The sequence below is a fragment of the Calypte anna genome, chromosome 1 (genome assembly GCF_003957555.1).
Source record: "Calypte anna isolate BGI_N300 chromosome 1, bCalAnn1_v1.p, whole genome shotgun sequence".
NCBI lineage: Eukaryota > Metazoa > Chordata > Aves > Apodiformes > Trochilidae > Calypte > Calypte anna.
In genome coordinates, this window is record NC_044244.1 from 189,112,453 (window position 1) to 189,184,541 (window position 72,089).

At 37.5% G+C, this 72,089-nt stretch overlaps 1 protein-coding gene across 1 annotated transcript; it reads right to left on the reverse strand.

Moving 5' to 3' along the window:
* Positions 1-5,513: 5,513 nt before the first annotated feature.
* LOC103534564 (putative N-acetylated-alpha-linked acidic dipeptidase) lies at positions 5,514-31,999 on the reverse strand. The gene is made up of 19 exons (XM_030448207.1): positions 31,840-31,999; positions 30,374-30,482; positions 27,765-27,951; positions 26,936-27,037; positions 23,828-23,953; positions 21,724-21,910; positions 20,288-20,381; positions 18,108-18,206; positions 16,964-17,049; positions 15,889-16,008; positions 14,464-14,546; positions 14,146-14,209; positions 13,562-13,629; positions 11,366-11,457; positions 10,686-10,776; positions 9,648-9,912; positions 8,515-8,596; positions 6,792-6,884; positions 5,514-5,731 (listed from the first exon to the last, which is right to left on the reverse strand). The coding sequence occupies exons 1-19, from the start codon at positions 31,955-31,957 to the stop codon at positions 5,542-5,544; spliced, it is 2,256 nt and encodes a 751-aa protein (XP_030304067.1). The 5' UTR covers positions 31,958-31,999; the 3' UTR covers positions 5,514-5,541.
* Positions 32,000-72,089: the final 40,090 nt, after the last annotated feature.

A 72,089-nucleotide genomic window follows, 5' to 3' on the forward strand; every position in this document is an offset into this window, starting at 1 on the left:
ATTAAGGGAGAACTGAATTGCTCCCCTTTGTAATTTGTGGTTACATTAATCCTTGGAAAGTGATGAATACTTAGAGCAGCTCAGAATACAATTTAAATTAGTCAATGAGAACACTTCCAGACATCATCCAATTTGCAAATGGGAAGAGCAGAAAAATTACTTACTATATTCTCTATCTTTACATTTGGATTACAAAATTCTTAGGATTAAATTTTCCTAGTTTAATTCAGCAAAATTTATCAGTATCTCACAAGAAAGCACACAACCTCAGCCCAGGCAATAGTCAAGCTATTTTCATAGAATCACCATATTTTGTAGAACCTTCTGCTAACACTGCTCCTCACTCCCTGCTCGTGAGTTCCTGCAGGGCTGGGTGAAAGCCAAGCTGTATCTTTCTGGAACTGAGGAGCTGCACATCTGAGACCAGTTGTGTGGCTGACAGGGACGAAAGCTTTGCTGGGGGGCAGAACATGCTCTTAGTTCTTACCCCTAACCCCAAAAGCTGCCAAAGTAGATAAACCTTGTGACAGAAACAGCAGTGCTCCAAGTATTAAAGCTTTCTTAAATAGGCTAGGTTGAGCTGAAAATATTCAGGAACAGTTGAAAAGACTTTTTAATGTCCTAATTACTTCACGAAAACTTTTCAGAGATTAGAGAAGAATTACAGCAGTGGGGTATTCTGCACCAGCCCCAGCCCCTGTCTCAATAATATACCTTGATGTCTGTGTTCAAACAATAAGCACGTCCACTTTTGTGATCTTTTTTTCTATCATTTCCCAACTGCTCATAAGTGATCACAAATTCTGAATACCAAGGACTTTTCACGCCAACATCTCGCTTGATATCTACTAACCAGATGGAATTCCACCTACAGAACTTATAAAGAATGAGCATATTGATGTATTATTAGCATTTATATAGCACCACAGGTGTAGGATGGGCAGATAATAGACAGTAAAGTGACAAGGGCTTTTGGAGATTACTAACTAAATTAGAGCTCACATGACGATAACATCAGGGAAGAAGAAGGTAAGAATAGCAACAGTGAGAAAATATGAAATGTATTTCTATGACTACATCTTTTTAAAGTAATAGGGGCATCACATTGAACAATAGCAGCAAACAAGCAGCCTCTACCACCTATAATACAGCCCTAATATTATTAGTTATTAGAGGTATGCTCTTACATGCCACATGTTCCATTTAAAAACAAGTATAAAATACAGTATAAATCTATACCTTGAATCACATGCCCTGCACACTAAGACAAGGGCCAGAAATAAGACGAAAAAACTTACAGGCTGAGGTAAAGAGAGAGATATCACTTGCCAACTACCACCACAGGCAAAACAGACTGAACTAGGAAAAAATAATATACTTTATTGCAAATTAAAATGTATTTGGGTAGTGAGAAACAAAAAAAATAAAACAACATCTCCTATATCACACCCAATTTTTCCAACTTAACTTCACTTTTCCATTCCTGAATTCTCTATGCCATAGAGCAGCTATACATGACACAAGATCTATGGGAGTCCTTCTGAGATCAGTCCAGATACCCTACAATAACTGAAGTGCACCTAACTTGAAGCTCTGCAATTATTTTGTAGAGAAAGTGCTCAGTTCCTAACAGGAAAATACCCAGTGCATTTTTGGAGCTTGTGGATTATCCAAGACCTCTAGATACAACAGATCAGTACAGGACAGCTTTTATACCAGTCCTGCTCTGTTCTGGTGTAATGGCAGAGGTCAGATGAGACTTTTCACAACACCTTTTCACAACACAACAGCCAGGGGAGTTCCAGGCACTGTAAGTGGAATTCAAGTAAGTGTTTAGTGCAAATTCAGATGCCTTTGTATACCCCACCTGGGTATGCCTTTCTCCCATGTCCAATATTTTTCCAATTTAATGTGTATGCACAAGGTATGAGGCTTTCAGAGAGCCAAAATGGCACCGAGTCAGTATGTTAAACACATGAATTTGCTCCTCAGTGTTTAGACACCACATTTATGTGTTTGCACCTTTGTGCTGGGCTCTGCCTCCTGCTGTCACAGCCCTGGCAGAAACGAGGAGGTGAAGGGGAGGTGGGATGGGCTTGGGGTGATGAGAGGCTGTAATGTGACCACACAAGACAAGCAATGTGAAAAGGTTACTAGGAAAAGAGATTTCTTTCCTCAGGCCAGGTGACCAAATTGAAAAGAGGTCCAAAACATAAACTCTAACACACAATCCTTCTTCAAATTAACATCACCTTTAAAATGAGCAAGAAAACTGTCAGTTAATGCACAGGCCTCATATAGAGCTCAGGAGTGGTGAGAACTGCACATATTTAAAGTGAAAAGAAGAGCTGAAGCTACAGAACCTGCAGACAGTTAATGAAATACAAAAAAACAAACAAACAAACAAAAAAGAAAAAACATCCCCTGTAAACTACAAATGCTCCAAAATTAGAAAAAATCCCATGTCAAATGCAAAAACCTTGCATGCATTTGTTCACTGAATGCATAATAATGCTATGCAGCCAGTTGGCCAAACCAGCAGCAGTAGACAAAAAGTACATAGTGCGCAGAAAAAATCCCAGGGCTTGTAAATTCTAGCTTGTAGCTGCTCAGTGACTGGGCCCCAGAGGTTACTATCTGCAGCAGGAAAGATATGGTACTGTTGTGCTGCTTGACCTTTTGTTTGACTAAAGGTTGAACTTCCAGCTGTAAGGGCCATGGTTTGTGGGAAAAGCAGCTCTTGCAGGAAAAATGGCAATAGGAGAATGCTTAACTACTGTTTTAAATCAGGATTTTCCTGTGCCATTTGCACAGTCACCCACAACTTTCTCACGGCCTCTGAAGTCTACTGACCACTGGATTTAATAGAGTATATTTGGTGCTTTGAATCAGAGTCTCTGTTATCTTGACCTTTGGGTGCCCATTATCAGATTCCAGCTAAAATAAAGTTTGCATTCCAGACAAGTTCAGCTTGCAAACTTTGACCCTTTCTTCTACAACAGGAATTTACCCAATGAGGCAGAGAAAGTAAAGGATTGCATTGAATGTAACCAAATGGTATCTCCCAGCATGTACAAGAAATTTCTCAAGAAGAGAGAGCCTCCTCAGTGGTGCATGCCAGAAGAATGAGAAATAGTCATAAACTGGAACAAGAGGTTCTGTCTGGATATAAAGAAAAGCTTTTCCATCATAAGGGCAGTGAAGCAGAGGAATATGTTACAGAGAGGTTAAGAGGTCTTCATCCTTGTAGATTTTCAAGACTGGACTCAGTAAAACTCTGTGCAAGCTGCTTGACCTTGAAGCTCATCCTGCTTTCAAAGTTTGGACTACAGACCTCCTGTTTCATCATAGCAAGAATTAATTTTAATACAAGTGTAGCTTCTTCTATATGGGTATGCTCTCATTTAATTTGTTTTGGACTCTTAGTGCCAGTGTCTTTTGAAAATTTTGACAGTATCCAACATGTTACCATATGATAGGAAGTACTTATTTCAAAAAATACCATGGCAGAAAGGGACCTGGGAGTCTGGATTGCCAGGAAGCTGAACAGGAGCCAGCAGTGTGCCCAGGTGGCCAAGAAGGCCAATGGCATCCTGGCCTGGATCAGGAACAGCGTGGCCAGAAGGTCCAGGGAAGGGATTCTGCCCCTGTGCTCAGCCCTGGTGAGGCCACAGCTTGAGTCTTGTGTCCAGTTCTGGGCCCCTCAGCTCAGGAAGGAGATTGAGGTGCTGGAGCAGGTGCAAGGGGGGCAACTGGGCTGGTGAAGGGACTGGAGCACGGATCCTATGAGGAGAGGCTGAGGGAGCCGGGGGTGTTCAGGCTGGAGAAGAGGAGGCTCAGGGGAGACCTCATCACTCTCTACAGCTCCCTGAAAGGAGGTTGGAGCCAGGGGGGTGTTGGGCTCTTTTCCCAGGCAACTCTCAGCGAGACAAGAGGGCAGGGTCTCAAGTTGTGCCAGGGGAGGTTTAGGTTGGAGATTAGAAAGAATTTCTTTCTGGAGAGGGTGATCAGGCATTGGAATGGGCTGCCCAGAGAAGTGGTGGATTCTCCGTCCCTGGAGATATTTCAAAAGAGACTGGATGTGGCACTGAGTGCCGTGGGCTGGGAACTGCAGTGGGAGTGGATCAAGGGTTGGACTTGATGATCTCTGAGGTCCCTTCCAGCCCAGCCAGTTCTATGATTCTTGCATTTCACCTCCTGATTCTTTAGTGTAATTGCTTGAACTGGAAAGGATGCTCTCAACAATGCGATTGTGCCAGCTAGGCTTCTCCCTCTGCTCACTAAATATGTCTAAAGCTCTTGTCTTGTAATTAAGTCATATGCTGCTGTATCCAAATCAATGACTTGGTGAGTCTGTCTGCACTAACTAAGCTAAATGAGTGTTTGCACAAAGCTGTTTGGAATTAGGATGTTAGTTCTTCAAAGTGTAATTAATAAATTTTAATTAATATTTAGAAAATAAAAGAAATGAAGGAGAGGGAACTCATCAGACCACAGGACAGTCTCCTAAGATGTGATGGATGTCTCAGTTAAAATCACACAAAATATCGGCTGTGCAAGAGGTCAATAATACTCTAGTGGAAGTGTCAGGTGAAGTGACCTGATTCTCTAGATCTTCTCTGTCTGATCTTAGTTGTCCCACTGTAGTCTTTTGAGTAGACTGTCATGAGAGTAATCTACACACCAAAATCAGAAATAGCTCAACTAAGATGGTAATAATTTAGTATCCTTTCAGGATAAGGACATGGTGAATTCTCTTTGCTTCTAATTGCATTCAAATTAAAAATACCTTGACATGGACAAGGGGATAGCAAGGGTGCATTTTGTCTGAAAGAATAAAAGTAGGTCTTCATCTCCAAAGATATGTTTTGTGAAACCCTGATATTTGTGACAAGATGTACTGCCTTGTTTTTACTCCAGTGACTAGAAGGCTTCTTGTTCAATTCTATTTGCAAACAGCTGGAAGACTCAGCACATGAAGAAAAGAGTATCATGAGTGAGTATTATGGGCTGGATGCCCAAAACTTGTTATGATCATCATACATCTCTCACAGGGTATGTGACAGTTTTCTCATCTTCATACGTGATTCTTTTTGTGAAAGAATTGTTGAAAGGACTATCTTGGAGTGTAGCTATGAATCTCCAAAGTAAATTAAAAAAAGTCAAAAACAAAAGTAGAAACTGATATAAACATGAAATGACTTCTGCTTTCCTAATGCACTATGAGTAGTGCTATACTAATCATGTTAGCAAAATTCAAGGCTCTGAAAATAAATCAAGCACTTAGTAATAATTAAAATACGAAGTTGAGGGAAAACATGAAATGCTTTCATTACCACTTCAGAAGTCATCTAAAAACTGACTGACTCCAAATGGAGTGCATTATCCTGTTAACACTGTTAAATTGCATTCCACTTGGGTACATTATTTGTGAAGAAAAAGATGCCATTGATTGTGTGTTCTTTGCAATAACCCTCTTATTGTTTTTAAATCCATTTTTAAGGCTTCTGCTAACTGTCATACATAGTCTTTTGTTGATATTTATGCAACTTCTTTTAGTGTTTCTGCTGCTGCCTGTACAGTGAAGGCTGCAATGGAAATCTGCCTCTTAACTTCTTTCCAGGCTTCATGTTGATCAGCTTTGCTTTTGATGTCAAACATGGCATCATAGATCCCTGGGAATGATTCACCTGCATACTTGTTATGGCTGCTCGGTGCGAAGATAATGTGTCTGTAGGGAAATGGAGTGAAAATAATAACAATATTCTGCATTAGAAAAGTAAAACATTATTTTAAAAATAAAAATAATTTGCTTATATATAATCTGTTAAATTCTTGACACTGAAGATGTAAATAAATATGATTATTGCAGCAATAGGACCTATAACCCATGCAGCCAGAAAATAAGCTAAACTGTTCCATTTGAACTCCAAAATTTAATAGCTAAAAAGATTTGAGATAAAGTTGACTAAATTATCTTCCTTTCTCTCATTTTAGATGAAATGGAAAGATTAAAAAAAAGCCATCTTATTTTCTTACAGATATACATAATTTCCAACAGATACAGGCATGCTTTGTGATAGGAAAGCTTATGCTTTAGAGAGAGACTGTTTTCAACAGATTTTTAATCAGAAGATATGAGGGGTACAAGGACTGTAGATCTGAAATTCTCTTTCTACAGTTACTTTGTAGTGGAACTTTTTAGTAGAGAAGTTACTGTTCTGATTTATACAGAGTGGTAAAAGGAACAAAAAGCTAGACTTGATTTAACCCTTCTGCCTCTCAAACAAGATTTACTTCTTGAATTGGATGAGAGAACTACTGCATTCACTTTACTACATTTACTGGCAGGACTGTTCTGCTACAATCAATAGAATTGTATATACTTCAATCATATCTTATTTCACAAAATAGTAAATTCCTAAGGATCCTTTACTACTGAATTTACTTAAACTGACTCCAGGACCAGACTTTTAGGTCTGTTGAGAAGCCCACTGAAATCAATAGATGTGAGTTTACCAACCTGATTAGGCTTCCAGCAAGACTTTTCCTCATTCTAGATACTGTATCTTGCCAAAGGTTTCCTTCATTTTGTTTTACCTTTTCAGATTTATTTGTCCAGTGTAATCTACCTTTACTATGTTGACGAAGCTGTACTAAAATAACTACAATTCCATTTAGAGACCCAGAATACTAATTAATTAATATTCTGAAAATTAATAGTCTAGAAATATTAAAGGAATTCTTGTAGGATACTCCTTGCAGAAAGTGAAAAATAAGCCTTTTTTTACCTATAGAATGGCCTGCCAGGTAATCCAAGAGGATCGATGAAAGCCCTCTCGAGAAACATAAGCTGATCATTTACTGATCTGACAGCAAGTAGGCTAAAAAGAAATGAGAGGAATATGTTACCTGCTAGTCTTGGCCCTCTCTCATCCCATGCCCGAATATACACAGTTCTGTATTTATGAAGGACATTAAATCCAAGATGTTGAACTTAAAGTATAGCCCACAGAAAACATCCTCTGCCATCTTACTTGCACAACAGAACTATTCTAATCTGTACTGTGTTGAGTCATAAATTGAAAGTCTCCTTAAGCTACTTTTAAAGGAAAAGGAATAATGTCAAAGACAGAGACTTTCAGGTATTTTCTTTTACATTGCATCTTACTCCTGTGTGTCTTTCATTAGGATGCTTAGGCAGCCCAATAAAGACCGTATTTTTCATAAAGCCATCCAGTTGCAAATTGTTTAAATAAAATCACATTTATTTTTGTATATATATATATAAAATATCTGAGAAACATGAACCTTGTCATGTTAGAATCATCTTTTGACCCACACAAGAACGGTGTCTTTTTCTGACAGCAGACTGTAAATTCCCTAGAGCAGAGACCATCCGTGTTCTTAGAAAACCTCTAAGAATTCTGCTGATGCTTAACAAGTAAAAGATCTGTGAAGAAGATTATACTGAATATATGTGGACTTGGTAGTTTATATCCAAAGTAACTTATTGCAGAGCTTCAAAGGCATTCACCATAAAAAATTTAAAAATTTATATCACAGTAAGCCAGGAGTAACTCTTACTACAACAAATTTGTTTCAAGTTTACGTCGGTGTAAATGGAAACCAAAACTGGTCAGTTGAATTAATGCTTAGATTTAGGCCACCCATCAAAGAAACCATTTTGAAAATGTCACATAGATGTCATATTTTACATAAGAAATCATTGCTAACTTTTTTATCATTAAAGTCGCTGCCATTAAAAATATGAGTCGTATTCTCACCTTGTCTTCCATAAGGGAAAGCATATGGCTAAATAAGATTCTGCACAAGAAATGTAATATGCACATATGTATATATAAAAAGTTTGGTTTCTTATTCTGAGCATGGCCTACAAAGAATAAATGAAGAAAAAAGTGAAATCTTAATTAAGTCTTTTGGCATAGGTAATGCCCACAATTTTTTGAAAGCTGGTCAAAAAGCTTGCCAAAGCTTGCCAGAACTACAATCATGGTACAGTTATATTTAGTTTTTTTCAATTAAGTGATACCAGTACCTTGAAAAATATAAAACAAAAGCCACAAATCAGCTTTTGTTCTTTAATGATAACTCAGTGATGGAATCTTAGGATGTGTCTCTACTTAGAGGGACACACTGTTGAACTGGCTCTGCTCCTGCTAAACAGTCTCCTAGTCACATCCATGTATCCCTGCTCCTCAAAACCCACCAAGTATGGATACAAATTAACTTGGAAAAATTTTCTAAGCTAACATAGCTAGTTTATCAGGCTCTGCACTGTCTCTGAGTCCACTAATTCAACATTTCCACATTTTCTAGAGTAACTAGATCCATAAATACAAGAGTCCATAAGGACCTATAATGAAACAAACCACTGACAGGCATTTTTCACCAAGGGTATTCAGGGGACTAAATGCAACTGAAAACTAGACCCTCTGAGCCCACAGGACTACATGAAATATGTTACAGAAAGAAAAATAAAGTTAAACTTACTTATTGATATCTACTTGTTGCAGTCTTTCATGAAAGCTAGCAGCAACTTCTGTAAAATTCTTCACAGCTGAGAAGAGAGCATCTGGAGGGAGCAGGAAGGAAGCATTTAACTTCAGATTCCACAGGAACCATTTAATACAGCATATTCTCCAAATCAAAGCTTTATCTTTCACTGTGATCATGATCTGTCAATCCTTACCAAATGCAAATCAGATGCCCCTGTATTTCTACATTAAAAACTATGTTATTCTGTGTGAAAACTTGCCTTGGAGACACTAGAAATCAGTATTTTTTTGAATATCGCTTATTGTTTGCTTCTTGAAGAATGTATAGAATTAGCAAAAACTAAAGCATGGATTGCCAGATCCAGACTGTTCAGGTAAGTCTGGGATTTTATAAATCCCAACAACCTATGTTTTATTGGTATGTCCCTCCACACACACAAAGCTTTGAGAAAGACTGAGAGTGTGTGTGTGTGCACATGCATGAACGCATGTACCCAACATTGGTTGTTCAACCATTTGTCTGACCAAGCCCCAGGAAAACTTCTCACAGTGTTTACACCTGCCATCATGTGCCCATAAACTGAAATAAGATAAGTTCTGACTGGATATAAAGTGTATTTTTTTACCCTGAGGACAATCAAGCACTGTGGTCCAGAGCAGTTTTGTAGCCTCTGTCCTTGGAGATGTTCAAGACCAAATGGAATAAAGCTTTGAGCAACTCAGTGTGACCCAAGAGATGATGCTGCCTTAGGCACCTTGACCTAGAGACCTCCTGTGGTTCCTTCTAACCAGAATTATCCTGTGAACCTATGATCAACATTGGACAGAGAACTATCCAAGATTATAAGCTGCAAAGAAACTGCAAACTACTGTGATTTTTTTTTTTAGGAACCAAGAAGAAGATTTCTTGCCAACATCACTAAACCATGCACAGGTCAAAGAACATGCAACTGTAATTGTTTGGTCTACCAGGCAGTGGCATAGTCTCTGCATAGGCAAACTAGTGACAATAATTTCAAATTATTGGAAGGTGTGGCTCTTGTTTTATTTACTGTTCATACAGGACAAGATATATAACAGATCACGACTAAAACATATAGTAAGAGTGCAATGAAAGACTCTACATACCAAAGGATACATTGTGTGTTGCCACTTCCTCTTCATGATTCCTTGACAGATTATAGATGATGTGAGCATAGTTGCTCACAGCTGATGCATAATCTCTAGGGTCGAAAGGAAGCACAACGGAGTTGGCCAGTTCAAACACCAGCCCTCCCCGAACCTGAGCTACTGTCAGATGGTTCTTGAAAGTGGGATCATAAAACTTCTCCACAATTTCATAGGTCTCATAGACACTGTGATACACTGGATAGCTGCTATATTTTTCTACATTCTGAAACAAACAAACCCAAACAAATCCATTATTCACCTATGGATGCTTCAGCTTTGCTTGAAAACCTTGCTGTAGAAGTCAAGGCACTGTATATTAAGAGCTCAGGTCACACTAATCCAATATATAGTCAAATGGGAAGAACTACTCAGTGGTGGCCCTCTTAGACACCAATCCGTGAGACAAATAGTCATTTGCAGATGTTTCTCTCCGCTAACCATGGACAGAGACACCAAAGATGGTAGCTAAGAGCAGACACGTGATTTTTAGTTGGCTATATTAAGGTGAGATTGCCCTTTCTCTCTTTGCTTGGATCTCAACAGTCATTTCTGCTTTTCTCTTTGGATATGTCTTTCCAGAGGAAAAAACCACATTGACTAGATTGCTCCTTGAACATTTCTCAACTAGTTTAATTTCACAATACGCTTCAGTCACACTCATACTGTCCACAAAACATGAACCATTTTGAATTCAAAGCTTCAAACATTATTAAAAATCATTTAAAAGTCATCATAAGCCTTCATCAAGCATAGGTGATTTTAAACACATGCATTTGCCCTGAGCAAAAGTACTTTCATCTGACTGATACCTATCGGACCACTAATATGTATCAAATATTTGTGTTGTAGTAGCACACAGAGTTCTAGTAGACACTCCATTCTGACACACTAAACTGAACTCCAAAAAGCTGGCTAAATGAGTCTAAATGGCTCAATTAGAGGTGACAGTATTCAGGCTGTTAAAGAGGGGAGAAAATTACAAAGACACAGACTTACCCAATTTTTACTGTAGCGTGCTCTGCCTGAAGCAATGCCAAGACGTTGAAAAAAGACTTCAAAGTCATTTCCAGAACCCAGTTTATTTATTCTTTTAATACAAAAGAGAAAGATGCCTTGAGTGACAATACTTTAAGTATAATTATACTTTGCTTTCAAGTACTGTGTTCATTTATTCTGAAGTGACAGTCACTACAGTCTTCCCTAGTACTTCCTCTCTGTCAATATAAAATGAATTGCCTGTGACCCCTACATTACATTTACCTCATCAATTGCATTCTCCGAGGAGCAAAGTCATCATTCTGAGGGTCAGAGAAATAAAACTCTGAAGAGGAGAATTTAACTCACTGTCTAAATTTAACTAACTGCTGTGTATTTAACTAACTGCTGTGTTAGCATCTTGTGCTACTGGTTTATGCATGCTGCCTTATTTGTCCAAATCTCTCTAAATTATACAAACACTTTCATATATAAACTCTCCTGTTCATTCTACAAATTCAGGTTCACAAAACACAGGTTCACAGTAGTGTATCAGCTGCAATCAATAAAACTCTGAAATTTAAACCAGATGAAAATCACACCATTTTTTTAAGGCACTCAGGTTTTTCAAGTGTATGTTTCCTTAAAATCCTCTACAAGTTATAACTTTTGGTATAACTTCATTCTCTTTTGTCACTGACCTGGGGACTTCTTTATATTCTTCTGATGGATTTTTTTCATACCAGCTCTCATAAAGAGATTTTCCTTCAAACCCTTCATCAGGACTTGGTATCTGGAAGAAGTGTATTGTAATAAAAAGACAAAGGGTACAATTATAAATGTTACCAAGCAACAAATATATAACCTTTCACAGTGTAAAGTCTATGGCTCAGGACAATCAGTAAGACATAACCCTCAAGTCTATCAGCCTTTCTGAATTTCCATTTTAACACTTCAAATGTACAGCATTTTCCAAAGAGACAGTTTATTTGATAAAACTGGCAATTTTAGATAGGAGAAAACACAGGAAAAATTAAAATATTTCAAGACAATATTTGCATTCTAGTATTTCTTTATGAGATTTTAATCCATTAAAATATTTATTAAAAAAATCCCTCACAAAATCAAAATTGTTTGTTTACTTCAATTTCAATTTTGACTTGATTTAAATCAAAAGTGTTTGTAACTTGGTTTAGGTCACAAAAATTATTTTCATGGATGCAAGATTAAACTTAGAAGGGCAAAATTTACAGTATTTTGTGTTTATATCCTTATAGCTTCTACAGACGTATACAAATCTTGAACAACCTAAAATTCATTTGCATCACTCTGACTACTTTCCGGATTATTGAGCATGCTTAACACTGTGGGCAATTTTCATCCCACCTTTTCACTGGGCTGCTGAGATTTTATTATTTTTAATCTATCAAAGATTATTAATATCTATTCTATTATTAATATTTATATATAATTTCCAACAATTAAGTCACAATAGGAATCAAAATGAAAGCAATATTTTGGTGTTTTGGTCAGGAACCTAATTCCTCATAAAACAGTGTTAACACTTTTTGCCACAGATAAATTTTGGATGGAATCATGAAGGACCTGGTGCCTGATCAGCATTCTCTCCAGACATCAGCTACCAACAAGCTGTAGTTACATGCATTCATCAGCCTTTGTTGTCACTTCCCAGCTTCAGCAAGGGTTACACAACCATGTTTGCTGGTATTTAGGTCAACATTTCAATGATGGCTCTTTGTGTCCAAACCAAGACTCCCCTGACCTGATTTTCCTGGATGTTCAGAACACCTGTGCTTAGTACAGGTTACCATGGGAACTGAAGGTGTTTAGCTCTTCTGCAGTTCAGGAAATAAATATCTTTGTCTGGGCAACTAATTTTTACCGAGTTAAATTTTAATTGTTGTCTCTCAATGGCTAGAAAATGGCTGTACTGAATTACTACATTTCTTTTTCTTTTGTACCAGTCTCATTCCAGCTCCCAAGAGATAAAAAATTATCAACCCTGGAAGAGACAGGTGGATGAATATATACAGCACTTAGGACAGATACAGTAGATTCATACAATATATATGGTAGTTGAATGCACATTATATATGTGGATATAAAACACGCACAAAGGAAACTCATTAAATATTCATGATTTAATTCAGGTAAACAGAAAAAAAGCAGAATTAAAAAAATCCTTAGCACCATTTTCTATGATTTGCTCTTAAAGCAAGGAACATCTTAGATCCAAGATGATGAGACTATTTCCAGAGAAAGGGCCCTATCTTTTACTTTCTGTGCCACACAAGTATCTGTGAGAGCATCATGATCAGAGTCCATTAATATCGCAGAAACACAGGATTATAAAAGTTGGAAGGGACCTCTAGAGATCATCTAGTCCAACTCTCCCACTAAAACAGGGTCATCTAGAGCAGCAGCAGATCACCTATCTAACAGGACACACTGAATTTGAGCACACTGACCAAATCTGTCACATCATGATAAAAAAGACACTGCAGCAAAACTGATTTCTTCTCTTGCCTAGAGGAAGTCAGTCTTCCACTGCAATGGACATCCTAGAAGCTAGAAGCAGCCAGCTTTCTTCTTCTTTCTGTCTTCTGGCCTATGGAATCTTTGTATTCTTTTGGTTTTGGATGAAACACTTTTACAGGGGGAATGGAAAATTTCCCTAATCGTTAATAGCTAATAAATTACAGATATAAACTCAAAATCCCTTTTCCACTCCTGGGAAAAAGCTCCAGTCACTTAGTTATTGACTTAAAGGGGTACTGCAGTCAGAAAAGAAACACCTGGCAACATATTTTAGACACAGATCTCCATCCAGTAAGTGAGCACTGAACATGCTGGCTAAAAATTTCAAGAGATATTACCTCTTTAGTCAGACTGTACACTAGGCTGTACATCAGTGGTGTGCAATCCACTCGCAGTGTGTAGTTTCCTAAAACACAGGAAAAACTATTTATTTGAAGTAGCAAATTCTACTTAGCTGAAACCTTGTGCTGTTATTTGTTACCAAGGAAGGAACTAGAGACAAGAAACAACCTGACTCCCCCTGTAGAAGGGTTCACCAATGCATTTGTATTGGTCAGGATGAATTACAGCTCAGATTTTGAAGCAACCCTTAAGAGCTTTTTTGGTGTCTCTATGTTTATTAAATACTTTATAAGACTGACTCTAAAGAGTTGCCATAGGAGTTCTGACAGGGGTACAACACTTCTGGCCCCTTCCCATGTCTTTCCAAATGGTGTAGCTGCTGTAATGGACTTCCCTGAAGCAACAGCAATATCTGAAGGATACTTTATCATTCTGGGTCACAGTTTCCCCCCATATGTACTGAACTAACGAAACAAAACAATCACATTGAAGTTTTCATGGATCCCCAAGCTAAAAGGCCTCACAATCATCTGTGTATACCATCACCATTCATATAAAAACACAAATCAAAGCTCTGTACCTTCAACAGAGGAATCTGCATTGATGTAAGCCACTCCCCGTGCTTGCAATACTTTGGCATTTTCCTATGAGAAAGAAAAGGGGAAGAAAATGTTGTTGAACAGTTTTTCCTCAAAACTTATTTCACAACCAGAGAAATAACAACTGCTTCATATACTACAAGGATCCATATATTCCTGGTAGTTCAAAAGGAAACTTAAGAATGTGCGTGTGTGTGTGTTTAATGAAATGAAAGGGAGGGTAGAAGTGTTGTTTTCTAGTACAGATTTCTCAAACATCTGTCACTATTCATACTTCTCTCTGAGCACTCTTAGTTTACCTCAGCCCACTCTGTCGATCCTAACAAGCCAAATTCCTCTGCATCCCAGCTTGCAAATATCACTGTTCTCCTTGGCCTCCATCCTGCAATAAAAGACCATGACAACTGTATTACAGTAATAAAGACTGTTTGTTAAATGCTAACTAATGTGAAAACTAATGTTAATTTCTGTGGCTCATCTTTTATCTCGATCTGCAGGGAAAGAGGTGTATTTAAGGAACTTTAACACAAACTTCTTCACTAACCTAACCTAGTAACAGTTTGCTAATTTTGTAGCAATCTCACTTCTACTTCAAAACTGTGCTAAATAATGTTTATTTTTCTATCAGCTTTAATTGCAAGAAAATTTTCTAAATTTAAAAACTGTTAACAAGGAAAAACAGCATGCTTTGCACAAATGAAAGAATGCTTCTCTATTCTTTTTCCTTTGTTCCATTCATTATGCATTGTATACCAGTGCCTATTTTGACCTGTCTACTAAATGCTAGATTTCAAAACATAAGAAATTCTCTCTCGCTTCGATAGATCACTTTCAAAACAAAGATATTTCAGTTGGAAGTTTGGCATTCAATTTAAACCCAGACCAACTGGAACAGGCTCTGTTACCCTGCCTCTGTATTTCTGCCCCAAGTTTTCTTTTAGACTAGTGGAATCTCCTTTGCTCCCTTCCTCTTTTTTTTTTTTTTTTTTTTTTTTTTTTTTTTTTTTTTTTTAATCAGCTTCCATTCCAAAGAGTTTCCCCTGATATCCAGTTACTGAGAGGGAATGGAAAGAAAACTAATTGGCAATAGGCTTTAAGTGTAATGAGTAGCCAAAGAAAGCTCCTCTAGCTCAGTATTTGAGTTATGTAAGAGCTTCTTTACATGGAATGTCAGACAGTGAGATAGCATTTGCTCTGACAGCAGCAGAAAATTGGTACCATTGGCATTTGCTCCTATTGTGATGTAACTAGGCATGAGGTATTTTGAATGGATACCTCCTACTGTGTTTGCACAGCTCACTCCCAGCATTACACAGCCACAGTTTATTTATTCTTGGGTCTATCTCTAAACTAGCCAAGTGCTGAGAAGGCTCACAGTGTTGCCCCAATGAAGTTTTGATCAGTCCACCACTCTCAGTTTTATAGGACCATTGAAACACCCAGTTTGACCAGCCTTAAATACACAGTAATTGTACCTAAATGTTGTATCTGTTTCAGCATCCCTCATTTTGTGTTTTCATTTCCTTTAGGTGTGCTTTCTCTTAAGTACCTTGCATATACCAAGGCTGTAACTGGGACTAGTTAATAGTTGCAGAGCAGAGTGCTTATTCAAGAGATCAGTGAGATTCACATTTAATTTTAAGAATATGTTTAAATCTCAGATAAACCAACGGCCACTGCTGAAAGCACTCACTTTGATGCATTCTATTCCCTCATTACATTACCTTTCCTGTTCAGTTTTCCAAAGCTCCTCACAATCTCATGAACCACAGCAGCCCCACTCTGAGGATCAATGCCACCAAATACCCAGGAATCACGGTGGCCTCCCAGGATGACATATCTGTCTTGAGAAATTAATTATGGTGGTTTATTCCAAAAATCTTTTTTTCCTACCATAGAGATGCTGGAAATAATTTATATTTTTTCATGAAGGTATCAGGCAACATAGCGTAATAGCTTTTAATATACATGGTAGGAGGGTAAATGACATTGTAAATCTCTACAGACATTTTTCTGCATTTTCAGCCAGTCCTAAAAAATCTGTCAAACATAATATCTTGATCCCATAAGACTTAAAACCTCTTATATTCCATAGCATTACTTCTATTATTAGAAATACTGCAGATTTCCTCTAAAAGTTTTTTACAATAGTGTGTTTCATGGTAAAGCTGATGCACTAATGATTTTTGTAGATCACACCAACTCACAACATTAAGGTGTGAATAATGCAGTATTTCTCTGAATATGTATATAGTCAACCATGCAAATCATAACAGAGATGTGAATAATAAGATCAAAGTCAGACTAGCTCTCTCTGTAGCACTATAATATGGTTAACAGTTGTGTTTCAGGCAACAGAGAACGGCAGGCAGTTAAATGATGTTATCATCATCCTAGGGATGTCTCCATGTTCTGGTTTTTAGAATGTAAAATCTCACTGGTTACAAGAGACTGTAAAAGACAAAGAGTGGATGTGTCTTTAGATGGAGTGGAAAATCCATTCTCATGTTAGTACAGAATAATATGAACTTCAGATTTTTCTTTCAATTGCTAAGTTACTTGCCTGAAAACAAATGTTTCTGTCTTGGTTATGACTCCCCCTTGAAAATCAGCATTTACAGTGAAAATGCTGACATACCCTGAACTATTTAAAAGATGGTGCAATAAATATTTCAGCACCAATGATCATGTATTGCAATATTTCAGAGAAAACGATATTCCTCATTTCTCTCTTTTAGCTATGAAATGCATGTAGAGGTCACTGCATGCCCACATTACAGTGAAGACAAATGATTTTACCTGGTTCCACTGTGCCTCTGATGGTACCAATCACATTGTAAATCCTTGTAACCTTGTTGTGGCTATGAATGTGCATTTTCACCTTGCTAGTGTTGGGGGAAGAAAATCCAAACAGAAAATTCACCAAATTAGAAACCAAAACATCTTGACACATTTCAAACTATACAGTATAAAATCTAAGGCGAACATTTTCACCAAATTTATCCTCCATTAAGCCAAAGTAAATATGAAAAGATTTCAGTCAAGTTTTTTTCTGAATTTATACTTGTGCAATTGAGAACAGCATTTAGTCTTTGAAAGCTATGTACTGTTAATGTAAATAAGGTTTATATGGATAGCAGGATCAAAAGTCCAAATCTGGAGAATTTTTGCTAGCAGTTTGGTTTTTAATTTGGAAGAGTGAAAGGAAAATGAAAACTAACTAATGTTAAAAAGGTAAATATTTCAAATCATGGTTGGTGCAAAACAGAAATTACACCATCACAGCCACTGCAGCTATGGAACCTCAGGCAGCAGAAAATCAGACAACCTGACTGTTTATCTACAACACAGCTGCAGTGTTGCCTGTATATTTTTCTTAAGGAATTTTTCTTGTGGTATGACTAAGACATAGTGAAAATGTCAAATGTTCATATGATGTCAGTGCAATAGCTCAGCCAATATTGAAACACCTGAACTTTAATCCTAAAAGGTAACCAACCACTCAATCATTTTTAAAACAACCTGAAGGTATAAAAATTATATTTTAGTTAAAACTTTTCTCCTGGAAAAGCTGACTTGTAGGTTGATATTGTTTTTTATGAGGTAATAGGCAAGACCAGAAGCTGCACCCACATAAAATTCAATGAAGACAACACAAAAATTCAGTTTCCAAAAATAATGTCTCAGCAAATAAACTAGGAAAGGCTAGGTGCTTTTCAAATGAAACTATTTCAAGACTGGCTGGAAAATAAATCAATTCAGTTCTACCCATCCAATCAGATGAAAATCTAATGAATCTTTGCACAGAAGGCATTTCAGCCCAGGAAACAGCCACAACCAAAGAAATGGGAAGTAACCCCAGCTACTCAACTTTGGTTACAGTCTATTGCTCTAAATGTTTTTCTCTGATCCTAAGAACATTTTCTTATGAAACAAAACTGACCTTGTATTGTACTCTGTTGTGAAACCAGGACCAACATTGTAAGACACATTCAAATCTCCTTTCCAGCTACTATGTGGTGGTGGATATCCTCCCATGTTACTATTATGAAAAAAAGAAAAATTATTATTAGTTACAGACATCTTACAATAGCACTAGACAGAAATGAGGAACTGCACTTTTTGGGTCACAAGCACACACAGACCACAGGGATGGCCTTGCCTTAGAGAATTTATATTGCAGGCTTCCACAGAAGAAAAATACATCCGTTTAAATACATTGATACTAATAAATTAACACAGTGGAATAGTCCTGGGCATTAAGATCAACTTGAAAAGGCCATCAGCTATACTGGAAACCCATTCTGGCTTCCAAAGTTTTTGCATACAAACTACCCCTTGTAAATGGTCCTATGAACTTTCTACTGCCTTGAACTGCATTTGCATTTGAATCAACAGAGAACAACTTGGACCATTCTAACAATTTAACAAAACAGGCAGTTGTCTTCCTGTGCCTGTCCCTGGACACCGTTTAATCTGGTTGCACAGACAGAGTTGATGTGTTTCAGAGGTATCTAAAACTGAAGAAACATGATCAGTTCAAGTCACCTTTTCATGTTCCAAAGGTGAGATGCTTTATCACAGTTAACAAAACAGAAAATGCACTGATCCAGTGGATCACAATCACCCATAGTTATCCATCTATTCTGAAGAATTCATATTTTTGAAAAGAACGTATGAGAAACAAAAAAAAACCAACATCACAAGTATGCTGAATGTTCTGGTTCTTATTGGGCAAAATGTATTTCTTTTAAATGAAACCATTTGCTGTAAATGCATACTGCAGTCAAGCATTATTCCACAGAACACTTTAGCATGCCTTCAAGTCCTTTAATACAAAAATATGATATCAGGAATAACTATGTTATGTCTTCTCAACACAAAATTAAAACCAAGGAACAAGTATTTTTAGAGGATTTCAAATTAACACATATCCATTGATATAAATTTCTATAATTATTTCCAACTTATTGAAGAGAAATACGTAGCTACATCTTATTTATACATATTAATCTCTTTAACTACTACTAGTTTGCAATGGAAAAAAAGGGTTTTTAACCTTTACCTTTATCATTATAAGCAGTTTTAAAGAAAAGATACTTTGGAGATATATCAGTCCATAAAAGTTTAGGAGGAAATAGGAAAAACATTCACATACTGTTAATGAACATCAGGTATGCAAAAACACCAAAACCAGTATAATTCTGATTCACATAAAACTAGATAGCTTCAATACTTCAGAAGAAACTAAGATAGAATTATTTTTTTTAACTCAGTATTCAAACAGAGGCATCAGACAGAGCAGAACAATTGCTCATGTAATACAAATGTGAAATTCCTAGACAGGTGCACACCCAGGATTATTTTCAGTTACTGCTCTAAACAGTTATCCCTGGTACTGTTGCCAACCTTGGTATTTCTGGTTCTGCTTCTCTACAGCTGATACAGATGATTATTGCTACATTTTTTGAGGAATGAGACACTTGCCACCTCAGTCACATCTTACTTTTTTTCAGGTATCTCACTTGGTTTGTTAATTCTGAAAATTCTGAATTTTAATACTACCCTCTGGCAAGCAGGCAGCCTATCCTCATGTCACTTGAGTGTTTAGACAGTACACTCACTTACATGTAAATGTCTATTATGTCACCTAAAACACTTCAGTTTCCCCATTGTCCTTATATTAGTTTGCTTGCATCTTTTCATATGCAGCATTTTTCATATGCTTCCAATGAAAGGAAGCACATGCCTTCATCTAACATCAAAAAGTCATGGCAAGTATTTCGCCAGGCAAATGAATGATTTAATTTGTAGTCTTTTTCACAAGACATCTATCATGCCATCCTCAATTTTTTTTTATCTTTATTCAATATGAGAAACAGTTTATAAGTTCATTATACTATGACTGATCATAATATATCACAAACCATCCTTTCCAGATCACTCTGCACATATCTGACATGTAGTATCATTTACCTCCTACAGAGGACCCAATGATATATACAGTGGTTCAACAGCCACCCTAAGAAACACAGTGCAAATGTCTTCCCTTTCTTTTCAAATACTCTCATAACTTTCAAAAAACAGCCTGCTTAAAATCCCTCATGTCTCCCATACACTTACCGCAGCAATGACTCAGCATCATGATAGCCAATGGGATGAACTGGAATTTTTGGGAGACCTACACCACTGGCTTTGTCTAATCGGTAGGTGTATTCTGAAAGCAAAAGAAAGATATTTTCATATTTACAACTCTCAGGAGGAAGCTGTACAGTTCATATCACAATTCCAACATTAGAGTCAAAGATAAAAAATTTCACTTTATTCAAATGAGGCTGGCATTTCTTTAGTGATTTCATCCTTTATGTTTATCAACGTGTTTTCAAACAGACATGCAGAGAGGGAGCCCATACTCTGTTGGAACAGAACAGTCTGCTTGGAACACTTAGCTGGAAACTAAAAATATTTTGCTACTTGATAAGAAATGCAGATATAATCTTACATTATAGATAAGATACTGAATATTCTGGTTTGCTATTTTCATGAGCAAAACGAAGTCAGTGTTTTGTTCTGACAAAGCTCAAATACAAATAATAGGGCTTTTTGACAAATGAGAATCTTAATTTTCACAATGTGGACAAAATTTGATTTTTGCAAGCCAGAAGGTATGGAACAGAGCAGTTTTGTCCCCAATACAACATTCACTTTGTGAGGGACACAGACAGGAATTCATCTATGAGATCACTGACTCATGCTAATGAGGAAGCAGAAATTTTCTCTGTGGTCTGCTCCTGCCATGCTGCCGTTGTGATCCCATATCCTCTTCCAGCTCAAGTGTGCTGGCTAGAGGCAATTTCCCCCATCACCTAGTGACTGCTCTTCTTCAGGTGACTGCCTCCTTCAGATACCCTGGCTTGAGTGCCGAAAAGAATGGTTCTCATATATTTATATTTATATATATTTCAGTCAATATTATCTGGGTTAGGTGCTGAATGAAACAGCTTCAGCAGAGGTCAAATAAGCAGCTGAGGAAGGATGAGGTGAATGTAGGTGATGAACCAGCTGGTGAATCATCATCTCCTCAGTAGCCTCAGCTGCAGCCAAGTGACATGAGTTCCAGCAGGAAAGTTCTCATCATTGCCAGGAAGGGCTCCTTTTGGAAGGAAAGTAGCCCAGCTCCTGCAGAAAGGGGAACTGCAGAAGCAAAGAAACCCATGAGGTATGCAGACTGGCTCCTTGCTGACTTACTGATGAGAAGCAGGAAGATTGGGCTGGTGCCATTGAATACTTGTATCATGACCTCTGGGCTCACTTGGATGTGTGTGAAGTTAAGCAGCCCAGCACTGCACTGTGTGGCTCCCTTAACATCCCCTCACTTTCTCTCACATACTCTTCACACAAGTGGCATAATGATATGAAGCCCAAAGCTGCCTCTTTTGAGCAACAGGAAGACCAAGAAAAAAATGTGTTTTGTTCCAAGGGAAAGAACATCCCCATTACCTTCCCTCTCACTTCCTGAAATCAGATTCTTAGAGAATGACCTCTCTAGTGTCACCCACCTTTCGCAGGATAACCTGGGGTCAGAGGATCTCCTGCCCCATTCAGGTTTAAAACATTTCCACGCTGGGCTCCTCCACCTGGAAGGTTCCAGCCCTTTGGATAGGGATCTGTTCCTGGGGCACAGTAGTCAGCAGGGTCAGAGTACAGAATAAGTCCCCTGGCACCTGCCAGTTCAGCATTCTTCACCTGCAAAGCACATCCCTAGTCCTTATCCAGTGCTTTTTAGCTTCACATCAGAGTTTAAGGGGCAAAAGAAAGTATTAGACAGTACAGGGAATATTCCTCAGGCTTTTTACAGAGCTCAGGCTAAGTAAAGGATCCATAATTGGCTCCTCTCATAAATGTCATTAAAATATATACGCAGATATCTGGTCCCATACAACTATAAGAGGTACTGTTGGTTTGAATTTTACTTAGGAGATAACTGCAATGTCATGGGAAACATCCTCTGCAGTATTTACTTCATAACCTGAGTTTGTATTCTGTCATACAGATCACTACAAGCAACTGACTACTGAAATGTATATGTCATGAATTAAAAAAAACCTGTATCACATTGATGCAACCTTATCTTTCATTTAGTCATGTATTTGCCTTATTTACCTAAATAGTCTTCTGAACATATCTCAGAGTTCAGACTACACAGGAAGATTATTATTGGAGAGCTTGAAGTAATTGTTGGATGTGAACAAGGCTAACTTCAAAGAGTATGTATCTTAGCCTAATTATGGCAGAAAGACTGACCTGCATCATGTTTGGATTTTAAAAAGTCTTCTCATGGGACTGTATCATTATAATATTATAATTATATATAATAATATATTATCATAATATATTATAATAATGTGTGGTAGACAGTGACAGGGAGAAAGTCTGTCATTCTGACATCCCAGTCTGTTTTGCTACTAAATACAATGGTGATGTATAGTAATTGAGTGACAACTAATCCTCAGCATCTTTAAATTTGAATATTTGAATTCAGAAATACCATAGTCTTTTTAGGGAACACAGTATTTTCTTCATATTCTATCCTATGCTTGCACATAATTATGAAGTCAGAAAATGTCAGTACAGTTCTGTGGAATTTGTACAGGCTACCATATTCTTCATTATAAAAACAGCCATTAGATCTGCTACCACAGGAATGAGCATACCCCTCTGTGCCAACAAGGGCATTTAATTTCCAAACCACTGGACAACTGGCCCTCTATATATAAGTACCTCTGGGTATGTTTGATTTTAAGAAAATATTCTTAGATGGAAACATCTTCAGTTTTTAAGCCTTGTTCATTTCGATAGAATCTTTAAGAATGGTAAAACAATTTACAATTTAGTGAAAATATTATCTGACCAAGAATATGAGTTACATGCCATCTTTCACTGGTAAAAAACATATTAATGCAAACCACTGTGATACAAGGATAAAAGCACAAAGATGTTTACTCCACAGAATAAAATAAAAGTTGGAATTCCATCAAGGAGATTCAGTGATTGATACCCTTAATTAACTGAGAAATACAAAAAATATTCCTGCCCAAATTAGGGTCAAACTAATTTTTGTATGAGAGCCAAACACACTTGAAACAGACTGTATTATAACATCTCTATTGAAGAAATAACTTGAGTGTATGCCTGAAGTATGTGTGTAATTATATCCTTTCCATTCAGACCATGGAAATCTGCTGAAACCGTAGTTTAAGAATATTTATGATAGGGACATCAAATAAATACAAACAGTTTTAAAATAATGTCCATATAGATACAGTCTGCACTTAGTGTATAGAAACCATAATAAATAAACACAGTATATGCATTTTAAGAAACAGCTGAACTAATAGGGGAGAACAATCTAGTTCTGACTCAGGAGTGTTACTCAAGAATATTAGTATTTATAGTATGCAAATTAATATTAAAATACTTAAAATTTATGGAGCTATTAGATACATATCAAAAATGTATTTTATATTTTGTAGTAAAAGAATTAGTTTTGAGCCATGAAAACTCAGCTACACTAAATTCTCCAGAAAGCTTAAGGTAACTCCTTCAGACTCTTGAAATCAACTGAAGGACAGCACAAGTAACATTTTTATATAGAGGCATTACCTTATTTCCTCTGAAGATCTTCCCATACCTGGCAATAACAATTTTGTCTGTACAGTTAATTCCCATTTCACGTTGTAGCTTAAGGAAGTCCTCAGTGCGGCCATAATTCACATACACTAACTCACCCTGATAGAAAAAGGCAAAATTTGAAAAAAATAATGTTAATGAGTGTAGCAAAAAGAGGATGTGATCTACAAAGAGAATAAGCTGAGAACAGTGAGCTCTGGGACTCGCTGTGATATGAATTCTTCTTTGATCATGAGACTTTTAGGTAGGAAACTGACTTGTAATAAAGTCACTCACTGTTTTAGAGTAAATGCCTATAAAAAGCCTCAAAGACTGCCTTAAGGAAGATGCCTGCAATTTCAGAAAACTAAAATTAGGTGACAGGAAACTCTTCTGTAGTGCATTTTTCCATATTACCAGACACTTCCAAAGAGATCTTCAATTTAAGAGAAATTAGGCAAATCATTTCACATCTAGTAAGCCTCTGGTCCTCTCTGTTCGAGGAAAATTCATAAACACAAGAATTATTCCTGCAGAGGCTTCTCTGAATTTTTCCCTCTCAGTAAAATCAAGTGTCACTCTCCTGAAGTCAAGACAGTTCTTTCAGTCCATTTCTATTAAGCAAAAGGAGAATTTGATACTCTAACATATTTTCTTTAGAATATCTTGTATGGAACACCAACATCTGTAGGCTACTGCATTTTTAGTGACAAATACAAAAATGTTGATTTCAATAGCTTGGCTTACATAATTGCAAAGCTTTAAGGATAAAACTCAGAGCAACCTGCAGGTTCTCATATCCAAGGCCCTTGTTCTACAATGAAGCATAAAACAAGTTAATAGGACTGTAATATTTTATGGTGAAAGCCTATACACACTTTACAGGTTTAAATACTGTTTAAATACTGTCACTGATTAAGTAGATACCATCACATAAAGAAAACAACAGCTCTTATCTTTGGAAACACTCACAGCTATACCTGATATAAAGTACAGAATCTGTATTCATAGCATTTTTCCTGGTGTTGCAGAATAATTCATAGTTATTCAATCTATAGATCTATGAAACTACACTAAAATGTACTTATTTGAAGACTCTGCAAGTATTCGATATATTGCACAGTAAAACAAGCTTCTTTAATTAAATTCTTTCAGTACCTCTCAAAAAAGTCTTCAGCTTTATCTTCCATTAACTAAAAAACTACAATGATGTAAAAAAATCCTCATCAGAACACTGACAGTTTTGTATCAAAATTATCTAGTGATATGGTGAAATCCCTCATGTTTATAGAACTATTGCAAAGTACATGCTTTGATAATGTAGTGTCGGCTCAAAATGCCTTGTCTGGGATCTTTTACTGTAGTTAGAGACCTCCAGCACACCTCTTGTGATTGCCAACCAGATGGGACTACATTTGCAGTCCCTTAAAATATAATTTTGCCATTATTTTGCAAAATTTTTGCAGAATTTTGCCATTATTTATGATGCCTATGTTCCAAACTTCTGCTACTGTCTAATAAAACATGACTTTGCTAATTGGTTTGCTTTCTGCTAAATATTTACATTAAAATAAGTCTCCGCTCAAAGCTTAACTTTTTTCATCCCAAAATAAAATACACAAACAGGACTGGGAGAATTTAGAAGAGCCCTGGACCCAGCAAATGTTCCCACTCCTGAGCTATATACATGCTCTCTCCCATGCTGTTTGCAGAACTTCTCACTGGATAATGTTACTGCCAACACTGCTAGATGGGTACCTGGAGCTTTTGTCCAAGTATTAAGTAGGGAGGTGAACATAAGCATCACCTTTTGAAAAGACAATCTGCCTTTTAAGCATTTTTTTTAAAATAAAATTTTTATATTCAATGAAAATAAAATAATTTCTAAACAATGAAGCTGCAGCTTCTTAAACTTGCTTTCATTATTTCCTATACCCTATCACTTAATGTAGCTTTCCATAAAACAAATAAAGTGGGGAGTTTATTCTGGCTTTCTTTGGAGATGTTATGCCACAATACAAAGTCAGAATTCATGAATTTTACCTTACATTATGTTCATAAGTTCCTACAACACTTTTTGAAACACTCAAAGCTTTTATATTCTATAGTGCAGACGATCAGCCTGCTTTTCTAGATTCCTTTGGGTGCCTTAGGAAAATGAATACAGGGTAACTACTCCTTTCAAGACTTGCACAGTTTTGTAACAAAATTTCAGAAAGTACCTGCCTAGTACCAGGCTGTGTGAGTGAAAGCATTGTTAGCTGGTTTCAAAGTCAGACCCAAATTTAAAGCAGAAATTGGAGCAGATGACCTCCAGGGGGCCCTGCCAACCTAAATTATTCTTTGTATAGATGGGAAAGATGCTGAGAACCACAAAAAAATCTGATCTTACACAGTATTATCTGAAATCCCTAAAGATTAAAGAATAGAAAACTCCTATTATGCAGGTCAGCTTTACAAAAGAAAACCTGTCATCTGGTTCCACTTCTACAAGAAGACAGAAGGATTAGTGTTAAGATCAGACCACAGCAACAATTTTAATTCCAGATAGAAATTCTAGCAAAAGCCATTTTCAAGCACACTGTACACTGTGCAGTGATATCTGTAAGTGTGAGCAAGCAGCATTTTGAAAATTAGATTGTTCATTTGGCTATGTAAATATAACAGTCTTTGATCACCAAGAAGGGAAACAATTGTGCTTAGTCACAGAAATATCTGGAGAAACTTAGAGTAGCTGACAACATTAACGACTTTTTACCATATTTTTTAAGTAAAAGGCAAAAATAAAATCCAGTTGACTCAAACCAGAGAAAAAACCTAAACATATATGCATGTCTTGACAGTTTAAAAACTCCATTGCAAAACTCCCTAGAACCTCAGAGCTAGGACATCTTTCCTACTGATACTATGTCAAGTTTTGAACTATTGCCCATGACCCAAGAATTTCACATTATTCTGTATCACTCTATGCTATGCTACACTATACTATGATTTCCACCTATTTCTATTATTTATATTTCTGTCTCTATTTCTACTTCTATTCCTACTTCTATTTCTCTTTTAGTTTCTACTTTTAGTTATTTAACTATTCTTCTATGTTACCTCAGGCATTCCTTGGGCTGAAAATGCACTATAAGGTGGTACCACATCTCTTACAGCTTCATATCCTGGAGGAGGAGGCTCAGATAATGATGTGTTGAAAATCTAGTTGAAAGGAAGAAATAAAAAAAGTAAAACAGGCAATATGGAAAAGAATAATGTCTATTCAGGCATGTTTCACATGCCTTTACATTTTAAAGGACTACAGTTTGAACTCTAAGTGAGGACTGGCCAAAACATCAGCAAGCCCAGGGCACACTTTTCAGTGTAAAAGTTCTGTCTGTGATCTTGCAAATCCCATCTCCACTCTTCACACACAAAATCCTGCTTAAAAGAACATGGGGTCCCTCAAGGTGGTCTCAGTACAGCAGGTAAAAGCAAGCTAGATCATAATGGTAAAAACAGCATTCTGCTCATCTCTGGAGCTTCCAAGGGCACTAGAGTTACTCTAATAACTATTGTTATTTGTGATAGTGTATCTTGAAGACTAATCTTCAAGAAACTAAATATAGCACAATCACCAACAATGTATAATAAAGCAATGCCAATAATGATGCTGATCATGGTTGCTTTCCTCTTTCTGAATAACGTAACTTAAAAAAACAGAGTCACATAATACACATTTAATCCCTATATGTCAGTATGCTGTATGAACCAGGGTAATTACTAGTATTCCTAGCACATACATTAAGAAACAAAGATAAAACCTGAAAAAGCTAAATGGAACCCCTCCCAAGCCATTACCAGAGCAGAGGATAGCTTTTATTCCCAAGTTTCCCAGGTGTTTCAAAGTGTTTTTTTCCCTGGTTACAAAAACTGGTGTTTTCCATACCTCTTCTCCATACTCATCAATTATTGAGATGTAGTTTGGCTTAGTGTCATCAGGGTAAGAGAGCAAGACATCATAATGAACCAACTGAACAGAATCCAAACCAAACTCCTTCCATTCAGCTTGGACTTGCTGTGCCAGATGCAGATTTTCCTTTGTTCCAGCTAGGTGAGGAAGCCGTGTAAAATTGCTAGGGAAAAAAAAAGAAAGAAACAACTCAGGATCAGAAACTGCAGCTTACAAATAGATCTCCTCTTAGCTTATTTAGAAACAAACCCCCTTGAGCTGAGTAGATGTACTGAGGTTGAACAAGGACCCAGACTCTGCTGTTTAATGCTTTTGCCTGTCTCATACATAATTTGAGGTACGGCTTCAGGCTGTCCTGGTCTTTGCATCTTCCTCACAGTCTGGACAAGCAAGAATGGCATGATGGCATCAGATGTGGGGTCTTGTCCTTGCTCTACTCCTTGTTTCCTGGATGACCTTAAGCAAATCACTCCTATGCATAATGAGACTCCCCTCCCTTGCAAAGTGATAAAAGAAAGTAGTATAATTACCTCTGTGTATTCAGTTTAGAAATGTGCATAATTACTTTGATCCTTAAATTCCATTAACAGGATATTCTTCTTGGACCCCATTATTTTAGTTAATTTTGGCACAAATATTGATTTATCTAAAAGTTCACTCTGTCTTCTCAGAAAATACGGAAGAGTGTGTTCATAGTGGCTTGCTGACAAACAAGGAACAGGAAAATTCCAACAGCTTGTGACTTTGTTATTCATCCAGTATGAATAACAGTGAAAGATACCATAGTGAGTGAGAAACCCCCTGTCTGAAAAAAAAATTGTCTGGACCATTCAGAAAGCCCAGTCATGAAGTGAGTGAAGAAAATCACAGCTGAATGAGGTTGTCACCATGATGTCCTCATCCTGTCCCTAACTACCCCATCACCATATCACAGCAGCATTAACACACAGCACCTGATGGTGTTAATGAAGGAAATCAGATCCAACAAGGAAGGGGTTTAAACTTCTTGGTTTGGGAAGGTTGGGAAAACTTCTTAAGTTTCAGTGAGAACAATGTTGTCAAACAAAGCACTATGAAACTTACACAGTTCTGCTTTTGCACTGTGCTGCTAGATAAAATCATGTTCCCATGATAATGACAACGTCCAGTAGCAACACTGCAGTACAAGTCCCTGCTACAGTGACAGTACCAGTTTCTGGATGACATACTGAACCAAGAGCCCAGTTATATGCTATTGTTAGAACCAAAGGCTGTTTTCTCTAAGAGTTAGGAATGTTTTAGACTGAAGTTTTCATTAAAATTTGACTAATGCAGTGACAGTCTCCTTTAGTATATTCTCATTTAACTGAACATTGCAGTTTTCTTCATTTCCTCTTCTAATCTGTTATCTGCTTGTACTGGTAGTTCTGAGCATCAACTAAATATCTGCATATTTCACCACAGAACAGGCTACATGACAGTAAATGAGGTATATTTCCTGGCACAAAGACAGGGAGTTTAGAGGGTAGAAAACAGTCCTTCTACAGAGCTGTTTAAGAACAACTGACTGCAGGAGCCAAAACACAGGTTAACACTAAAAAATCCTAAATCTTCAGTTTTTGATGTTTATATATACAGGACCTGGCTGTTACACCCTATAAAACACATACTTTCCAGGTAATATATTTGCAATAGTCTGTGGCTAGTGCACCTAAAGTGAAATGAAGATATGCCACATCTTCTAAAATTAAAATATTTTTAAGTAATTTAGTTTTGTAGCAAGACACATCTTCATGCTATTTAATCAGGATGGGAATTTAAGGAAAACCCAAATTTGTTTATTGGTCCTGAAATAACTGATACTCATTCTTCATACAGAGAGTAAATTTCTATCAATAAACTATGATTTCTGATCTATTACTAACTGAAATAATTCACTGAAATAATTTTTTATATCATTCCTAAAATAAAGTAATAATAATACATCACCTTCCTCAAAGTTAAAGCTTCTAAATTACAGATATAATGAAAATTATTACAGTACTTAAACTCTAATACATTTTAACAAATCTATATTGTCACCTTCAATTGTTACAATTTTCAGGAACAAATGTCAGTATCTTTGCTTCTAGGATATAATAGAATATACTTTTTCTTGAAAGAGAATATTTACATACCCTAAAAGAGCATATGTAAAATCACCTAATTTAAGCACTAAAGGTTAAGTGAAATGAAAAAATTATTAGGGAAAAAATATCATCATAAAAAGTAATCTAAAGCTTTATTACTATTGGATTTATTACAAAGTATATAATGTGCCATCAGATAACTAGTATTCACCAAAGGCTGAGCAAGAGTTTGGCCAATCTTTAATCTCTTTAAGCATAGATATTACCTACCACTCAACTATTTTTAACACAAGCAAGAATAAGAGTAGCTGAGAAGGACTGTTTTGTCTGTCACAGCCCACTGGAACACATTAGATAAAACCTAGGGCTAAAAACCTGTACACTCTGTCTAGTGACATCCTTGGACTGATTCCTGCTTCAATTATTTATTTATTTTAAATTTTCTTTTTCTGACTGATTAATCTAAACGTTGCTTACTAAAGAAACTGTTTGATGTTTTCAGCTTTCATTTCAGCCATAAATGCCGCCTTCATGTCCTCATGAGGGCTCTCAGATGTCTTCTTTTCTGTAGGTTTTGCAAACCAGCCTGTACAACACACCAAAATACAAAAGTAAAAACACCAGAGTAATATTCTCATGAAACACATTTTCTCTTTGGTACCACCACAAGATCTGCACTGTGTATTTTACAATTGCTTTTATGTTGTCACAGAAAAGCAACCACAGCCTAATGCTGCCTGCATAGTGATAGCAGTGGAATTTCACCACACAGTGAGAGAACTTATTTACCTAGGCAGATACTGAGGGTAATAAAACACTGTATTTATTCATCAGAGTTATTTTACTGTAAATGTCAAAGAGATTTATCTTCCTTTAGCACCAGAACATGATGTTGTCAATCATGTCAGTCATACCATTCTCCTCAGTAATAAGGCAGCAGCTTTACAAAAACGCACAGAAAAATAGACACCCTTTGAAAGGAACAGATATCTGAAAACTCCTTTCTCACTTGCTGGTCTGTCTGTCTATTATTGTGGAATCCTTCCCTTACTGTGCAGCATTTTCACAGTAAGTCATGAGAGGAACACACTTGCCTAGAAATCAAGTGGTTTTGACATCTGTTTTTTATTTTTAAGACAAAGCCTTGTTCGGTGAAAACGCAGCAGCAGTTACATTAGTAGTGCAAATCAGAGAACTGGTGGGGAGCAGAGACCAAGACACCAGCAAGACACTGTCACAGCAAAAGGCTCTTTCCACATCGAGTAATTCAGTCAGGGCTTCCCAACTGCACCAACAGCAAGGACATACCGAAAGGCACTAGAGTGGCTTTTTTTTTCCTCTCCTTCTTTCCCAAACTGATCCAGATCCATCAGTGAGACACAAGGGAGGTATGAAATTAAAGACTATTTCAACCCTCCACCATTGCTCCTCCAGCCCCCTATTTATCTTCCCACTTTCCTTGTTTGTGCTGGTGCCATTTCGATGCTGCAGGGTGGAGAAGCCCTTTTCCTTCCCCCTCCTCACAAACCTTGCCCATAGCAAGAGAATAATAGTATACAATAAATAACTACTTTATTCACAGAGAAATCTAAAAATAAGTAAAAAGGACACTCCCAAAAAAGACCCCTTTTCCTGAGAAGGAGCCAGAAATCCCAGGAGGGTCGGCGACAGCACCTGCCTGACCCGAGGGGTTCCAAGGGAGGGAGATGTCAGCCGGGCCGAGCATGGGTTCACCCCGGGTAGCCCCAGCACACAGCCTCGGGTACCCCCAGCACGCAGCCTCGGGTAGCACCAGCACACAGCCTCGGGCACAGGAAGCAAGCCCGTTCCTTCCCCCCCCACCCAGACCTCCACCGGCCCGGCTCCCAGCCAACATCCCCGGCTGGAAGGGCCGGGGGTGGCCGAAGAGTGCTCCCCGATGCGAAGGGGAATCTGCACTGTACCGATGAGGAACCCAAGGAGGAAGAGCCCCGCCGCTGCTCCCAGGACGACAGCCCAGAAGCGGCCTCTGGCTGCCTTGGGGCCTGCCGGCTCCGTGACTCCGCCGAGCCAAGTCCCCATTGCTGCCAGTCCGCTCCGCGCCACTCCTGGCAGCACCCTCCCCGCCGGCCGAAGTCCCGCCGTGGCCCTGCCCGCCCCGGAGGCGGCGGAGGGCGGGCGGGCTGTGGCGCTTGGTCTCGGCCCCCTCAACTTCTCCCGCCTCAGTCCGGCCGTGCGGGCTCCGTTCTCCATTGCCCCAAGTCCCTCCCTGAATTTACTGGAGCCCGCCCGGGTGCTCAAACTGCTGCCTGAGCGCTTGCTGCTCTCTCGGTGAGATCTGTCCGTGTGTTCACACCTGCCCATCTTCTCTCCGCCTTCCCCCCGGTTTGTTTGAGATACCCCGCCAACCCGTGCTTGCTTTTTCCTCGCTATTAAGTGCGGTGAGGAGGTGAAGCAGTGATTTTGACTCCTGGGGCAGTTTCCCACAGGGCTGTGCTGAGCCGTCCTCCACAGGGCATATTCCTGAGTGGGCAACAAAGCAGGGAGAATGTGAGAGGAAAGACAAAAGGTAAAAGCCATGATTTTAGAAGCTTTAATGTAACAAATACTGTACCTCAATATCCAACACCCTCTGAAAGGCTATCAAGGCTCTTCAGACATGTCCATGTGAAGGTGAGTTGACTTGCACATACCTCTGTTTCATTCCAGTTTACAGACTTAAAACTCCAAAGAATGTGTATGCACCCCACCTACTCATTTACAATCATGGAATCATTTAGGTTTGTAAAGGCCCCTTAAAATCATCACGTCCAACCATAAACCTAGCACTGCCAAGTCTACTAAAGCATGTTCCTAGGCACCACATCTACACATCTTTTAAATATCTCCAGGGATGGTGACTCAACCACTGCCCTGGGCACTTTGTTCCAGTGGTTGACAACCCTTTTGGTGAAGAAATTTTTCCAAATATTTAAGCCTTCCTTGGTGCAACTTGACACCAGTTCCTCTTGCCCTCCCTCTCTCTTGTTACTTGGAAGAACAGCACAAGCTTCAAACCTTGTACACACTTGACTTTGCTGGAGCCTTTTTTAATACCTCTTAAAATCTCCACTGTAGGGCTTTGGGAAAAAACTCTCCATTCGCTTCAGTCATCACATCTGGGGTAAGGCTGTACACTTTAGGTCCACGAACATAAAGGAACATTGCACTTAGAGGTGAACTCCTGGGCTTTGCGAGGATATTCATACTCAGAATGCTCACCTTGCTGAGATGCCAGCTAGGAAGACATGTTTAAGATGTAAAGTTTATAGTTGTGTTATGTCCATGTCCACATATAGCATTGACAGCCTGTTCTCAACAGCAAATGCAAGCACTCTACAGAACTGTTTGGGCCTGTGGAAAGCAGAAGTGTTGTGAAGAGCACCAACAATACAGTAGTTGCATGGTATCTGCTATTTAGGAATTTATAAATCTGGTATTCCTAAAAAGAGCATCATGGCTGGGTCTTTTAGTTAAAGCATAAGTTGAAGAAAGTAAAATCTGTTGTCTACAAGTTATTCTGCAGTGTCTTTACTTCTGTAGTGTCTGTCGCTGTCTAGAGGACAACTTTATAGCTTGTGAAATAAATCAGTGTTTGGATACAGCTGCCAGGTTTTGTTACAGTTTTAACTGTCAGAGTGGATGCAAAGATTCATGGAATTTTGCTGTGGAATTGGTAGCAGGATGGCTGAGAGATTATGTGCAACCAGGGGAGATCATATCTTGGGTTGATCAGGGTTGATCTTCTACTGATTCCTCCCTGAAGACAAAAAAATGGATGAAACCTTTAAAAAACTAGAAGTGTCATGCTCATAGGTCATTCAGCATGAGAGTGGATAAGCACTAGAACAGGCTGCCAAAAGGTGTGGCATGTATATTCTTGGAACTTTTCAGAACACCTGAACAAAGGCCTGTGCAACCTGATCCAACTAGGATGTTAAAGGAAATTAAAATGAATGTTAAATGAAATGAAAAGGCTGATCTAATTCCCAAGTGTTACGTAGGATTAAATATATTTTTTTTTTTAAAGTACAGAAATTCATGAATGCCAAGTCTATTATGCTATGTAACCACTCACTGAATCTGGTGGTTTTGATAGAAATTATTATTACATGCTTCACGAATTAATGAAATTAGATGTATTGCTTTAAAGTGACAATAGAAAACCAGGAAATGAAACCTAGATGACTTTTCACCTGGAAAATTTTCTTGCACTTTATTCTAGCTCCATATTTTCAAACTATCCAAAAGCCCAGCTTCACACTTTTCACTCATATAAAGCATATAAATAATAAGGAGGTTTATAATTTCTGTTTTCCTTTCCCATTCTGTATCCTGTTCTTGTTGTATTTGCAGTAGAAATTTCATAGATGAAAGTTTCTCAGGTGCCTATAAACTAAACTGCTTTTGATTTTCACAAGTCATTGCAGAGCTTCTGAAATATCCCATTCTGCAAGGTGTCACATATGCCTATGTACTAGAAATGAAACTGGAGCTTCCTTAACATCTTTCGCCCTATAGGTCTCTGTATAAAGAAGGCAGAATGCTATCTTTGTGTCTACATGAAGCAGTGAGCAATGATAAAAGTCAATGTAAACAGCAACTCCCTGATTTAACTTTTGGTATTCATTTTTTTATTAGATTTTCATGTAGGTTTTTTTCTTAAAAGTACAGTGTGCTTTTAGAGGACTGTGGAGTAATAACAGGGCTGTGGTAACATTCCTTATCCTGAAGCTCTAGTGACTGGCAGAAAAAGCAGCAATGGCAGGACTGCTTTCCCACTGTAATGGTTCACTCATTGTGTCTCTCTCCTCTTCTGAGTTCCTTTTGTATCTTTTTTTCCTCCTCTTCCAGCTCTTAAGACCCTGCAAGGAAATCCATTCTTATGCCCTTGTAGAAACAGTAATGAATTGGCCAGAGTAACTGCCTGCTCAGGTGTGCTGTTAACTCCATTCTGTCTGGAATGTTGACAGTTACTCTTATCAGAAATATGGTCCCATTATCTGGTGTCTACTGATGAATTGCTGGACACTTTAGTTGCTACAGAAGTAATAGAAATATATATCCCGCTATTTGCAGGAGAGGGTCTAGTTATTCAAAGCATTTTGGGGTAAAGCATTGTAAAAGAAGGAACAGGAAGGTACAGTGAACTAGTGTAAAGGCATTTAAGGGTCTCTGCTACCCATGGAAAGATCTGAGGTAATTCTGGATTGGAACAATTTTTACACTCAGCCCCAATGCTGCAAGATGCAGAAAAATGCCTTCACTGGTGTAACACCTTATACTGAATGAGAGATTTTGCTATGCTTGGCTTCACAAATCAGTTTTCTGATTTTGTTCTGCTCACTGGACTGCTAATGAACTGATTCATTAGGCCTCAGTATAGTAACAAAAAGTATTCACATCTCTCAACTTCACTTTGCTGCTGAGTTATGGCATTGATTTGGCCAGTGGAGGAGTCAGACAAGCTGCGCTGCCAACATGACAAAAGGTGATCCAAGGAGTATTTGTCCGTTTTGGGGCAGCAGAACGTTAAATCAGCTCAAACTGCTCTGTGCTAATATCACCATGACAACATAAATGGCATGTTATTACTGCAGAATTAACTCCATTAAGACTGAACTGCCTTGGAGTTTTCTATGGGTAGAGAACAAGTTTTTACAGAAAGACAAAATTTCTGTGACGGTTTTCAGTTTTGTCTTCTCAGGAAATCGATCCTTCACATATAGCAGGCATAGATTCTTTGTGTAGTTCTTCTAGCAAAGACTGGAGCATGGAAAACAAGGAGAATGGAGAAGAATTAATGAACTAGTACATGGTGGTCCTTCCACATTTTAGGGCATAGCTGATACCAAAACATTTGCATTTCTGCTCTGAGAAATCAAAAAATGTTGCAACTGCCTTAAGATGAGCTTCCTAGTAATTTTTGCTTCCCTCATAGCTGTCCTAGGGTGTTCTGAAGCCTACTAATATCTCAGTTTTGGCATGATTCAGGAGAAAAGTATAAGGTTTGGGTTTTTTTCCTGTGCTTACAACTTAAATTGCATTGTGTGTTAAATACTCATCTTTACTTCTGGTGAGTCACCATTAGCTGATAAGCTGTATTCTTTGAATTTTATAGAATAGTGGGGTTGCTGTGATTATCACTGCTGTATGTGTTTTGACAATTTTGTCTGCTCCTAACTGTTTATTCTTTAAGATCTTCTATTGCAGCTGGAAGAAATTTAGCACGTAGTCAGTAGCATGGATCCTTTTCAATTCTGTTCACGAGCAAGGCATAGTGGTTTTAAATTTTAAAAACAAGTTAAAAAAAGGCACTCCTGTTATGGACATTTGTGTTTGTTGTGTGATTGCATTGTAATGTGAAGTATGAAGCTTATTTTTTGTAATAGTTTCCTGTTGTGAGTTTTATTTTCTCAGAAATGAGAGGCTAATAATTCTCAGTGGGATTTTTTTTTTTTCTGGTCAGATGTAAGAAGTAAATATTTGCTCTAGAATTTACAGCGTCTGTTTCAATTTTTGTCCTATTCAGAATATTTCTGTTTGAAGATGTCATTCTCTTTTATTTCTTTATTTTCTATATATTTCTTTTTATTTCTTTTATTATATGGAGAAATGAAGGCCTTTGGTAGCACCATTTCACTTGGGTAGTTTGAAGCACTTTAAGCAGAGTGCTTCTTTTGATCCCCACTGAGTCTGAAGTAAGAGTCTTTCCAACCTGTCTGACTAAAGTCATGAGTAGACAGGAAGGTCTCCCATTTCTCAGCCTCATGTCCTGACTAGAAGACTACAGTAACTTCCCTGAATCTAAAGCCTGTTTTATTCTTTAAGTCTATATTTGATTACCACATGATGAATTAACTAGTTCTTGGTCTTTGCTACTACTGTTACTGCAAAAACAAGATTTGACAAAGGCAGTGATGAACTGTCTACATGTAGAGAAAAAAGTTACCAAGGAAAATTCAACTTACTGTATCAGAATTTCTGTCAGTAAAAAGTGGGAAGGTTTTATTCCCCCCATTCATCTCCATATTTCAAGCACTATCATTCCTTGACAAATATCCCAAAAGACCTTCTCCCCAAACAGACACCTAAATACCTCACTGGTTTTTGGTACTGCTCTCAAATTTGTAGCGTTGGCCTAAATCACAGCTGTCTCACTCTGGTCTCTTCAGAAATAAACTTCACTATTGTTACATTGGAATGTACACAAATAAATCAGACTCCTGAACTTTGTGTGATCAACATTTGAAGCACAAACTGAAGTGAACTCAACCTCCTGGTAAAAAAAAAAAAAAAAAAAAAAAAAAAAGCAATTGAGAGAGCAATAAAAGGATATGCAACTGTCGAAAAAAATATGAGCAAAGGACAGAGTTCAGATCAAAGACAGAAACTGAAGAAAGGCAAGGCAAGAAAAAACCATTTTCCTGTGAAAGCCCTGCAGTATAAGGGCAAAAATGCTTTCTCCTGCCCTGACCTCTAAAGAGTAGTCATCAATTCTTTGAATCTCTGTGTGAAAAGGAAGCCCTAACATCTGTTTCTCATGTTCGGTCAGTGAATTCAATATTGTTTGTAGAAAGAAATCCATTTCAAGTACACAGTCACGTTGGCTATTCTACCTAACAGTACAAGAAAACCCCTCTTCTGCTGAGACTTCTTATGTTGAAAACGCATCATTACAGTGGAGCTTGAACCAAGCACAAAACTAAATTGATTCAAATGGCAGTCCTGATAGATTGCAGGGTGAATGAAATTAGATCTGTGAGGTCCACTTCTCCAATCAGTCACTACAAGATTAATTACTTCAGTTGTAAACACCCTTTCTTCTTCTCTTGTTGAGACACCTTAATAATTTCAACAGTGCTGTTGTTCAGTTAAGATTACCATCTGTCTCTCTGCCTTGAAATACAAGCTTAATGAAGTTAGTGACTCTGAAGATACCTTCCATATCTACTTTTAATTTTCTTTGTCTTTGAATGGCAGGCACAATTCCTGTTTTGGTCTATCTTCATTGCTGAATATCATCTCAAAAAAGATCTCACGTGTCCTTAGAGTGCTATGTGAGAAGTGAAAATGTGTCCTCCACCTCTATGGTTGAAGACTACACTGGAAGTAATTATGGCAGCAGATAACCTGTGGTGATCAGTTGAGTATGTCCTGCCTGAATGCTACTGGTGACACAGTATTCAACTCTGACAAGGTATTTAGTATTAGAGCATTTAACTTGCAGGTTCTTGTCCTCCAGTGGTTGCTGCTGATCAGTAAAATTAATATGGACTTGAGGGATTTTTTTATGAAGACCATTTAAACAAACCCATTAATGAGATCTTTCCTGAATGCTAAGGATCTTTCCTGAATGCTAAGAAGCTGAAAAGGTTGGCTGTATTCTGCATTCAAATCTGTAAATGTGATAATATGAATAAAATTACTTTTCTGTAGAGCTAATGTGACATTTCCTGTGCTATATTATTAATTTAGGAGTTATAGGAGCCTACATAGGAGCTTACACCCTCAGATGGGACTAGTGCTATGCAAATGTACGAATGCCTGTGAAATGTGGCACTGTAACCATACATAACTTTTGTATGAGTATTTTACCAAGAGGTGTAATTATATCTTCCTTACCTGAATAGCTTAAAGGCAGTCTGACTTACTGTAGCATTTCATTTACTCCTTGGAGAAATTGTGTTCTATATTTGAAACCCAGAGGGTGAATCCTTTAGGCAGCCCTGCAGAGGGGAGTTAAGAAAGAAACGTTGCTGATAGCAACTTGTTCTTCTCCTGGAACAAACCAAAGTTATTTGGAAAAACAGCAAAGAAATACGAAATGTGAGGAGAATGAGTGGAAAGCTTGTATATCAGTATTTTGAAAATACAAATGAAACATGCCTTAATGCCTTAAATTGCATCAGTCCTTCTGATGCTCTTTGCCACTAAAATATCAGCTTCTGGACACCATGGTCAATCAGCACCATCTGTTACTGTCTAACAATTTTGTCTACACTCTACAGGATCTAGTGATGTGCTGATACAGGGATGGTGAGGGTGGTATGGATGTTCTTCTAGACAAAGGATGAGGACCATATGCGAATCTCTTGGTCTTCTACATGCAACTATTTTAAGTCTTTTTACAAGTAGTCTGTGAGTATATTACATGAGGGAGAGTAACTGAAGATTAACTGAGTATATAACTGAAGTAACTGAAGTTACTGAAGTAACTGAAGATTTCTGGAATTAAAAGGTGAAGGAGAAGAAATTTTCCAAGAGTTTGCATATATAAATGAATAAATCTTGGAATATATTATACATGTAAACAACACTGTAAAAAAAGAGCAATACACGCATATTCTTTTTTAAAAAAAGATATTCAGAAAGTATGATCGTAGTTTCCTGTACTATTTACCTTTAGCCACCAGATGGCAACCACACACTTCCCACCAGCCTGAGCACAATCACCTCCTGCTTGTTTAACTTCCATGACCTGAGACCATAATCTGCCCTAGCCTCTCTCTTTGCTTTCATCTGCCCGAGCCTCTTTGCTTTCAAGGAAGTCAGCAAAAAGAAATACATCTGTGAAAGGAACATCACGGGTTATGGCTCTTCTGATTTCCATGTATACTTGCCATATATAAGTGCAGATACAGAATTTACAGCTTTGGAAAGAGAAGAATTAAGCCTACTGTTATTGGGATGTGCTCAAAGCTGTGCCCATGTGTGTGCCATGTACCCTCAGCTGATAGAAAGAGACAATGAGGCCCATTCAGTCGAGCTATAATTGGCCTCAACTACTGAAAAAAAATAGCCTTAGTTTTACAGCACCTGGTGTCATGTACCTACCAACTACACTGACACTGGCTAAATCATACATTCAATGTAAGAGACTCTGTTCAGCTTTCTTCACCCCCATTCATTTTGTCCTTACTTCCTTCTTATACCTTCTTTTCATCCTCTTATCATACATGTTGAGTGGGAGATACAGCAGTAAAGTAGCTTACTTGGAATATGCATCCCATGGTAACCCTACTAGGATGCCATCTCCTTGCTTTATCTCAACTTTCTCCTCTTGAATACTAAGGTTAAGAAAATACTTCTTTTCTTCCACTCTCATAAGAGATGAAATAAATATGACTTATGTACTTGAAAGCAGATGTTTAAATTCTTCAATCAGAGAGATGATTGTCAGCATTTTGCAGAGATGGAATTCTGCTGGACTGGACCCTGTGCAAATGTGTCATGGGATGGGACCTTAGAGGAGGACTTTCAGACTAAATACTGTGGAGATTTATCACCAGGATGAGTAGGGACGTGTCCAACATCACAGAGTTTATCAAGACAGAGCCATGAGAGATACATGCCAGGTATTCTGAGTTACCAGCACTATAACATTCACTTAAAAAACAATATCATGTAAGCCTCTTGTTTTCCTGAGATTTTAGCGCCGATTTTAATCTGGATGTAGAGGCTACTTAATTTAGAAATTACTGTCCAAAGAGCACACAAGGACAGCAACAAGAATCCAAATTTTCCTGTGCACTGCCAGATGTGTATTTTATGTTTGGCTTTAGTTTTGCCTGTGTGCCATGAGTTTTTCTGTGCTGGCAGGATTTGGGAAATATATGAAACCCCAGGATTTTAGTACCCTTGCTGCTCCAGTGGATAATTTGGGTAAGTAGCCTGGGAGCAGCTATATATAAGAGAGACATGCATAAAACAAAATGAGGCCTAGTGACTAAATGGCTTTTGTTTATTTCCAGAAATCCCTTAGTTGTAGTGGAGTTCATCTGTATTTTCTGAATGCAGAGAAGGGCAGTAAGTTCCTCTCTAAATCTAATTGCACTTTGGCCAGCCTTGAGAGTTTTGATCTAAAAAGATTGTGGGGTTTTAATTTGGTTCTTTAAATACTTTTATTTCCTTAAAAGAGAAAAAAAATAGTCTTCAAAGGAATTTTAAATCCAAAAGAAAAACTTATGTGTCTGAGTGGATAATAAGAAAGGATTCTAGAACTTGTCCATAAATGCTTTGCAATGTAGGATAGTACAGGATTAAGGGGGTGCATTGCTATGGGTGCATCTCATCTCAATGAAAAATTAAAACTTGGCATGGATGGGGTTTTAAGATGTGCTGATGACTTGGGAATCTTATACTTGCATAGGCTGAGGAAGTGTAACCAGGTAACATAATTTTCTTTTATTCAGTCACCAGGAGATAGCAGATTAATAAAGGGAGGGTTTCCTCCTTGCTGCAGAACTAATTTTCTGTAGATAATCTAATCACTCTTCAGCACAATATCCTGGCTGTCAGCAAGCTCTTGGCTCAGCAGGATCTAGTGGCATTCTGAGGTTACTTCAAGTTGATGGAAATGTCATGTACAAGCTCAAATAGAAAACTGTGTTAAGAGTACTGTGACCCTGTGCTCTGTAACAGATTCTTCGTGGATTGCAGATCTGTAGCAGAAGAGCAGTACCCCAGGCTCCTGCCTTGTTCTGTTTACCTTATGGAAAGGTTCAACATGGTGGTGAGACACAGCTCAGGTCAGCAAATTTCAGGCAACACATGAGATCAGCTAACAGGAAGGAAGCTGTGATGTATCTTAATGTGAATAGGAGATTCACATTAATAGGAGATCACAATAGGAGAGATGAGAGTGACTTGCACAGGTCCATCATACTTATGCCCTCTCTTGTGATGCACTGGGTGAAGAGGAGTGTCAGAGGTTGAAGCAGGGAGCAGTCTAGTTTCTATGAGTACCTATTTCAGTTTTCTTAACCTTTGTTTTGATCTGAGAACTGGTCTTCAAAAGATACATGCCTGTGAAGTTGATTCCTAAGTAGCTGCTTGTCTCATTTCTGCCTTAAACATCAGCCTACACATTTGAAATGCTGCACAGATGAGAAATCACAGGCCTATTTCTTTCCTTCCCACGTATTTCATTTGCTGGTAGCTTTTCTGAAAGGCTTTACCATTGACGGCTTCCTGACCTACTTTATTTCACATGTGTAGACTGGGAAGGATTTCAGCAGTTACTGCTCATTCTCTTCTGGAAAGAAAAGCTGGCAAAACTATTTTTATTTTAAACTTAGAAAAAAAGAATGCTGTTCATGTCCTAAGGCAAGGTCATGACTTGCCTTCACTTTAGGTAATGAAAAACATGACTACTAGAGCTCTTGCTTTGAATATTAACTGCCAGCCCTTCACTAAAATAAAACATGATGCATCCTTGCAGGATTATTTGAGTCCAGCATGGATACCCCAGGCTGTTTGTGCCTTTCTGTTTCCATTCTTGTAGATCAGGTGGCCAGTCTTGAATAGCTAAACCGCTGTTCATTTCTATTTGAGACTTTGAGACTTCCTAATGTCTTAAAAGCAAACAAACAAACAAACAAACCATCAAAAAAACCCAAACAATAAACCAAAACCCAAACAAATGCAAAAAGCTATTTCACACAGTAGAGAGTATAAAACTGCCCCTACCTGATGTGAAACGATATTATGATTAATAATAATAATTTGGTTTTACTCATTGATATTTCAATGGTAAAACCTGATGTCCTAGAAGAGATATTGTTTAACTTATAAATCTCAAATAACTGCTATTTTATTAGCTTTATCACCTTCAGTAGACAGATACATGGGAAAGAACAAACATGTTATATTGCTGTTACTTAAGAGGGACACAGATTATAGAGCACTGCAGGATCTGTAGATTACTTGCCAAAAGCCGTATGTATATATATTGTTCTCTTAGAATGCACTTGTGATAGTACTCTCTATGGAATATTTACATTGTGAAAGATCTTTGAGGCTGTTAAGTGCTTTGGTTAGGAGTGGAAGATATTTTTTAATGTTAGAAAAAGTACTCCTGCAAACTTTATCTGCTCTTTGGCTGGGCTCTTGGGATACTTTGTCATTCTGTGAATGGAGCCATTAGTAAAAATGATGCTGTGGTGCTTGGCTAGCCAGTTGCTTTTAGCAGAAGAAATGTTTGTGAAACTCAGTTTGACTGCTGGTCCTGTCTTGATCCTACTGCATCAGAAACTGGCTGTGCAAGGGATGTTCTCTTGGACCTTTTTTGATGTGCTCTGTGCTACATAGCAACAGAAAAGCTCCATGGTTATTTTTACCAGATGTTATACATGAGGAAATTCCATCTTGCATATTTGGGGTTTTTTTTGGAATAGAAACATCTTGAACTTTTATTATTATTACAGAAGATATCTGTTTATATTCCAGTGAGCAATGTTGCTACTACTCCTGAGATCACATGAAAATGCCTCTGCTTTCACATGCCCATCAACCCTATCCTGTACAATATACTCTCATATCTTTGCCTCCTTCTCATATGTCACACTGGAATGCTTGTTTGGGAGGAGTGTTATCTAACAACTGTAATAGAAACCTGTGTTAAGACTTTCCGACATGACTATTTATTGCAAGAATTCAGTTTGAGAGAAGGCAAAAGGTCTTATCTTTTTGTTGCTGTTGCTCATTTGATTTTGCAGACAGGCATGAAAAACTACTTCTGGAAAATCAGTCTCTGAGTTGTGGGATGACTTGCATCTGGCTCTGACTTGGGATCTCAAATACAAAATGACCCTGTGCATTATTTTTGAGGCTCACTCTTCTTTAGAATGAAACAATTTATTTTATTAATTTTTCAGTGTCATAAATATATAAATCAGTTCTCAAAAATTGTTACAGTGAAACAGGTCTTGGTTTTTTTCACTCATTTATACTCTTAAAAATATTTAGAAGACAGTAGAGCAAATGGAGAAAGTGATCAAGCTAGAAAAATAAACACTTCTGCAGTCATAGCAGTTGTACCTACAAAATTCTTGTTGAATAACTGAATCATGCACTGGAACAAAAGGAGGAAGCAAAAAATGAGATGGGCATAGCTGAAAGGGTCTGTTGAACAGCCTAGATCAACAACAGATTGGCTAATCAGATTTGCTGTCTTAAAATTCACCCCAAAATAATGTGGAGGGTAGCTTTATTAAAGGAATGCAGTGTTTTCTCTGTGCAGTAATATAAAGCAAGCCTTGCGGTGTTCCAGGTGAATCATATTGGGTCAAGGAATTTTGTACTGTTGCTTATACCTGGTTTCTAACTAATGTGTTTGTTTCACTGCTCACATGCCTTAGGATACTATGACCAATGGACCTCCTTTGTATATGAAATTTAAGACAAATCAGTAGAGGGTGGAAAAGGCTTAAATCAGATTATTGCCCACAATGTGGCATCCTTTCCTTCTACTGCAGTCCACCCTATCCCATCTCCACCACTGCCTTTCAGCCAACCATAATCCCCCTACTTTCACCCTTTTTTTCTTCTTTCAACATATTGTTTAGCAATATACATCAATGTGAGATTGTTTGTTGGCTCTGCAAATTATTGACCAACACTGAGACATCTCTCAGTCTCTTTTATAAATGAGATACTATTTTGTATTTTAGCTCAGCAAATCTACCTACAGAGGCAATAGTTTTCCACTTGCTCTGTGCACATGTAAAAGCTGCTGTCATAAAACTTTACGTCAGGAGGATGAGAACTTTCTTCTTAGCTAAATTATGTGCTATAGTTTTTATGAGAGCTTTAAATAGTCTTATTAATTTTCCAAATGATTCAGGCAAAAAAACCCCAACTGACTTTATTAATTCTCTGTGTATTCAGATGCAAGCCTTGTCCCCATGTTGTCAAATCTCTTTCTAGTTAAAAATAAGACAGGTGCCTTATGTCTGTGAGGCTCCTGGTTATCAATCCTTGAAGGAACTGACAGTTGTGTGTCCTATCCATTGGACCAGTAGGACAGCAACAGAATTAAATCTTTCCTGAATTAAATCTTTCTTCATACGCTGCCTTAGTAATGTCCAGTAGTCTTTTTTTACCATTGTTGCATTAATATTTTTTTACAAGTATTTTTTTTTCTTTTAGCTAGTATCCTTTTCTGGATTTGGTCCTTTAAATTCAATAACTGACTATGAAATTATGTTTGTCCTAAAAACTGCTGCTTGGTATAGCATACAAAATTTCTGTTCACTATTGGGCATATCTTCTGATGTCATGCTCTCAAAAGACTTTTCATTATGATTTCCAGAGCAGTGATACTTGGATAAAAGTCCTTTGGATTGCAGTGTTTTCAGGTGAGGGTGTGAAGACACATGATGCTTTGTTTCTAAATCACGTACCATTTATTTGAGATGAGTCAATTACATGGTTGGATGCCTTCTTGCATCCTATTTGACTGGTGTTTATAGACTTGAGTCCTACTTTTACTAAAGACAGTGACAACTCTTAGACTATAATAGGAGTAAAGATACACCTCTTTGGTCAGGACTTATTTTAGGATAGCTGCCAAAGGCAACAGATAACATTAAGAAGTCTTAAGGCATTATAGTTTGGTGCAGTTTAAAACTGCGGGTTTTAAATTTTTTTATAGACATCATATGCATACATTTTATCAGGTGGGTTTTAAATAATAGTGACGGATCTGTTTCATTTAGAATGAAACTTCTCTGTGCAGTGTTCATAGTCTGTGAATTGGAGTTCTGTGCAACGCTGAGAGCCAAGAAGCAAAACCGCTAAACAACAATTGAGCAATTCATTTGTAACAGCAACACAGCTTCAAATGTAAATTGCATAACTGCAGTTACATCAGTTTGCTCTTGACAATTAAGAAACTGGGGGTTTTTTTGGTGGGGTTAGAGCTCTACAGAAGGAAATTCACATGTTTTCCTGTAAATTGTTGTCTGAGTGGTGTTCTCTCTTCCATTACTAAGGTTGGCTAGGATGGTTTTTCTAAGTTAGATAAGAGTTTGACCATATTTGGTGGCTTTTTTTGAAGAGCAGGACTAATGGCTTCTATTCTCCAGGATTAATGTGAGTAGTTTAAGTTTGAAGACCCTGTCACAAAGTCTCCATTATGATTAAAGCTGTTACTAGCTGAAAGCCAGGTCAATCTGAAAAAATATTTTCAAATCTAATACATCATGATGCCAACATTCTTTCCTTGCAGGTCATTTATACTTCTCATTATAGTAGCTGTCTGAAATGAATAGCAGTAGTGATATAAGTCCTTTATGAACTTTATAAAGATGTGGTGCTTGCCTCTTTCTAGAAAGAGTAGCAAGAGTTGAAAGAAGTTCTTACTGGACTGCATTTTTTCTTCTCTGGACTGTAGGGCAAAGTGTCTGGTTAGAATTTAGGGACAGTAAATTGCCAATATTGCCATGTATAGTGAAAAGACCTTTTCCTGCCAAAATAAGAGTGAAAAGTATCAGTCAGCTTCCTTAGGAGGGCCAGACTGGATTTCTCTATTGTCTGTATTTCTGCTTTCTTCTGTTATTTTCCTTTGGTTTTGTTTGGTTTGTGGTTTTTGGTTTTGTTGGGTTTTTTGTTTTGGTTTTGTTTCGTTTTGCTTTGTTTTGTTTCCCTTGAGTGTAGTTTCTGTTTGTTATTCAGCACAATTTCTACAGAAAATGGATAGAAGTTAAAGGTTGATTCTGTGTTTGAATCTTAGCCCATTTCAACCAGCATCTTCATTTAGTAGCATTTTCTTCTCAGTGGTTTAACTAAATGTTGTGGGGTTTTTATTTACAATATTTTAAGCCCACCTTGGTATCAGATAGTTGGATTACATTTCTGTAACCCTAATCAAGTGCCATCATCTCTCCTCATGCATCTCTAGCAGTCATTTTTGCACATTGACTTAATGATGCCAGGAGACAATAAAGATGATTTTGTTCATGAGGGACCCAAGTATCTAAGATTTGTTTTTATTTACAGTTTGAAATGGGCACTGTCCTTTCTGCAGCAACATCTGTCACTGAAGGGCATGTCCAGGACTTTACTGACAGCTTGTTTCAAGCCAGCTGTACAATTTGAAGCAGGAAACCTGATGCCTGGCCATCCCTTCCTAGGCTTAAAATGGGCATAAGAGAAAGACTTCAAAACAGGAGTCTTTGCTGAGTATTTGACAGATGGCATCAGCCACAGTGGGTACAAAATCAGTGCCAGTATGAAAGCAGTGAGCTTAAGGAAGGAGGGACTAATGATGAACTTAGATAAACCCAGGAAAGAACTGCTTATTGGACCTGAGTTTCAGTGTGTGTTATGTTGTGTGCTCTTTCTGTTACTGGAATGCTGTCTTGGTCTCTCCTGTGGGAAAGATACTATGTCACTGATATTGTCCTTTTTTCCTCTTAATGTGGCAAAAGGAGCAGGCATTATATCCTGTTTGTATTGCTGGGTGAATCTGTCTTTGCAATGACAAAATGGTGGTGGGGTCAACACTCAGTGAGGCATACAGGGCTTTTGGGACCTGGTGCAGAAATCTGGCACACACAAGACATCACCAGATTTGTTCATTCACTGCTCACTTGGTAGGTATTGCAGAGTGGCTGTTAGGGCTATTTTCTGCTGGGTCCATTTCACATGGTAGGTTTAGGACTGACAGGGTTCACCACTGAAAATGGCACTGACAAACTTATTATTACATCCAGGCTCACTGATCAAGCCCAACTGTCACTGTAATTCAGAAGCTCCTATCCCAGGTATCAGCTGCAAAATGGAAAAAGGGTAAAAATGCAGGAAATAGTTGGGATTTTTTCTTTACATGGCTCATGGAGTTGGTCAGAAGAATCCTTTTACACTTGCCCAAGCTTCTGTGGAGGAGGATCCCAGTTGTCCCTTCAATGTACCCAAAAAATGAGCAAGTTGCTGTCACCAGACTGCTGCTTCCTCCTCTGAGATTTGTGTGGTGTTTTTAGTGTATTTTGGACACCTTGTGAATGCACAACTTGCAATGCTTGTCAGGTTTGCTGACAGTACTTCCAAAAACTTTGTGTGTGCCTGTGCATTTTCTTATCTGGTCTTCAAAATAATATTGAGTGTCAGCATATCCTTCTGCATTTTTTCAGAAAGCAAATTAACCCCTCTTCACCCATTTAAAAACAGCCAGAAGTCATTTGCTAATGCTCACTGAAGTGCAACTGCTTTACTCCTGTTTCTTAAAATAACATTTTTAAACTCTTGTAGTTAATAACTTCCTTAGAAATAAAACGTCCTCTAATCAAAATAGCATTACTGAAGCTTTGCAAAGCCATGTGCCCTTTATTTCCCCTCTGGAGCCCTGAAAACATAAGGCTTTTTCCTCTGGATATACCACCTTAGAGCTAATGAAGTCCATGGGTATTCCAGAAGAGGAAAGGTGAATTTGTACCCTAAAGCCATTCTCTATGGTTCTAATTAAACACAGTATTTATATCCTACACTTTAGGAACACTAATTTCAGTAAAGACTTTCAGTCAGGTTTTTAATTTGACATAGGATCCTTTGTAATTCAAAGATCTTTTCACAACTCCAGTTTATTTTTTATAAACCACATAATGTATGGTGATATGTGCATATCATATATATAGTCTACTCTTGTGTAACCAATGTGACAAGATAACCTATTTTCCCATGTTTTTAATTAATAAATCATAAATACAAAGAAACTTCCTAAGCTGGTTGTTCAGAGCTACACACCCTCATCTAAACAAAGGAATTTTACAGATTTAAGTTACCTTCCAGTATTCTTTTTCTTCAAATATTTGCAAGGACTTTCATAATCAACAAACCTAAAATGGTTTTATTATTTTCCCTTTTCTCATTTTTAATCTCAAAATCTAAAATCCCGTTTTGTTTACCAAAGCCACCCAAGAGGAGCCAGGTTAGGAGAGAAAGAAACAGAAAACATTCAAAGATTAAAATAGCTTTGCTGAAACCACCATTGGAAATTGGCTTTCTTACCAGTTCTCAACCCAGAGATTTCCAAAATTTGTGCTGTTTTTTTCATTCACTTGGATATTTTATGGAGTGTAGAGCAGGAGGGGTTTTTTCAATTTGTTTTTGTGGCAGATTGAGTGAACTGGTAAATTATGCAGATCCCTATCTGAAGTATGTCACTACTCAAAGGTCTTGAGATATCATCAGCCCACCCCTGAAAATGAGTATCTATATTGCCTCCATTGTATTAAAACTTTATCAAATCAAGAAAATAGGTCTAGTAAATTAATATCAGGCCAGTTGTACTACGTGGATGCTATTCCATGTTACTGTCTCCTTAGTTGCTTCACATGTCTCTCCATTAGCTAATAAGCAAAACTGTGTCATTCTACTTTAATACCTTCAAAGTATAATGCAGAGATTCTCCAAAATCTAAGAACTGTTCTTGGTATGCAGGACACTTTATATTGAAGTTAGAGAAAGTATTAGACTGCTGCATTGTCTAAGCTGTCTGAGATGCTCCTAGCTTCTTGTTTGCTGCAGAATATTCCCATCTAAAGCAGTTACACTTCACAAGATGCAGAGATTTTTTAATCAGGCAAATCAAAATAAAGAGAAAAATCATAAGTATGATGAGGTGCATTTGCAAAATGAAGAGTAATATTAATTAAATAATGATTTTTACAAGGCACATAAGCAACAAATTCAGTAAGTAAGTACATTTTTTTCTTTAACACTTGTTTTATACTTGTACATTTCTTTCATTAACAATCCTCATTTTACATGAGCAAACTATTAGTTTTTTAATCCTTATCATATTATAGAAGAAGAAAGTAACATATGAAAGCTGGACGGGAAGAGAAAAATTCCTAAAAAGATTTTGAAATGTTTTTCTTTCAAAATATTAGGAAAAGTGAAATTATAATTTTAAAGAGAGTTTCTTTGTTGAAATTGTATTTTATATATTTTTTATAATTTTATCAAATTTTTATAATTTTTTGTCATTTTATAATTTTTATAATTTTTAAAATCCTTCCTGCCTACTTGAAAATGAGAATGTTGCTTAAAGAGAGACACTAGGTTTAGACAACCATTTGGGAAAAAAAACCTAAGAGGAATAGAAACTTTATTAATCTGAGCGTGGAGGAGAATTTTATTGTAAAAGATTTAGTTGACTCTTAGTTTACTCTAGGCAATAATTTCAAAAGGTGAGGACTCAGGTGTTTTCCTGAGCCCAATTCAGGGCACACTGAAGTCTATTAAGAGCTGTGGCAGCACTTGGTTCTGCTTCCTTACTCCACACAGAATCTACCCTTTACAGGTTGGTTTTAGATTGTGTGTTGTGAAAAATTGAGCAACTCAGTGCTTTCCTAAGCCAGAATTTGTTTCAGCCAGTGACTGGGGGCTGAAGAAGAACTACTATGTATTTCTCCTATTATTACACTCTTCTGTTTATAGCTGTCGGAGAAAAAACTGGAATACAAGGCCCCTTGAAGTGACCTGGTTTAGTTGTTCTTAGGCAATCTTTTTAATCTGAGTGAAAAAATGAATGAATGTTCACTGCCCCCTGCAGTGACCAGGGACACCTTCAGCTGGATCAGATTGCTCAGACCTCTGTCCAGCCTGACCTAGAATATTTCCAGAGCTGGGTCAAGTGCTACCTCTCTGGGAAACCTGTGCCAGTATTTTACCACCCTCATCCTAAAAAATTTCTTCCTTCTATCTGGCCAGAAGCTATCATCTTTCAGTTTGAAACAATTAACCCTTCTTCTATCACTATAGGCCCTGTTGAAAAGTTTGAAGCCACCTTTCTTATAGGAGCCTTTTAAGTATTGAAAGGCAGAAATAAAGTCACTCTGGGGTCTCCTCTTCTCCAGGCAGAACAACCCCAACTCTCTCAGGCTGTCTTCATAAGAGAATATCACCAGCCCCCTGATCATCTTTGTGGTCCCCCTCTGTACTCACTCCAACATCTCCATGACCTTCTCATGATGGGAACCCCAGAGCTGGACACAGTACTCCAGGAAGGGACTCACAGGAGAGGAGCAGAGGGAGCCTCGACCTGCTGGTAGTGCTTCTTCTGATGCAGCCCAGGGTACAGTTGGCTTCTGGAGGCTTTTAAAGGCATGTAACATAAATTGATGGTTTTTTTGAGGGAAGAAGGAATGACTGAGTGGAGAGGCTTTATCCTTCAATTGTACTTCATGACTGCAATGTCAAAAGTCAGGGAAAGGTGCCAGGAAAATGGAAGAGTGCTATTGGAAAAGAGCAAAATCTGAAGTACTTCTGCTAGTCACTTGTGCCAGTAGCATACTTTAATAATCTAGCTGCTCAAGATAATGTGATTGAGGGTAGCATTTGTGTCACAGATATCCACTGCTTGTGGCCCTTCTCTGTAGCAGAGAATAGGAAAGATGTATTTCCAGGTGAGCAAATAATGCTTTGTCAGGCCAGCAAGCTTCATCACTCACTGAGTAAGCAATAATATATTGATCAGTCAGGAAACATCTCCTATAGAGATACTTGCCCTGGAAAATCAATCCTTGACTAATTGGTGCATTTTGTAGAAACAGAATCTACAATAAGTCTTAAATAATTTGCTTTTCACATCCTGTGCTATCAGCTGGGTATCTTGCGTGTTGTATAGAAGACAGCTGAATATTTGAATATACTGTTTAGTGTTTACACCCTTCGGTGTCTTTGGAGGTCTTTGATGACTTCTGGTCATCTAAGTTCCTCATATCTTCTCAAAAATTTAAACAGAATTGAGCTTAAATAGGTAAATTTCCACAGTATTTCCACTATACCAGGAGGAGCATTTGGCTTCAAATGGTGAGAGACTGAGCATTAGGATTTCTTTAAAATTGTATATGGACTGAAACATTTTAATAGGCTATGTAAGGTACTAGAGATTATTACTCTTTTGTAATGGAGCATCCTTCTGCCCTTCAGCAAAAATCCAGTTTGACATGTAGATAGAGCTGGTGGCTGATCATACTTTACAGTCGTCATTCAAGGGTCCAGTGAAAATTGTTTTGTTAATGAAATAAGTCACCAAGTGAACTAGAAAAATACAATATTATCTCAGCCTTGCTCTTTTCCCAGCACTTATTCAGATGAATCTTGGCAGCTTGGGATTTTCATATCAGAAAATTCCATAAACAGTTATTTCATTTTATATCAATATTCTCTCTCATAAGACTTTCAGTAGAGATATATTTGAATCTCATGAAGCAAAAAATCTGGCAAGCAAGATAAGTACATTATATAAGAAATAAAGTGGGCCTAATCAAAATTCTGTGGCTTGACACTAATAAAGAGTGTTAAAATCCACTTCTCACACAATCTCTCCAAGATTTGGTATCTCTGTTGCAAAATAGAGTCATTACCACAACTCCATATCTATTTTTTCTACCCAATCAATGAGAATGTCTGGAGAGAAAATATGGCATATATTAGAGAAGTTACAATTGCATTTCAGAGCCATAGAAAAACCCATGGCTTAAACATCAAACCATGAATCTTCAGCTGAAATGCTTCTTTGAGTTATCTGGAAATGTTAAAGTTGGAAGTACTTCAAAAGTCATAGACAAATGTCTAAGTGCCTTGTGAAGTGGATAGGGCTGCCTGAAAAAGCTCTCTGAATCCAGCTTAAAGGGAGGAGTTGGCTGTAGAAAACAAGGTTTTAAAGGAGCACAGATGAAGAAATATGCGGGTATACACGAAGGAGTTGAAGATTAAATTATTTTCATTTCCAAAAGGTGCCTATCCAATAAATCCTTAAAATCTGTTATGGAGAGTTCACTTACTTTGTTTGACAACTTATTCCTGTATTTCTTATGTTCTTATTACATGGACAGTTTTATTTTCCAATACTGAATAAAATATCTACTTCTGTAATACATGGTAGGCATAGAAAGGAGGTTAATCCCTTTATCTTTTTTATGGATACCTCTTCTATATTTGAAAAGACAATACACGTTCTCCCCCTCTACTCTCCTGTGAATCCCCACCTGGAGTGCTGTGTCCAGCTCTGGAGTCCCCAACATAAAAAGACATGGAGATGTTGGTGTGACTCCAGAGGAGGACCATGAAGATGATCAGAGGGCTGGAGCACTTCTTCTATGAAGGCAGGATGAGAAAGAGAGTTAGGGTTGTTCTGCCTGGAGAAGAGAGTGCTCCAGAGAGACCTTTTAGCTGCCTTTCAGTGCCTGAAGGGGATACAGGAAAGCTGAGGAGGGACTTTTTGCAAGGGCTTGGAGTGATAGGACAAGGGAAAATGGTTTCAAACTGGAAGAGGGTAAATTTAGATTAGATATGAGAAAGTTTTCCTTAGTGTGAGGGTGGTAACACACTGATACAGGTTGCCCAGGGAAATTGTGGCTTCCCTCTCCCTGAAAGTGTTCAAGACCAGGTTGGATGGGACCTTGAGCAACCAGGTCTGGTGGGAGGTGTCCCTGCCCATGACAGGGAGTTTCAAACTAGATGATCTTTAAGGTCCCTTCCAACCCAAACCACTCTGTGGTTCTGTGATCTTCCTAGTCTTCCCTCATTAAAGAAAACAGCTCAATTTTTTTCTTTCTTATAGTAAATTTTGTCTTTTTAAAAGCCCTTTTCCATGAACTTCAATTGATCCACATCCTTTCTGGACTGCCATGTTGAAAATTCAATGGCTTTACATACCAGACATGTAAAGATGTATCCTGGAAGAGATACAGATGGTAGACAATAGTCTTTAATCTGACAGAAAGGAATTTTCCAGGATTCATGCATATGGAAAATGAAATTCAGGCATAGGTGAAGCTATTAATGATCAATTAAACCATCTGCCATTGAACTTCATTAAATCTGACTCTCGAGATAAGGTTGTCAGACATTCCCAGATGTTACATCAATTTTATCTGGAGTCATGTTCTGCTGTACTACACCCTTGTGAGGCTGACACTACCATGCTTTTGAAGGTATGAAGTAGCTGTGATTTCTTTTGGGGAAGCTGCTAGCAGCAAACAGCTGGGTTAGTCTGTCTTGGTGCTCTTGCCTGGGGTAGCCATTCTAACTGAAAGATATTACAGGTAGAGTGATTGGTTGCCTTACATTCATTGGCTCTCTTTTGATTTTTTTTGCAAGAAACACAACTATTTTGAATTCAACAGCAAAGGGTTCTGCTGGAAAGTAAAAGCTGTATCTGCTTCCTCCTAGCAAAACATGATATTTCCTTGTAAGTCTACAAAAAAAAAAAAAAAAAAAAAAATTAATATGTTGAGTTGAAAATGATTCTGTCAAAAACCAATCTTTTTTTTGATGACTTAGAACTGCAGCTGTTAACTTTTTTACATTTGAGTCTTTTGCTGTATAAACAATGAAGTACATAAGATTAAAAATCTAAAACTTTACTAAATCATTGTTTTTCATGTAAAATTTCTATAGAATACAGTTAGACATTATTTTGCCCAGAAGAGAAGATGTTATGTCATTCAGAAGCTAGCATAACCTCTACGAAGAAGATTTGGTGTGTATCATGCAAACTGAGGTGAAGAAACAATAGGTTGAAACTGAGATTGGAAGAAGGAATCTAAATTTAGAAATCTGGAGAATAGGTTAGCAGAATGCTGGAAAGGTGCTTGTTGTAAACCAGGGAACTGCATTTGGCTTTATCCCTTGTGCTCAAGAGGCTTCGAATGCTTATAAACCACTATCAGCATCAAATATGCTTTTTTACAGTTTCTTATTCTATCTAATTTATAAGAAGCTGATTTAGCTTTTCTTTCTTCTCAGAAAGCTGAAGAATCAAGAAGATCCCTGTTAGATAGCATCCATATATAACAACGTCGAAGAATTAGTGGGAAAACTTCATGCAGTCCAATAAACATTACATTTTTATTAACATAAAGATAAAAAAAAAAAAGAAAAAGAAAAGTCAAAACCCAAAAAACTCAAGACATTTAATTGAATAATTTGATAGAACAATAAATGCAAAATGTCTAGACTGGCTGAAACACACAGTTAAAAAGTCTTTCACAATTAGTATAAAAGTACAAATGACAAGGTGTGAAGGTGTATCCTAATGGCCAAGATGTCTAACAAAACTGAAGAATCTCCTCTAAGAAAACAGATTGGTCTAAAAATTATGCAAGTAGAACCTCACCAGCTAACGTGTACAAACCCCTAAATATTGAGGAAAGAATCAGCAGCCCCTGAGCTGATGGAAGACCTGTAGAGACCTGTGCTACAGGCACAAGGGCCACAAAGCTAAACTGACAATGACTCGAGTTATGAATGCTCAGCTGGGCTTGGAATCCAAAGAATTGGACACTAATGTGCCCTTGTAGAAGAGAAGGATAATGTTATCTTGGACTTCATTAGACAAATATATATTTCCAGAAGGCTGAGGGATGTGACTTCCCCTTTATTCAGCATTAGTGAAGTCACACCTGGAGGCCTGTGTTCAGCTCTGGGCTCCCCTAGTACAAGAGAGAGATATTGGAGAGAGTCCAGAGAAGGACCACAGAAATAATGGACAGAATCATCCTCTCCTTGTATGAAAGACTGAGAGAAATGGGACTGTTTAGCCAAAGAAGAGGAGGCTCAGGGAGATCTTATCAATGCCTATAAATACTTGCAGGGAGGGTGGGAAGAAGATGAAGTGTAAAAGAAAAAAGGAATCAAGATATAGAAGTGATGAAACAGTGAGATGTAATAGTTCTCTGCCTGAACGTTTGAGCAACAGCAGGAAGGAAAACCTGTTTAGAGATTTTGGAAAAGTCTATACATCTGTTGAATTCTGATAGAGAGGAAAACAGGAAAGGAGAGAGGATGAAATGAAAGTTCTAAAGGTAAGCAGGGAATTTGTTTTTGTGAAGCTGCATGATTGAATGAAGGACAGCAAAGTCATCAGAATTTCTGTTTGGAAATCATAGTTTTGACTTAAGGATCTGTGTCAATGTTCTAGTCCAACATAAAATTCATACTGTATATCCCAACTCATTAAACAAACTCATGGTTTTATTGGCAGTAATGAGGAATACTACTTTACTTAAGAAAATACCATGAAATTTTCAGTGAGATTTCAGTCACCGATAAAAGTGGAAAAGTTAATCCACATGTCATATCAGATGTCTATCCTGGAACAGTATAAAACTTCTGAAAACAAGCTGGTGTATTGGTAGAATTCAGTATAAGGACTTGAAAACTGACAACATGAGCTAGAATTTAAAAAAAAAAATGGGTTCAGAGTCAAGAGGAAAATACTTTGCTACCTAAAAGATTTAAGCCTGCATGGAGCCCAGCTCTCTACAAGCTTACAATACTGGGATTTAACAGCTCTTCTATTAATGAAGGTTTGAATATTTTGGGAATATTTTTTTTCCTTTTGGCATTTTTGTTATTATTCTGACACTGCTTCATGGACAGAGCAAATCACTATAGCAACTGACCTGATTATATGCAACATTTTCAGGTTTGAGGTCTGTGCCCACTGTTTCTGTTCTGAGCCAGCTGTATTTTAAAATCCTTTTCATGTTAGGCAGTGGGAAAGCTATTAATTTTTAGAGAAGTCTTGATGCAGGAATATGAATTATTAAACAAAAAAATAACTTGCAACATCTAAATTCCCAGGAGACAGAACATTGAACCAGGATGATGAATTCCTAGAAATGATTAATGATTAGAAATGAACTCTTCAGTCATCAGTTGTGTGGGAAGAGAATTGTGAGTGGAGTCCCTGTAGCAAATCCTTAGAATATTGCAGGGCAGTTTGCCAAATGGTTGAAGAGACTGTAATGCTGCTCTTCCAGTCAAAAGTGTGTGTAGGCATGACTCTGGTAACGCTGATGCTTTCTTTAAGGCTTAAGTAGAAAAGAAAGAAATTCATTGCTCAAGGACATGAGCATACTCAGCATGGGAGCTGTCTCTTGTTTTTTATCAGTATTTTGCAGAGGTGCAAATGGTACCTGCATTTGCAAGGCTGCCAGAATAGACTCCAGCAAGAAAAGTTTTGCAGAGGTAAAAATACGTGCATATCCCAAGACAGCTATGATGTAGATGCTTCTATACTGCTGCTGGGGGAGCTGTAATTTGTTCAAAAGCAGCTAATATCATGAGTTTGCAAATTCTTATATCATTTTAGGGTTTCTGATGTTAAAATACATTAATTTGCTTTATGTTTTTACCTGGGTCTTCCCTGCCTCCAGTAATTCCTTTTTTAATTATTTTATTTTTATGTTGTTCATGGCCTTGCCTTACTTCTCATTGCTCTTAATATTCCACATACATGCTGTGATTTTTCTGGAGTCCAGGGAAAACCAATCAGCATTCACAGTCACCCCTAGACCAGTCTCTTACAAAGTGTGTTAATGAGAAATAGGTGATGAATTCCCAGCACCAGCTGTTCTCTCCAACTGCTAAAAGTTAAATGAGAACCATGCAAAAGTATATTGCTTGTCATCTTCATGATCTAACAACATCTGCTTCATTTGCAGGTGCAAATGCCTCAGTATCATTGTACTGAATTCTGTGTACTATATTGTAAAGGTAGGTGATTTATTTTGCTACAAGTTTTGGGAAAATAGCTGGAGTAAATCAATTTACTCGTAGCTGTTGAAATAAAATTGTTGGAAATAAATTAGTTGCTGCTTAGATTCCAAACTTTCAGATTACCCATAAATTTCAATGGCTATTTTCTGCCTGATTTTTTACCCTGCACAATTGTTTAAAAAAAGCACAAAATAAACCCCTAAGCAGAAATAATAAAGAAATGTGATGCATTGCTTTGCTTTCAGTTATTTTACTATTTTTGGAAATACAGTCACAAATTGTTAATCTCTTGATTGTGAAATTTCATAGCTCAGGAATTCAGAAAGGATGTTTTTGGAAGAGCAGAAAACTAGTACAATGTCAGGCATTATAAAATTTTTCTGTACTGCAGTACTTATATAAAGTGATATGATGCTGCCTTGTCCTACACATATTCAGAAAGAAAACCCCAAATTGTTGTTAAATGCATACTTGTCTGGCATGTACACAAGTGATTCTCAGTGCTGGTAGCCTGAGGCACTTTAGATTCCAAGCTTTGGTGCAAAATGGAGGATGGAGTGAAGATCCAGAGGTCATTTTTGGTTTCAACATGGTGTCTTCTCAAACCTGGATTCTGCTAACCACTGTATTTCTTCTGGGGTCCCATAGTTGACATTCTCTCTCACAGCATTAAAAGAAGGGTGCTACCTACCTACCACTGATTGTGGCTGGTACCTTGGATCAAGGCAGTGCAATGTCTTCTTAGATCAGTGGGGAGAGCAGAGGGGAGCTTCAGGACTCTGGAACTGTATCTGAGGGACTCTCTGCCTCTAGTGGGATGTGCATTCCTAGAGATGTGGAGAGAAAGGCAGCTCTGAGGTCTGATAGATTACGATAGCCTCAGCAATAAGCTGTTTCTGGTGGGAATGGCCACAACTAAAATATCCCTACGGCAAGAAAGCTAAAAAAGAAAAAAAACCATAACATATGACCCTATATTGTCCTTTCCTTGAGGATTGCTAAGAAAATTTTAAAATGCATTCTGTTTCTTCATACAAGGGGCCAGATTAGATTTTTCATAAAAGACATGTGGCTCTTCCAGAGCCAAATTTTTGTCTTTCTTGACTCTTCTAGGGTTTATAATGATGAAAAAACCTTTTCCAGAGAACCAGAGATCCAGATCCAGAGATTTGATGGGAACACAATAAAATTCAGTTTTCTCTTTTTCATCACTCTAATTTAATTTGTCTGCTAATCTTCTAGACTGGTAGAACACAACATACGTGTATGAAGAGAAAAATAGCTTCTTGCTGCTGAATAGGATTTTTGTAGCATTGTGAGGTTTACTGTGATATCCTTTTTATTTCTTTTAATAGGTCTGTTGTTCAAATACACAGAACTACTAGGAGTTCCACACTCTGTCAGCTTAGCATCACCAAAAATAATCCAATGAAATCTCGGGTTCTAAATCTAATTTTATAATTTAATACCTTGGTACAATTACAAAGATAAAGTTTCCATCAGCTGCAGTGGGAGCTGCATCTATGAAATTTGAACCAATTCCAACTTGAGAGCTGTGAATAATGCTTGGAAATATCCTTTTTGACTGGCATAAATGGGATATAAATATGAGCTGCACTTGGCAGGCATGCTGATCGCTTTTGACAGAGAGGTTACCTTATTGGTCATCTGGGGTAACAGCAGAAAAATGCTCTGCCTAGTCCTGTTCTTCTCAGTGTGCCTGTTTAAGTACTTTTTCTTGATGTTGTCTTTCTAGTAGTTGAGTTTGCAGTGGTGTGGTTAGAGCAAATCTCATTGATGGTTGTTCTTCAGTTCAAACACCATATATAAGAGGCTTCCATGTAATTAAGCCTTTGAGCTCTGCACTGAATATCAAGACTGCAGAACAGTACAGTTGTTTCATGTGCAAATCTGTTCATGAGTTCCATCTTTTCTGCCTCATTTAAGGCATTTTTCAGGGCAGAGTTAAAGACATGGACATGGTGGAGCATGTCCAGAGAAGGACCACAAGGATGATCAGAAGGCTGGAGAACCTCTCCTATGAAGAGAGACTGAGGGAATTAGGGTTATTCTGTCTGGAGAGGAGAAGGATCTGATGAGACCTTCCAGTATCTGAAAGGGGCCTACAAGAAGCCTGGTAAGGTACATAGGGACATGGTTTAGCACTGCTTAGGTAAATTGGTGGAATTAGGTTAATGGCTGGACTTTTCCAACCAGAATGATTCTGTAACTCTGTAAGTCCCTGCTGTATGCTCTTCTTGATGGAAAGCAGATTCACAGAAAGCACAGAGATGTCTTGGTGCTGAAAACTGCTAAATCCTCATCTAGAAATGAAGCATTAGTGCAATTAGGCAGTAATACTATTTCTGCTGCATTCCACCCCATGCACGTCACTTTTTAGCAGAGAAAGACTGAGTAGCATAAACATGAGAAGATGAATATGGATGCTATAAATTTTTTGAGCACTGTTTGAATTGCACTGTTGAGATTATTTTGCTATTAGTGGTAGTTCTTCTGTCTTGTGTGAGATCAGCTGTGGATGAGCATTCCTTTGTTTTGTAGCTGTTTTAGCATGGGTTCCTGTGCACTTCAGTTGCCTTGCAGAAATTTGTTTTACTGAGTTATATATCTACATTGGGTTAGCTGTCATAATATTGAATTTTTCCCATCTTAACAGAACACTAAGAGGAGAGTGGTCCTGTGAATTTTGCTGACAACAATGCATGTGCCTGTGTAAAGGCTTCCTTCATGAAGTGGTTTTGTTCTCTTTCCTCCAGATTCACTTTTGTACTCTTATCTCCTTCCCAAGAGTACGTTTGTTCAATCTGGCTTCATTTCTCTTTTATTTTTCTTTTTTGATCTTATCAAGTTCTTTTCTAAGAGTAGACCATTCATCTGTTTGGATGACAGCTTTCCTCTGTTTTTATTTGAACAAGATAATTTTCATGCCCTAAAAACTACTATTGACTGTAGCTAGGTTGCTTTTAGATATATTTTCCCTGATTTTTTTCAGTTTCTATACAGCATTGCTCTACTTTTTTCTGATATTAGATTTTATGGTTCATTGGATTATATTATTATTACTTATTTTTCTTGGTTTAATTTTTTTCCAAGGAATGCATGCTTTTTCAACAGCTCTTCTGACCAAGTGCTATATTCTTTTCTCTTTAAAAACTCATTGCTGTTTTGTTCTTCCTTTAATTTCTTTAGTGACTCATCATTCAAGGATAATCTAGACATATTTCCTCATAACTGGGATGTTTTTTAAAGAAAGGAATTTATTACTTCACATTCCTATACAAGTCTTCCTTAGTTCTTTCGGGTAGTTGTCATCTCCAATACTGTCCTGAAACACTTTATCTTATGTAGGTTTGTTGTTTTAGTGACAAGAAAAGTTGTAGAATAGAATAGAAGATATTATTTTGGAGTTGTCTGATGTTGATTTGAGGTTTTTGCATATCAAATATTGCTGGAGTCATTAATTCAGTGTTACTTTGTTGTGTGCTTGGCGTGCTTGGTAATTTAGAGAAGGGGATGGATACCTGAGGTAGAAGCAAACATCATACAAGCCTAAATATCTTAATGCAAGCACATCACTTCTTCAGCCTTAACTTTCTTCTTCAAGGAGCAATTCTAACATCTAATTTGTTCTGCTACCATCTGTCTGAGCTGGAGATAACATACATTAATAGTGCAGATGTACCTATAATTGTTGCATCAGAAGGGCCTGATATGGATTGATAGTTCCTTACTTTTCTGCATTGCCTGATGTTTCTGAGGTGAAAGCACACAGACAATGCACAGGCTGCTGTGGTTCAGCAGAAGTCAGGGACACATTTCTTGCACCTCTGTTGTGAACATGTTTGTGCTTTGAAATCTGGGCATCAATTTGGGGCCATCTCTACTTTGGACCTTGTGTGTGTTAACCTGAGTTACTGAGATAGATGGGAGATTAGTGTTGTGCTGTTGCTAAAGAATTAGGGTAAGATCTGTTGATATCTTTTCCCTCATTTTTTGAGGGAAAAGGTAATGAAAGAGCAAGAAAGCAAGGAGACAGAAGTATTTATTTGCTGAAACTAAGCTCTTTCCTGAAATAAGTTTCAGTAAAGCTGTCTTTTCTCATTTCCATAACTCAATTTAAAGAATTACAGAAAAGGCTGTTAATCTGAAGATTAAGTCAGTTGTCTGAGATGTGGGGAAATCCAGGTCCAATTTTACTGCCTGTTTTAGGGAATATATTTCCCATTTTCCAGGGGAGTACATTAATTTCACAGAAATGCTTCAAAACTAAAAACACTTGCCTATCTTGCATGGCAGATTTTGATCTCAGCTTCCAAAGAACTTCTCAATGCCAGACAAGTTTCACAATTCCTGTTGGTTTGGGAGAGGCAATTGAAGTACCTCAGATATCTTCTAGTCTCCCTAAATTTCCTTGATTTTCTCACAGTAACTTCTACACACAGAAATGTTTACAGACTCCTCAGGTGGAAATAATCTTATGTATGCAGTGATATTATTTATTAACAGGCATGTTAGTAAGGCATATTTTGATTTGGATGGTTTCTATTACCTCCAATGGCAAGAAAGATGCTTGATTTGAAGATAAAATGTAGACATGGAAGGCAAGGGCCCTGGGATCTACTTCTGACTGATGCACTTCTTCAGTTTTGTCTTGAGTGGTTATTCCTGTGCCTTGGTTTCATCAGTTTTGATGAATAAACTGTAAACAAAGTCTGGCTGAATCATTGCTGTGGGCCTGAAAGCAAAATAACTGTATAATAGGAAAAAGTGGTCTTGTGAAGAAATTACTATCACACTGCAAACCATGCCAGAGTTCTGTTCCTAGACTTGTGAGACATTGGGAAACTCAGATGTAATTACTACCCTGCCTCAAAGGGATAACTATGTGAGGATAAATATATTAAGACTTAAATGATCTGTTATGGTAGAAATGGCTGGCCATAGAAAGTGCACAAGGAATTTATTACTAACCTTTTGTCAGCTCTTGAATTTGATTAAGCAGATAAAATTTTACTCAGTGCAAAATACGAATTCTAATGCATTTTCCCTTTAAAAGAAAAAAGAGACTCTACCTCATGTTTATAGATTAAATCTCAAAAACATGATCAGAGTACCTTAGATATTTAGATGTGAAAATCTGCCTTTCTTAATTACTTTTTTTTTTCCTATTGCATTCTTCAGAGCTGACTCAGCTGTATGTTTAATGTCTGAGTTTGGCAATCTTCTGCCAGCTGAGCTGTAATCCAAAGGTAAAATCAAAGTAATATTATAATTCTTCAACCAGGAAAAGAATATTTTATACAGCAAAAAAAGGCTAAAACTGATCTTTTGCTAAATTGGATAGGAAGAGAGTTGGATGTTAATAATTTCTCAAATTTTTTTTTTTTTGGCAGAGTTTGAGACCACTTTTTGATCTGGTCATAAGTTAACTACTGTGGAACTAGTCCCTGGTGCAACACGGGACTATTTAAATATGTGATAAAAAGAGACACACTTAGTTTTTCTGACATCCTTTATTTCATCAGCTCCCCAGTTTGTGATGCATCCTGAGGGGGGCTTTATGATTTAAATAATTATTTATTAATATGTTTGAGTTAACAAGAACTACTGAGCACCCACTGAATTTGTGTATGCAATAGACTGAATGCTAGTTTTAGTTCTGAAGTTATAACAGGCTTTCCTGAAATTGAGAGTTCATCTTCTGGGGGCTGATTCTACTATTTGTGATGTGTAGATTCTTCTTCACTATTCTTGGAGAAATGACACAAGAAACTGTCTGGGACAGAGGACTCTCAGAGCTGTTACCTTTGGTCAGTGAAGTAACAGACCCCAAGAAAGGTCAACAGGGAACTACTGGGGAGGAGGAACTTTCTTTTCCTAAAATATCTATAATGTAGTCTCTAAGGGATTGCAATGAGTGCTGATAAAAAGGAAAGGAGCCTGTAACACCTCCAACTTTTTGGTCTGTGAAGATATTAAACATTATATATTCTATAAAATACTGCAATGTGAATGTTGCTACCTTTGTACATGTCATTTGAGTAATGAACAGAACATGATTCCAAGCTGAAGTTCCTCAGTGTTGCTGTAGTCCAAGTAACTAATAAAAAATGGGACTTTCCTTCCTAAATCCCATGTATCTTTGTCTGAAAGTCAAAGGGATGAAATCTGTTAAAATGCCACTCTTGGTTCATGTGCTTGGGGGTGAAAAACCACCTGTGCATGGCATATCCCTCCAAACCATAACTCCCAGCCCCAGAAAAATGAGGGATATCATGTTTCAGAATGCTGAGATGAAATGAAAGGGCTCTTTGTGAAAAAGATTGCCCACTTTCCAATGCATTCTTGGTTGCTGGAAAAAAGCTGACTGGAAGGTTTTAAAAAAAAATTTACAAAGGGAATCTGGATTTATCTCCAGCTGTGTGTTGTTCTTTCTGAAGCTAGAAGTCTCTTCTTTCGAAGGCAGAAGTTTGGCTATTTCCCTCAGCCTGAGAGAAGGAAGTTACTACCTTAGCTGATACAAACCTGTGTCCATGGATTCACAGTGCTGAGATCGTTCCTAGTTGTCTGAAACCCATTAAGTGCATAGGTGATGTGTGCATGTACTGCAAAATCAACAGTGCATCAAAACTATATGGCTTATTGCTCTACTAAATAAAGTTCAGCTTCTGTCTCAAAATTAGACTATTGCATGCATTAAAGTTCTTCTATAAGTATTTTGGGAGAACACCAGTGTCCTTTCTACATTGTTTTTTGTTCAGAGTAATTATATGAAAGTATATGTCTGAATACAGATTGATACTGATACGTTTTGAAATTTATTTCTCTGGTGAGAGAGCTGAAAAAAACAATGAAGTCTACATTTTGCCTAAATCCCAATGAAACCCAGTGACATCAGATAGAAACAATTCTTTTCAATTAGGCTTTATCAGTCTGCAGCTACTTGACTCATTTTTACTGTGATAACTGAGAACAGAATTTGGCTGTTTCCCTAAGAAGAAGGGAACTTCTCTTAAGAACATGTGCACAATCATATTTAGGGCAATGAGGTAGAAGAAAAACAAACTAACAACTGAGTACTTAAAGCAGCTGATATTAGAGAGACCAAACACCTGGAATGCATTCTCTGAATTTCTCTCCCTTATAGTGAGGGAGTCCAGCAAAAAGGCTGAAAACACAGAACAGTGTTTTCTCAGCACCATGTTACAGACAAACAAATAGTTCCAAGGGTAATTAATAGATAATGAATGCTATCTACCAAGCTGTAATTTTTAGAAAGCTCAGCAAGACATGGATAACTGTATGACTGCTTATTTTAAAGATAACATATGAAACTATATGAACAGGGAAATACTGAATAGAGGTGATGCCCCCTGATCTTACAGATTTGTCTGCTTCATATGACATCTGCTTTCTATTATGCTGAGTGTTTTTTAGCTACCTAACTCTTTCTCCTGCTTCCAGTTGTAAAAGTGTTACTTTTACAAATAAAGCAGCTTCAACAGACATATCTCTACTGAGCAATGACTCTTGATCTCTAGGAAACTGGAAACGGGATGTACCAATACAGAAAAAGTTTATGTGAATAACAGTGCTCTGTTCACAGAGTGCCTGAGATAACTGCTTTCTTCTGACAAGAACAGCTTTCTTTAGCTCCAGATCTCTTGCTCTGCTCTCTTCTGCACCTGCTGTTGGATTTTTCCCACTTACCACTTCAACAATGCCCTTGATTTATAGGAGTGATAAACTCAGTGATACTTCTGCAAAGGACAAGGAATTGTATAACATTACAGTCATTATAATATATCTTAAATTGTGAACATTAGTGAGGAAGTGAAATTAGGACCAAACTTTATCAATGAATAAATGCCTAGTTTTTTGCACATTCAGTCCAAGCACTGTGCAGTGATGATATCTTTTCAGGGTACTCTGTATCATGTCACTGGGTGAGTTCTTGAGGCACAGAGAGCAGTGACAGTTTTGACAGCTTTAGCAGTTTTTAGCCAGAATGCTAATAAAGACAGCTTATGGTGTCCTCTGCAGTTGCCTAATACATTCCTTGTTATTTAGAATTTTTGTACCATGAATACAGAGCAAGTGATCAAGCTTCCCAATAATTCAGTGATTTCTAACTTACCTGTGTATGGACAAACATTGTAGAAATAATTTGTCTTTATAAATGTATTTGCACACAGGATGAGAATAAGACTCTCAAAAAACCCCTGGATAATGTTGGAGAAAACTATTTAAAGAAGAATATACCCTCTCTTGCTATTGGTCTGCTGAACAGCCTGATAGCTCTCCTTGGCCATTAAGTCAGCTTTTAATGAGGTGTTGAAGGACTTTGATGTTACTGCCTTTTATTGACACCTTAACTAACCAAGAAAATTGAATTGCAAGGTGGTCCACAGTATAGATGCAACAGAAGTAAGTATCACTTCACAGTTTTTTTTTAAATTTGTATAAAATTGTGCCTGCATACTGGACTTGCTGGGCTAAGGCTCCATATCCCATGGTTAGAAGAGAACTGTATGAGATCAGTAAATTTCATTCTTACTGACTTCAAAAATATATAATTTTAAAGTATGTTGGTTTGGAATCTACACTTGTGTACTATGAAGAAGGATTTACTCTGCACATCTCACATAGTAGCCAATTTAACTTCTATGCTTTTTAAAACAAGTATGAAACAAAAAAGATTTACAATTGTTGGCCAAAATGCTTTGGGCTGCCTTGGAAATTCCTGCTTTTTCCTAACTCTGTTCTCCTGGCATTACAAAGGAGGAAAAGCAGACACAGCGGTGTGTCTGCTACAGATTGCTTTTACACTGTCAGTTCTTCCCAGCAGAGACAGATGCTTGATGAGCAAATAGCAACTACCACAGTGGGAATTCTGCTCTCTTTGAGGTCTCTCAGCACCTCCAGAACCCATTTAAATTCTCAAGTCCACCCCAAGTTCTTCTGGACTGAGGCGCTGGTTTCCTCTGTTTGATGTCCTTTTTGCAAGCTAGTGTCTCATTTACAAGTGTGCAAGGAGTTATATTTCAAGAAAAAGGCATGAGAGTTGAAAGAGACACCGTTTATGCTGGGATTGATCCTTGTCTGTTCTGAACACTGAGCATCTCACACATTTTAATGTAGTAAAATGTAAGAGTGGAAATGAGTGTAGCAGGCTGAAAAAAAGCATGGAGGTCAAGTAGCACATGTGTTTTAAGATATATTTTATCTTGCTGCAGAATTCACATCTGTAGTGAACTGAGTGGAATACAACTCATGGGCAGCCTTGTTTTCAGTAAGCCTTGTAACACGTGTCCTAGGGCAATACTTCACTGTGCAAGAGTGACAGCCATAATTCACCCTAAAATCAAAAATGGATAAGGAGATATGCTTTGGGAGGTGAGCTGTTTAACAGCCCTTTGGGGCCCTTTTTAAACTTGTCTTCTCTGAGGTACTTAAAGCATCCACTACAGAACCATTCTATTTGGCCTAAACTTCATTTTCAACATCACTCAATGTATGATATGCACTGACATCAGAAACAATGAACCAGGAGTATCCTATGGAAAAATCATTAAATAACTACAACTAGAACTAAGGAACCAGTGTCTCTAAATTGGTGCTTCAGTTTATCTCTGTCTTTAGTGATCTTGGCCTCACAGGGGGAGAGCTGCTGTGTGCATGAGAGGTGAAATGGGAATTCTGTAAAGATTTGTGGGCAATCATGGACCTTAGGGGGCTAAGGACTTCCATGAATTCAGCTGTACTACTTCATTCCTATTCTGTTTTAGATCTCAGATATTTGGTTTGGATCCAGCTTATTTAAACTGGAGCTGTATCAAAACTATCCTTTTATTTCCACATTTAATTAGTGGGATGATTACAAAACATTATTTCCCCAGGTCAAGTCCAGCAAAGTTTATGAAAACCTCACATATCAAATGTTATGTTGTGAATTTGTCAAAAATTCATGATGTTTTGCATTGCACAAAAGACTTACTTTCATCAGTGAAAGAAAAAGGCAAATAGCCCATTAATCCTTAATAATTTTATATAATTTGTCTTTAATTTAATATTCAGTGCCAACCCCATGTCTCCAAGGACACATAAATTACTTATATGATTTTATATTGGTTTTATTCTTTATGATATGCTTAGAAAGCATAAAAGATGTCATCAGAATAAGAATTATTAGATAAGTGACTGCCTGGTCTCCAGACATCACCACCCCTTTTTTATATAATTACAATATTTCTACTCAATTTAAAAACTTGCATTACTATTTACATCCCAGGTAAAAGAAACATTTATATACTTGATGAATAAACCTTCTAAACATTAGCTTGTCTAAATCAACTGCATCTCACAAAGGCAGCAAGGTAGTCTACTTGTCCTAAATTCGACTCCTCTGTAATCATTATGTCTTTTTAATAGAAAAGCCCAGAAAAAGACCAGAAAAATCTGAAGGGTCATTATCAGTCACACAGATGGGCTCAGATTATTTTGCAGACAAATTGCAAGCTGCCTGTTCAGGTCACCAGGACCCATTAAGGACAAATAATCTGATGATTTAGGATGCATTTGTGGGCAGAGGGGAGCAGAAGTTCTGGCCAAAGTTGTTACCACTGAGTTGGAATAATACCAGTGGATGACAATTTATCACCTAGAGCCAATAGAACTCAGCTGCAGTGAGGTAGTTGGATATACAGCTGTATAGAAGCCACTGCTGAATTAAATTCTGAGGATGCTCTGCTTTGGTTCTTTTCCATAGAGGGAATTGTGAAGGGCATGCAGGAAGTGTGCTACAAAAACATAACTTCACATTAGTACTTATGTCAGAAACTTTTAGTAAAGTCATCATCCCAGACAGCTTTGCACTGGTAGTTTTGCTGCCATTGTGGTGATAGCTGTTGTTGTCTTTTAAAAAGGCTACTCAAAATGAATCTAAAGGTGTTCCCCAAGCATATACTCTGTACTGAAGACAAAAGATGGCTTTGAAATTACATTTCTCTTTGGTAAGTTCACGAGGAAATGAGAAACTACTACAAATACTTAGATTTATAGGAGATAAATGAGAGACATATTGAAGGTGTTTGAACAGGAGTTGTGAACAGTATTCTGAATTCTGCAACACTGAACCACATGAGGATTGGTAATTGATCTTTCATTCTTTCTTGTATTTACTTATGACACTAAAATATCTGGGTCTGGTCAGTTTGGCCCTCTAGGACTTTTATTCTTTGTACAAAACAACTTATAGTCAGCAATTCTAAAATTTCTGAGAGCTTCAGACATTTTTTATTATTTGTACAGCAATAATAACTACAAACCTCTGATTAGATCAGGATCCCTATGGTTTTGGTACTATACATTCTTAATCTATTAATTAACATCCTAAATATGAACAAAGATAGAAAAATATTTCCCTTTCATACTGTTCCTTTCATTTATTCTGAAATATTTAAAATATTTTACATGCAAAATTATTTTTAGTTTCATTTCAAAAAAGTTTTATAACTCAATCATCCATTGACATCATAGTCTGTATGAGAGAATTAAAACAATGAAATAAAGAATGAAAGTAAAAAAAAAGACTTGTGATTTTCTATGTAAAGAGTCACTTGTCTAGACCTACTCTGAGTGTCTGGATCCCCAAAATAGTGTAATTTAGATAAGAATTCTGAACTAACAAAACTTGTTTTGTTTCTAAGGCTGTAGATTCTCGGGAAAATTAGCCCTTGTCAAGCTCTGAATTTCTATGGCTAGACTGCTTCTTGCAGGCAAGATAACTTGTTTTCTGGATATTCAGTGGTGGAGTAAAATGTAAATGTGGTGGTGAGACCACAGGAATTCTTGCCTCAAAAGTTGTGCAAACACTCTTAAAGATTTAGTCATACCATTAAAAATTCTTGGTTCTGTTGTGGTTTCTACCCGCCTGCTGAAGGTTGCTGATGGACTTGATAAGCAGTGTTGGATGTCTGCAACAGAGAAGAAAATTGCTTTAGTTTTATGACTTACAAGCAATAAAATGTTATGCTGCATGAATAAAATCACTTTTATATATATAACCTTATCCAAGCTACTGAAGCTGGTTTCTTTTTTTGCAAATTGTATTTTTTCAATATATAGAATATGCTTAAGCAGAGCACAATATAAGCTCTCATTTTTCAGCACAGCTCCTGCCATTCGCATTTTTTAAAGACCTTGGTGCTTTTTAAAAAAATATCAAATATTAAGGTGACAATTGCAAAACTCTTTCTAAAGCATGAGACAAGTCAGAAAATCTGTAAGACAGCCAGGTATGATATTCAGCCAGGAAATGCTCTTGATAGCTTTGGGACTGGGATTTATGGCACTAAACAGTTTCACATGAATTGTTTCTCTAAAGAAATACTATCTTTGAGAATAAGGCAAACAACAGATGACATTTAGGCTGACCTTCCAAGAAAACAAATTTTGTTTTTATTATTTTAACAAGAACTACAGATGTTTATCTGAACATCTGCTAAATTTACTCTGATTTTGAAGTCTGGTACAACAAATGACTGCTCAGTACATTAATATGAATTATTAATACATTTTTAGTAATAAAAAGGAAGTTTTTGACCCATCCTGGGTGGGCTGTAAACCCCTGACCTATGTTTCATCATATTGTGAATCCAAGAAAGCATTATTGTTATGTAATGATATTGCCTCAGTTTAAAGTGTTAGTGTCTGTAGTTAGCAGTGATTTAGTTACTTATTTTATATTGGTGTAATACTGGTGAATTGTGGTACCTTTCAAAAGCTGCATAAGAGCTAATTCGTGTCCTGGAGAAACAAAGATCCTTGTAAATTTAAGTAATTCTGGGGCATAGTAACCAAGACTATGAATAAATTAATGTTAACATTTTTTTTTCCCAAAAGATGCCTGTTTAATAAGGACAAAGCCCTTCTGATTGCAACTATAGTCTTCCTAAATAAAATCTCCATCTAAAATTCCATTAAAACACTGTAAAGCTTTCCACATTTTATTGAAAGCCATGTGTCACCTACATGCATTTAGTTCTGCAACCTTGTGAGTTGTTTTACCCATCACAAACATATTAATGAAATTGTGCTGTCTCAGACACTTCTGTGTGTGGATTCCCATTGCTGTCCATGGACCTACTGAAAATTACATAGGTCCCAAAGGCAGTGAGTGAGTATGGCATGGCTTGGGACAGGTTACTGCCTCAAGTTGTCCTGTCTGTTCTGTCCTTCTGTCCCTGCCATATGGGCGATGGGGCCGTTCAGGCATTATCTCTGTCACTCTGTGTACATTAAAGGTACATTGCCTTCTTATTGCATGAGGCTTTTGAGTCATTGGGCCACCCGATTTATGGAAGGGGCTATGAAGCTCAAAGCACTGACCAGGTCAATGCTGTTGTTCCTGCTTTCACCTAATTAACTGGAATAAAAAGAATAATTTATCAGAGCAGCACAGGGCTCATCACCCTACAGTCTTTGTCCTGCTGCGTGGATGAGAGTGTAACCTTATTGATCTAGTAAATGTAGAAGCATCTCCCATATCTTATTATGATTTTTACTCATACTGTATTACAAAGTGCATACTAACAGTCTTAATGTCATTTTTGCTTTTGAGTTTTTTGTTTGATTTTTTCAGTTTGTTTTTGTTTTTTTTACTTTGATTTATCACTGGAAGTTTAGAGAGTGTATAATTTTAAACAGAGAAGAAGGGGAAAAAAAGAAAAAAATTACACAAATGCCTAATAGCTCTATAGTTGTGTAAGGGACCAGCCCTCAAGTCCTGTTGTGGGAAGTGGTATTGTAACACTATTGTAAGCCCTAGAACAAAACCTCATTTGCACTTCAAAACACTGATGCCTATGGAAATAACAGTGGAGCAGACTGTCTGCATATGGAGACAAAGATAGAGATAAGGGTGGAGGATTGAAGGGAGTGGAGGTCCAGTCCTGTTGCTCAGTCATGATAACCACTCCTTACTCATCATTATGAAATGATTGTTTAAGCAAAACAGGCCTATAAAAGGAGGAGCTGTGATAGTGGGCTCTGCACAACACTGGATTCAGAACAGGTGATTTTTTTTTTTCTCTAACTTTTCTCCTTTGTTTTTCTCTCACTCTTTTTCTTTCTCTCACTTCTGTCTTAAAATCATTAAGTAGTGCAATGCCTACTGTGAGTTTTCCCAGGTTTTGCAGCTTGAACATAAATGCATTGTGAGTTTTATAATCATAATACCAGCCTTTATGTTTGTGAAGCCTGAGCATATATAACCACCAAAGTATTATCCATTATGAGTTATTCCTTCTCTGGGTTAATTAAAACTAATATTCAAATACAGACTTTGGCCGTCATTCCACCTTAATCCAGTCAAGGGGTATCTGACAGTTGATCATTTCCTGAGACTTTAATCATGAGATATTTTAATCACTTTCCATGGGAGGGCCAGGTCTGAGACTAAGGTTGGATCCATCTCCTCTCTGGGAAAGAGTTTATAAAGAGAAGGAGTCCAATCTCAAGCTCCCTGGGTTGTCCAGCTGGGCTGTGATAAATTGACATACAAATGAACTGGAGTTCAAGGGCCCTGTCACTATGACTGCTTGAAATATTCATTAATCCCCCTTTTCCATCCTGTCCTGAATGAATTCTGTCTCAGAAAACTCTCAGATTCCAGAAACCTGAGCAATTGGCACTCAGAAAGATGCATGACAAAAATAGGAAAAGGCATAAGGACAGATCACCAGTTAACTATAGATCTATTCCTTCTGAGAACTTGTTACAGAAACAGACCAAAAGCCTAAGCCTTTTTTTTTCTTTCTGTAAAGCCTCTGCTAACACCTGTGTGAAGAGTTAGTAG

Coding starts and splice junctions, on each gene's coding strand:
- LOC103534564 (XM_030448207.1), bottom strand. CDS start 31,957: ATGGGGACTTGGCTCGGCGGAGTCACGGAGCCGGCAGGCCCCAAGGCA. Junction 9,913..10,685: donor CACGCTACAGTAAAAATTGG/GTAAGTCTGTGT, acceptor TGTTTGTTTCAG/AATGTAGAAAAATATAGCAG. Junction 6,885..8,514: donor CAACAAGTAGATATCAATAA/GTAAGTTTAACT, acceptor ATTTCTTTTTAG/CCTACTTGCTGTCAGATCAG.